Source organism: Benincasa hispida, chromosome 4 (genome assembly GCF_027475165.1).
Source record: "Benincasa hispida cultivar pf3 chromosome 4, pf3_genome.v1.1, whole genome shotgun sequence".
NCBI classification, from domain to species: Eukaryota; Viridiplantae; Streptophyta; class Magnoliopsida; order Cucurbitales; family Cucurbitaceae; genus Benincasa; species Benincasa hispida.
Window position 1 is genome coordinate 34,021,824 of NC_143481.1, and position 72,089 is coordinate 34,093,912.

The 72,089-nt window shown below is 31.4% G+C and overlaps 3 protein-coding genes across 5 annotated transcripts; 2 read left to right on the forward strand and 1 right to left on the reverse strand.

Annotated features, from left to right (window-relative positions):
- The first annotated feature begins 26,244 nt into the window (after positions 1 to 26,244).
- LOC120075069 (synaptotagmin-3-like) lies at positions 26,245 to 30,153 on the forward strand. 2 transcript variants are annotated; one of them, XM_039028227.2, is made up of 12 exons: positions 26,245 to 26,731; positions 27,007 to 27,105; positions 27,202 to 27,252; positions 27,337 to 27,460; positions 27,867 to 27,985; positions 28,078 to 28,179; positions 28,303 to 28,377; positions 28,489 to 28,565; positions 28,728 to 28,977; positions 29,091 to 29,462; positions 29,596 to 29,727; positions 29,811 to 30,153. In XM_039028227.2, the coding sequence occupies exons 1-12, from the start codon at positions 26,621 to 26,623 to the stop codon at positions 29,937 to 29,939; spliced, it is 1,641 nt and encodes a 546-aa protein (XP_038884155.1). In that variant the 5' UTR covers positions 26,245 to 26,620; the 3' UTR covers positions 29,940 to 30,153. The 2 variants fall into 2 exon arrangements, with proteins under 2 accessions (XP_038884155.1, XP_038884156.1); XM_039028228.2 differs by having other exon boundaries at positions 26,680 to 26,731; positions 27,007 to 27,077.
- Positions 30,154 to 51,680: 21,527 nt separating this feature from the next.
- On the forward strand, positions 51,681 to 56,393 carry LOC120075463 (E3 ubiquitin-protein ligase WAV3-like). Of its 2 annotated transcripts, none has more exons than XM_039028877.2 (2): positions 51,681 to 52,665; positions 54,069 to 56,393. In XM_039028877.2, exons 1-2 carry the CDS (start codon positions 52,438 to 52,440, stop codon positions 56,007 to 56,009), a joined length of 2,169 nt encoding a protein of 722 aa, XP_038884805.1. In that variant the 5' UTR covers positions 51,681 to 52,437; the 3' UTR covers positions 56,010 to 56,393. The 2 variants fall into 2 exon arrangements, with proteins under 2 accessions (XP_038884805.1, XP_038884806.1); XM_039028878.2 differs by having other exon boundaries at positions 51,968 to 52,665; positions 54,072 to 56,393.
- A 1,533-nt stretch (positions 56,394 to 57,926) lies between these two features.
- On the reverse strand, positions 57,927 to 58,511 carry LOC150036654 (uncharacterized). Its single transcript, XM_090313199.1, has 3 exons — positions 58,337 to 58,511; positions 58,059 to 58,216; positions 57,927 to 58,007 (listed from the first exon to the last, which is right to left on the reverse strand). The coding sequence occupies exons 1-3, from the start codon at positions 58,509 to 58,511 to the stop codon at positions 57,927 to 57,929; spliced, it is 414 nt and encodes a 137-aa protein (XP_090169325.1).
- Positions 58,512 to 72,089: the final 13,578 nt, after the last annotated feature.

The following is a 72,089-nucleotide window of genomic DNA, read 5'->3' on the forward strand; positions in this document are numbered from 1 at the left end:
CTATAAGTTCTGTAAATTTAAGTTAAAAGCATACTTTTTTAAAAAAAAATCATACTTCTCTTTCTTTTTTTTTAAAAAAAAAATTGATTTCTATTTCATGCCTACTAATTGATGGTGAACGTGATCGGTTTAGAATAATTGAGTTAAATAATTTTCAAATATCATGTATGTTTTATTTTTTCCATTTAATAGCAATGAAATCTAGATAGGATTTTAATTTCATCTAGTAACTTGAATTACTAGTAAGATTTGATAGAGTTATTTTGGTCAATTGATAATTTGAAATTAATAGTTTAGAAAATATTTTTGCCATTTATCTAATTTCAAAACTTTTTTGTCATTTATTAAAATGAAACTTCATGATTTGTTATTTCTCTTGTTAGCCCTTCATAAATACCCAATATTGAATTACTTTAATAATTTAGTTGTATGATTGGCCCATTGACAACTATCTTTAGTACTTTCCATTATTATTAGTTAAGTCTCACATTTCCTATGATTATTTTTTGGAAGAGAACTTGGTTGAAAATCAAGTGCCAAAACGAAAAAAGTTCTGATTATCTATTAGGTAAGAGATATATTCTTTTAAAAAAGTTCTCATCACCAGCTGCAACACAGGTTATGTTGTGAGCTCTGTGATTTCCATCCCTATGCCAAAACGAAAAAGACGAAATGGAAGGTCCCAAAGAGAGTATTAGCTCTTCGATTTCATCAATGGAGTTCCTCACTCTAGTGAGATGAACTGCATATTGGTTAATTTGGTTCACAACCCTTTTTGTGTTGGATTCAACTAATATGAAAGGAGAAAGACCACAATTGGGGGCAGGAGACTTCCGAGGTCTTCAACGATTGCTTGAGCTTTCAACACCCGAATAGGTCGTTCGCATTAGACTAGCATAAAATCGGCACAACTCAGAGATCTAAGAAAGTCACCACCAACAATCCCAGAGTCATATTCCCTATGATATCGAGAATATATGATTTTTTTTTTCGTTATTCAATTTCAACCTGTCCCAACCACACATGTTCTCAAGACAATGACATTTTTTCTTCTAAACAAAATCTTAAAGAAAAAAGAAATATATATACACAAGCATACAAACATATACATATTTGATATATCTTCCATAAAGGGAAAAGTTTTTGTCACTTCATAAGACAAAATAAAGATCAAATTCTTTCATATCTCCATCCAGTTTTTTTTATAGAGAAGAAAAAACCAGTAAATTATAAAATGAAATTTTGACTATTCATCACAATTTTCAATTCCCAAATGTATCATGGTTGTATCATTCATAAAATTTTAATTATAATTCTTTTGACCTATTGGATTTATGTATTGAATAGTTGACCCTGTTTGGTAATTATTTTGATTTTCATTTTTGAAAAATAACTCTATTTCATCCACATTTTTTATAATGATGTATATCTTTCTTAAGTGCAATTGTTAAAGTCTTAGCCAAATTCCAAAAACAAAAACAACTTTTTAAAGCTATTTTTTTAAAATTTTAAAATTTGGCTTGGTTTTTTGAACCATTTGTGAAAAGTAAATAACAAAAGAAGAAATTTGGAGGTAAAAGTAGTGTCCATAAACTTATTTTTTAAAAATAAAATGATTACTAAACGGGGCCTAAATTATAAAATTCCAATAAATAATGTATTACATTTTTCTTTTCTCTTTAGATGTTATGCATATTATACCTAAAAGAAAAATTACTATAGTTAAAAAAGTTGTTCATATACTATCGAAAAACAAGAAACAAAAATACCAATGACCTAAATACATGACAAAACAAGATAAAGAAAAACAAAATTAAGGAAACTTGAAGCTTATAAACCTAGCAAAGCAAACAAAGCAAAAGAGGCACGATGCTTGAAATATGTATTAGGCAAAAAGCTTAAAAAAAATAATATTCTACAAATATTTATTACGAAAAACTCTATGTTATTTTGAGGCGTTTGTGATAAATTAATCAAGATATTTTGTCTGAAAAATTATTTAGATTCATAATGTAAAGAATTAATTAACAAGTCACGAAATTGATGTATATTAGTTATGGTGCGTACGAATTCATTCGACCAAACATGCCTTAATTTTTTTTTTTAAATGTACCATTTATTTTTAGTAGCTTAAAGTATCCATATCATGAATTTAATTATTTTTGCCCTATTAATATTGTTAATAAAGAAAATAAAAGTTTGTATTTTAATATATATTGTAAGATTAGAATTAATACAAGCATCCACATGACTCACTCATGTTTTTCTAAAGCTATTTATTACAACAAATCTTCTTTTATAAAAAAATCGTAACGAAAAATATTCTCGCTTTTGCATTTTTATTTGATCATAATTTTTTTTTTTCATTCCTGTATTACAAAAATCCATAGAAATAAACTTTTGTAATAAAATAATTAAAAGCATAAACTTTTTCTAATTGTTCTTACAGAGGAATATATGAATGCTTTTTTCTTCATAAAAGCTTAGTTTAAGCCTTCACTTTCAAAATACTTTGTCACAAAGTTTGAATATGGAATTATTCGACAATGATTTGACTTTTATTGTTATTTTTAAAAAAAATTTATTCTTTTATTTTTTAATAAAGATGATTTACTTTATTTTGGTATCTCCCTTTTTTTTCTTCCCCTCCTTAACATCATATTGGGTAGTTTTTCAGATCTTAAAGTACACATGAAGTACTAAAAAAAAGTAATTTTTTTTAAAAAATAAGATAATTATTTTAAATGATAAAACTGTCCAAAAATATTTTTAAATATAGCAGAATGTCACTGTCTATCCATGACAGTTATAGATAATGAAATTTTGCTATATTTGAAAATAAGTTAGTTCATATTCCTATATTCATAAAAATAAATAAATAAATAAGGCAATAAACTTATTTGATTTGGAATAGGTTAAATTATAAGTTATTTTCCCGTCTCTTTGACCTATGAACTTTCACAAGTGTTTAATAGGTCTCTATTTTTTTTTTTAAATGTCTAATTTGTCATTAAATTTTCAATTTTACATCCAATAAATTTTCAAATTTTTAAGTTTGTGTTTGATAGGGGCCATTGACCCATCTCTCTAATATATATATTAAAATTCATAAATCTACCCATCACAAAATAGAAATTTTGAAGTTTATTAAACGTAAAGTTCAATTTATATTTAATAGATCATTTACTTTTTTAAAATTTAGAAACATAATCAGGTACTAATATACACAAAATTAAAAATTTAGAAATTTATGATTTATTTTTAAATTTAAATTTTGAGAGTAAATTTGTAATTTAACTTATAGAATATTAAAATTCTAAAAAGTAAATGGAATAAATCCTAAAGATCTAGGGACAAGCTTTATTCCATGGTAAATGATTGTACAAAAAAATACTTCTTCATGAATCAAATGAAAGCCAAATTCAATTATTATCAAAGTTCTAATGAATTGATAATTTTGGTATATAGTATTGTGAGTACAAATTACAATAGTTTGTACATATTGATTATTGGATCACTTATTTAAAATGGACCACACCCATTCATTCAATAGTTACTGGACCATTGCTTTACTAGGGCTGTCTCTCATTATTAAACTACACATTCTATTATTTTGATTAATATAGTGATCTTTGAAAAAAAAAAAATAAATAAAGACCATGAAAATAAAGCTGATTTTTTTTTTTCCCAATTATCATTGTGCCAATAGATATATATGATGAACATGTCAATTCAAACTTTTTAAAAGAAATTTTATGCTAAACCTCATTTGGTCACTCAACTTGTTCAAATTGCATTTTAGTCTCCAAAATTTGTTTTTCAATTTGGTCCCTAATCTTTCCAATTTTGAACTTTCATCTTAAGCTTATGGCTTTGTGCATAGAGAAGGGAAAAATATGTAATGGGGGACAACTAATTGCCTGCATCTTTTATATTTGTGTGAGATATAATAATATGATCATTTCTTAATTATTATTATACTATTAGAAGTATGTTCAACATTATAAAATTGATAAACCAAAACTTATTTAAAACTTGATCGTGCAAGATAGAAAAATTGGACAAAAAAGTTTACGAATCAATATATGATGTCCGTGAATTGAGTTGAATTGAGGTATACTTTGACATTACTATCTAAATAATATTACTTAACGTACTTGAAGTTTTTATGAAAAAATGTCAAGTAATATGTAAAAATGTAAAAAATGAGGAGAATGGCGAAATTTTTTGGATTTTTTCATGCTGACTAAATACTTGATAATTTAAAAACGTCAAGCTTAAGTTTGTTTTCTTGTCATTTTGAAAATATCAAGTATAAGTAATTTTCTTAAAAACTAAAAATATCATCGTGCACGATTTTGGCTTCCCTCGTTTACGAAAAGAAAATCGATCAACAGAGAGTACACACACCTGCACGCTCGGTACTTCATCTTCCCATCGTCTTCGAAGTTCTTCCCAAAAGTTAGGGTTTGCTATACAATCGGTCCATTCATGCTGCCGTCGGTGGTTCCACGCTGCTGCATCGACAATAGTACTGACGCAAACCCCCTGTAAGTTCAATTCACACATTTCGATTCCACTTGCTTTCTTCTTCCTAAAATGGATGATGTTTTCTCTTTAATTTAGGTTTTTCAACTCTTTGTAATGGATGATGCAATCTCTAACTGATGGTTGTCTTTGTTTTCTTTGTGGTTTTCTCTATTTCTCTTCTACTGTTGGTCCTTGTTTTCTTGGTTGGTCTAGTATTATTTTGAGATTTTTGGCATTGTCCTTGCTCATTTTGGTCCTAAAATGTTTGTTTGGTCCTATTTGATATTTTATTTAGAGATTTTTTGCGTTGTTCTGCTCTAATCTTTACCAGAATATTTGTTTGGTCCTAAAATGTATTCAGTTCTTAAAAGATAAAATTAATTGATTTTATGAACTTTACATTGCAGCTCATAGATTCACCCTTAACTAGAGTTATACATATTCTATGTTGATGACACATTGAAAGCTAAAAATTTGATAGAATGTTTGACTCAGAGATACTTATGTAAATGCTTGCATTGAAAATTAATTAGTAAGTGACCAATCTCTTTAAACATCTCTAAATTCTATGTGATTTGGTAAACAAATCTTACCATCTCAAGTAGTAATCACCTAGAAAATGACTTTGGTCAAAGTTTCACCTAATTTGTTACTCACACTTTATTTCTAGAAAATTAATTAGTAAGTGCCATTTTTTTAATGTAAAGGATATAATTTTATTGAAAGTTAACCATTAGTCGTCATCTTTTCTTACTAGATTTACAATTATGGATAAATCATGGATGCACAAGAGTAGATTATCCAATTATGAATTGGGTGTAGAAAACTTCATCAATTTTGAACTTTCTAATACAAATAATGCCTTTATTTGTTGTCCTTGTTTGAAATGTAGGAATTGTGAAAATTAAAGTTGCAATGGTATTAGAGATATAAGATTTGATGAAAGTTATAAGATTTGGTTTTGGCATGGTGAACAACTACCTACTTCATCTTTACGTGAGGAATCTTATAAGTTTGACACCTACAAATATGAAGAGAACGATGTTGGAAGTATAAAAAAAATGATTGAAGTTGCTCATGAGAAATATTCAAAAGGCCCAAATAAATTTGAGAAATTGCTTAATGATGCTGATATAACGCTGAATAAGCCACAACTCTATTCCCGACTCGAAAAAAAATCATTATACGAAGGATGCAAAAAATACATCAAGTTGTCTCATTGGTCAAGTTGTGTAATTTAAAAGTTAGATATGGATGGAGTGATATTAATTTTCCAGAACTACTCAAAACTTTAAAGGAAATTTTGCCTACTCCCAATGAGCTCCCAACGTCAATGTATGATGCAAAGAAAACATTAGGTGCACTAGGAATGAATTATGAAAAGATTCATGCATGTCATAATCATTATTGCTTGTATAGAAAAAAATATGCTAATGCAATTGAATGTGCTGAATGTGGTGATCAAGGTGGAAGTATGTTGAGAATGCAAATGAAGGGAAAAAATAAATTCCTGCAAAAGTTGTATGGTATTTTCCACCAATTCCAAGATTTAAAATGTTGTTTAGAAGTATTGACTGTGTTAAAAATTTGATTTGGCATGCTAATGAGCGAGAAGTAAATGGTAACTTACGACATCCTGCTGACTCTCCGACCTGAAAGTTAATAGATTTTATGTGGCCAGACTTTGATTCTAAACCTAGGAATATTTGTAGCATTGTCAGCTGATAGAATAAACCCACATGATGAAATGAGTTCTAAATATAGTTGTTGGCCCATAGTGATAGTTATTTATAATCTTCCCCCATGGTTGTGCATAAAAAGGAAGTTCATGATGCTATCAATGTTGATATCGAGAACGATGACTTCGACACATACTTGGCACCACTAATTGAAGATTTAAAACTGTTATGGGAAAGTGTTGTTGAATGTTATAATGCTTATCATAAAGAACTATTCAATTTAAGGGCAGTTTTGATATGGACAATCAATGATCTTCCTATATATGAAAATCTTAGTGTATGTAGTGTGAAAGGGTATAAGACATGTTTAATTTGTGGAGATAATACGTCTTCTATAAGATTGAAATATGGGAAGAAAATGGCATACCTTGGACATCGAAAATTTCTAGCATGCAATCATCCATACCAACATCAAAAGAAGTCATATATGATGGAATCGGTGAAGGTCCTGTGAGAAAGCAAGGATTGGTCCCAAAAATTATTTTCACAAAATACAAGTTTTACATAATGAGACATTATGCATAAAAACAAATTATAGCATGCAACAAAAAATGAGAAAAGTATTAGAGAAAATAGTAGGGAAGAAGATTTACCCTTGAAGAATATTTTTTGTATTTCTTTTTCTCCAAAAAGGCCACATACTGCAACGAACTCGAAATCCTAATGGCCACCACCAATTAGAGCCTGTATTCTCTAGGATCATAGCAGTTTGTGGGCTTTGTGAATTTTGAAGAGGGAAAGAGATGGAGAGAAAATTGAGAGCGAAAAAGAATCTAGGAGAAAAACAACTTTGTAGAGAGATTTCAACTACCACCCTCACACACGTAGTGAGTTGAGAGAGATTAGAAGAGGGAAGTTATTTCACTCCCTTTAATTCAAAATTAAAATCAAAATTTAAAAAAATACATTAATTTTAATTTAAATAAAACTATATATATATATATGTATATATGTATATATATAACTATAGGTTACATGACATAAAACATAAAACATATTGTTTAATATTATATCACAAACAATATAACCTATAGTTTTACTTCTCTCATCAATAGTATTTAATATAAATCTCATTTATATTGAATTTAATTATATGAATCAAATTCATGTAGTTAATATTTGAATTATATTCAAATATTTATTTCCTCTCAAATAAATTTTATATTATAATGTATCATATACATTATAGTAATTATATCATATATAATTAAATTAAATTAATTATATCACATATAATTAATTCCCTCAAAGAATTTGAACAATTCAAATTAATCCAAAATTGATTATCATTTAATCCCTGTTGAGTTATACAGGGGACCTCATGGACTTGTAGCTTGAAGTTCTAATAGTACGAGTTTAATTAATTATTCAACATCCATTAATTTTCGAGCACTCCACTAAAGACCGATAGCTACACTCTTCATATTACAGATATATTTCTATGTCCATTGGATATAACCAGTCAACAGTGCGATAATCCTTCACAAATTACTCGTAAGTATAGCTAGGTCAAAATTACTGTTGTGCCCCTATAGTTACATCTAACTCCTTAAGTACCACTGATCCCTCTAATGAACAATAAGTTATAGTCCAAGTATGACCAAACCCCTCTCGGGCCAGAAAAGGGTGTGACACTACATTGTTTAAGTCTCGAAATCAGCTCTTAAGGAAGCAATTTATCTACTTTCTCCGACGTCGAAGAATGAGTGAATTCCATCTTGTGTAGCTGTGTCTCCAGCTCCTCAATCAGACAAACCCCCAAAATGGTAGACTTATTGAGTTGAAAATCTGACCACTCTCACCCATACAAACCAAATGATCGCCTTTATAGGTAGAAGTTCAACACTCACTCAGGATTCAGGTCAATTATGGTTATCCTGGTGAAATGTAAGTCTCAATTATGAATGACATTATATAATGAGATTAGTTATTTCGTGGTCCAGTCTTATACAAACTCCTTTGTATAGAATACCCCCGCTCACATGTCTCCATATGAATGATCAGGATCAAATCATTTGTAACACTTTATTGAAGGATATCAGACATGAGGATTTCCATGATCAAAGAAATCATCGTTCCAAATTTCATTCGTATATGAATATTAACAATTACAATCAAGAAATGGAAACATACTGGTCATGCACAATACGAAATTACAATATGCTTTTAATAAGATCAAGAGATAGAACATCATACCTTTGAAGATTCATCTTCAAACACCCTTGATCATGAACGCTTAAATAAACTCCAAGACTGCAATACATGAATGCTCGAACTCAATGATCTCCAAGATCATGAAAAATTAGCAACGACCACACGAACACCGTGAACTCAACGAACGGCCTCCAAATAACCTCGAACAATGTCGAGTTGAGTACGACACCATCACAATGGCTACCTTGGTATTCTCGGCGTGAGAATCCATAAGTGTGGGCTCTATGTGGACTTGGTTAGAGGATGAGACCAGAGGAATAACAATCGTATAAACGATTGAGCAAGCGGGAGATGACAAGGTCTATCGCATAGAATGCCCAATCGTTTAGAATAAGTGTCGCGATCGTTTAGCAAAATATTCACGATCGTTTAGCTATCAGCCAACTGAGTGACATCGTGTAGTGTCACTCCACGATCATATAGTCTCTCTTCAGCTATTGTTTAATGAATCTCTGTAACAATCCAAATTTGTATTCATACACTACAAGAAATTAAATGTCAAATGTTAAGCAGGATGAAATTTTATTTAAAGGGGTGGTAAATGTAATACCCTAACCTTAATTTAGAAAGCAGAAAAACAAATAAAATATATAATTAAGAATAAAAAAACATATAAACTTAATAGGAAAATCGGGTGGAAATTTAGAATTGAAAAAAAAAAAGAAATTTATTAATTATCCAAAAATAATGAATAAGGAGGCAGAATCAGGGATGATTAATTAGAAGTTGGACGCTAGCTAATTCAGGAGACAAAGGGCAGTAGATAACTTTTTGTTTGGGCACTGCTCATTGGAAGAATTGGAGGTGAATTAATTGCCCATATACTCTTAAAATTTGAAAGAGTTAAAAAGGGGAAGTGGAATCCACAAGCAATGAAGTCAACCCACGTGTGAAAACTAGCGAGATTGGAGAGTAAATTGGAGAGACCGAGAGTAGAAAGAGCGAGATTCTCAGCGAGACAGTAGGAGAGAGCGGGAGCGAGAGCAGCGAGAGCGAGAGCGAGAGCAAACCAGTGAGAAAGCTGGAGAGAGCGAGATTCTGAGAACAGAAAGAGCGAGATTTGGACAGAAGCGTGGATTATGCGTTGAATTTGGCCACGATCTTATAGATTATACATGGAGAACCCTAAAATTGAATACAAACAAAGGTTGAAGATGTAAGGGCAAACGTTAGCCAAAATTAGGTGTCTTATTAAGAGAAATTCTTAAACCTAAGTAATTTTAAAGAAGCCATTTGTAGGATGAGTTGTCACACTGAGAAGAGCTGAAAACCACTATAAATAGGATCCTTTGTCGGAAGATTTAACCCATTCTCAAACAAATCTCAATAACAAAGAATCGTGTGAAAGAGTAAGTGTGAGTGAGGAAGTTCTGTGAGGTTAGAAGAGATAAAGCTCAAGTGAGGTGCTGCCCAAATTTCCTTCTAGTTTAAGAGGGAAAGCTCTACTGGTCAAACCATAAGGAATAATAAGAAATAACTAGGATCGCAGTCAAGGTAAGTAGTTATCTCACCAGTGTTTCATGGTAATGTACCTTTAATATGTTGCATAATTATGTTATTGTTATATTGCAACATGTTTAAAATACGTTTATGAACAAGGGACCACATGCATTATGTTTGTTCATAAGATTAAATTTTAATTAGATAAAGGTTATGCTTCTAGGACTAGCAGGGCATGTATGATTGCACCCTTCTAGACCTAATTCTATGTCAAGATTATTCTAGGGCTAGCAGGGCATGTATGGTTGCATCCCTTTAGACCCAATTCTATGTCAAGATTATGCTAGGGACTAATAGGGTATGTATGGTTGCACCCCTCTAGTCCAATCTTACATTTATGTTAATGGTTGATGTTGGATGCGACTCTGGCCCTACTAACTGCATGACCCGATAATCATCAAATGGGTTAGTTTCCGCCTAAGTCCTCATCTTCCTATCAGGGCGGAGAAATTTACGTTAGAAGCATAACTGACCACTACATGTTATTATATGTTTTCGGCCCTAATCATATGTTTTCAGAACATGTTGCATGTGATTGTGCATTTGGTCACTACCCTATGTGAGAACTACTTACTGGGTATATTATATACTCATCCTATTTTTACAAACTTTGTAGGTAAGGACACAGCGTAGGTGGTAGAACTGGACGTCGCTCAAATGGCCAACCATCAAACTTACTATTATAGGCATATGCATTTTTGTATCACTACGCTAGTGTTTTATGGATCCTGGCATTTTGTAAAATAAACTTTTTATATAGTTTTCTACCTAATTAATAAAATCTTAGATATGTTCTTTTGAGATTTTTACCAAAACTCATCTCATAATAGAAAAGTCTAAGCATGCACGTAGTAGCGGTCGAACCATAATATGTAAGGATCCAGTCGATACAATCTCATTCACTTGATAGCATATGCATAAGATCTTTCCGAGAATGGTAATTCTCACAATAACTACTAAATTTAGGAAAACAATTTTCCTTTTATCTCACGGTTACCATGAATCACCAATAACCTCCCACTCAATTGGTTATTAAAGAAAAAGAATTAATTATCTAATAATTAATATTATTATAAATATAAATGATAACCAACTTATCATACTATATTTATAACCTATAGTTTTAATATTTCATCTCATGAAACATATAAACCATAGTTCTTTTTCTATTCCATGGTACTTAATGTAAATCTCATTTACATCAATCCTCCACTAGATGTATCTCATACATCATATCAATTATATCATATATAATCAAAATACCTCTTGTCAATTTGAACATTTCAAATCAACACCAAGAACTGATTTTCAACTGAATCCATTGAGCTACCAAAGGGACCTTATGGTCCTGTAGCTCGAAGCTCCAACGGTACGTGAATAACTTATTAAACTCTTTAGTCACGGGATCCACCATCCGTTAACTGCCAGGCATTGTACTAAAGACTGATAACTGAACTCTCCTTATTACAGATATATTATGTGTCCATATCAACCAATCAACAAAGCAATAACCCTTCACAGATCGCTCGTAAGTACAATTGGGCCAATAACCGTTATGCCCCCGTAGTTACATCTAACTTCTTAAGTACTACTGATCCCTCTAATGAACATAAGTCATAGTTCTACTATGACTGAGTCCTTTCTTCCAAAGAGAAACTGTGGCCACTATGTTCAAGCCCCGGAATCAACCCTTAAGGGAGCAATCTATCTACTTACCCCTGCTTCGGGGAAGGAGTGAATTCCATCTTATGTAACTGAGTTCCCAGCTCCCAAATAAGACAAGTCCTAAAAAAGGTAGGCATGTTGAGTTGACAATCTGACCACTCTCACCCATACTAATCAAAGAACCGCACTCAAAGGCAGGAGTTCCCAAAACACTCAAGATTGAGGTCATGTCACCTATGGTCGTTTAGGTGAAATGTAAGTCTCCAGTATCAACGACGTTATATGTAGAGACGAATCATCTCGTGATCCGGTCTTATACAAACTTTTTGTATAGGACACCTCACTCGCATGTCTCCACATGAGTGGTCAGGATCTACCATCTATAGTAGTTTACAACACTTGCAAACCTCTACAAAGCGGGTCGTATCCGTAGTGTCACTATAATCAGGTATCTCACCTTAATTCTTATACTACAGACCTATTGAGGTTATCACTTAAGGCATGATCCACTTGTATATCACATATAAATTATTAAGTTCACATAAGATAACCAAGGAACTTTGTTTATTGGATATGAGTAAATGCTAAAATTAAATAACATTTATTTTATTCATCAAACAATGTGTATCTTAACAAAACAATGAAACTCTGGGAGAATTAGGACACCAATCTCAACACTAACTCGCTTAGAAGTCCACTCTTAACCAATCTCTCAATTCTATTGAGATTAATATGACCTAACCTTAGGTGCCAAAGACGAACATTTTTTTAGGAGAAATTTTAAGCCTTTTATTTTTAATTATCGCAGTTTTAAACATTTTACTGTTTAGGAGGACTTTAGTTGCTAACGGTTTTAGCACATATAAATTATTTTTCAGCTTAGCAAAACAAAGATCTATACCATTCTTGGAAATAAACGCTTTATTTACGGAGGAATGTACATAATAGTTTTGTTCAATCAAACACTTTACAGAAATTAAGTTTCTCTTTAATTCAGGAAAAACAAATACATTTTCTAATAAAATATATTCTATAAAAATAAGCCGGAGTCCTCCCACTGCCACAGCTGAGACGACATGTCCAGTTTCAACTCGCATCATCATCTCCTCAACTTTCAGTTGCTGCCAGGAACTAATTTATTGAAATGAAGAACAAATATGGTTAGTGGTGCCTGAATCAATTATCCAGTTAATCATCATTCACCACTAAACAAGTCTCCAATACAAGTAAATCATATTTACCTTACTTGACCTTCTTCTTTTCTGCCAAGTATTTAGGACAATTCATTTTCCAGTGTCCTTTGTGGTTGTAATGGAAATAGATTCCCTTTGCAACCTTGGCCTTCTTGCCCTTCTGAGCAGCAACTGGTGGGTTAGTTTTCCCCTTTTCATCTTTCTTCTTCTTCCACTTTTTGGTGTTGGAAGAAAGAGACACAGAGTTCCAGAGGACGATCCTCTGTGGAACTTCTTAGAGGACGAGGCAACATTTGTCTCTCCCTTTTGTTCCTTAATTTTCATCAAGAACTGAAAAGTCTGTAGCTCGTTGAGCAAAGTGGTCAGATTGTAGTCAATCATGTTCATAACAACATTACTATGGAACTATAGGAAACATTCAGACAAAGATTCCGAGATGAAATTAACCTAAATGGACTCATCGATGACAGACTCATTCATCTTTGTCACGTTGAAGTGGACCATTATGTTGAGAACGTGTTCTCTAATAGATGCCTCTTCTTGCATATGTGCATTGGAAATTTATTTTAGAACATCATGTCTAAGTTGTGCGAACGATTGTCCAAATATCCCCCACAAGGACTCCATGATTTCACAGGCAGCGATCAGGGATCATGCTTCTTGGCCAATACTTCAGAAAGACTAGCCAAGGTATACATTCAGGCCTTCTCATTTGCCCGTACCCAACACTCATATTCCTCTCGAATGTTTCGAGTGGAATTTTGAGCTGGTACAGAAGAACAATCCTCCATAAGGACAAATCTAAGGTCATCGATGATTAAAATTGTGTTGATTGTATTTTTTCACGTAGTATAATTTTCTTCGGTAAGTTTGTCGGCAGCGAGTAAGTCTAGTGTCGTGAAAGTCATAATGTAATTTTTTTAAACCATACAATTTATTGATATTAGTACTTTATGCATTAACCCATTTGCAAAAACCAATCAAATTTAGCAAAATAATCTAATACACCCTAAGTGACATCTATTCTATAATGATGTTTCAGTGAGTCAGGACAAAAACCACCATAGGGTGATCAGCTGCCCCTTCACTGAAATGAGACCATCTCAACCAATAGACAAAACAACTCCTTGTTATTGTAACTATCAGTCACCATTGTTCAGTCCAAAATTATTAAACTCGCTTAACATTTTCTTGTAAGTATAACTCATTTTAAATTCTAGAGTTCTGCCCCAATAAGCCAACCATAGGGAAAAACCAACTGGGTCAAAAACTAAAGCAATCCTATCCATTTATGGAGCTTGAAGTAAAGAATCATGCAAATGTCATCTGTAGGGGGACACAAGCGAAGGTGCCTCAAGGCCGAGCATGAAACTTTACTACAAACTAATGAGAGAGACTATGGGATGTGTTGACACACATCCCGCTCCCACTTACTATAAACACTCTCTCCATTCACCTTGATATTGACCTATATAAATACCATCCATAGGGGGACATGAGTAAGAATGGCTCGAGGCCGAGTATAGATCTCACGATATGAACTTTTAGTAAGAAACGTGAAAAGGTAAAATGAAGTATTATATACACCATTTTCCTCCCACTGAGTGTTTTACCTAGGGTTATTTAAATTAGAAAAATCTGATTACTGATTTTAACTAAGTGATTGTTTAATTTGCCCAAAAATAATACTTACTTTGGATGGTTAAACAACTTTGATTAATGTTTATTAAACACTTTAATAAACCTTAATCAACCATTGCATGCTTATAATAAATCTATTTAATTCACCTTTCCAGGTAAGTTTCCAGGTAAAGGTGTTACATTTCTGTCAACTTAAATACTTCAGCCTAGACAAAACTAGCCTTAGACAAAAGGTCCTTATGAAGGAAGCGGTGAAGATCTTGAACAGAAATGAAGATCGGTCCTAAATTCCAATTTTTACAGAACGCACAATTTTACAAAATCATTATATATTATGCATCAAATTTAAATTAAAACATGCTAATTATGAAATTGAATAAAAGAGAAAAGGGAAAGAATACCCTTACCTTTGAAGAACCCTTCTTCAAATGATTCCTCTTCGATCTAGAACAATCACGATAAAAAAGATTTTCAAATAGTCACAAACTCAAAACCCTAATTTAGACACCACCAATTAGAGCTTCTGTATTCTCTAGGATGAGAATCACAGGAGTTTGTGGGTTTTGTGATTTTTTGGAAAGGGAAAGGAGAATTGAGAGAGGAGAAGAGAGATTGAGAAAAAAAATTTCAAAACATATCTGTATCACCTCTCCTCTGTCAAATGAAGAAGAAGATAAAAAACCTCCTAATCACTCACTCACATAACGTGAGTTGAAAAAAAATAAGGGGAAGTTATTTTCCTTCCTAAACAAAATTCAAAAATGAAAATAAATTAATTTTAATTTTAGTTAATATATATATAATAACGAACTTATTATATATATATATATGTTATATCATATATAACATATAACCTATGGTTTAATATTGTATCACATACAATATAACCTATAGTTTTACTTCTCTCATCAATGGTATTTAATATAAATTTCATTTATATTAAATTTAATTATATGAATCCAGTTCACATAATTGATACTTGAATCATATTTAAATATTATTTCCTCTAAAACAAACTTTATAATGTATCAAATACATTATAGTAATTATATCATATATAATTAAACTAAATTAATCATATCACATATAATTAATTCCCTCAATTAATTTGAACTATTCAAATTAATCCAAATTTGATTCTCATTTAACCTATTGAGCTATAGAGGGGACCTCATGGACCTGTAGCTTGAAGCTCTAATACTTGAATAATTAATTAAACTTCTTTAATTATATTATTCAACATCCATTAATTGTCAGGCACTCCAATAAAGACCGACAACTACACTCTTCGCACTACAGATATATTTCAGTGTCCATTGGATATAACCAGTCAACAATGCGATGACCCTTCATAAATTGTTTGTAAGTACAACCAACCAAAATTATCGTTTTGCCCCTGTAATTACATCTAACTCTTTAAGTACCATTGATTCCTCTAATGAACAATAAGTCATAGTCCAACTATGACAAAACCCTCTTGGGCCAAGAAAGGGTGCGCATTACATTGTTTAAGCCCCAGAATCAGCTCTTAAAGGAGCAGTTTATCTACTGCCCTCGACCATGGGAAGGAGCGAATTTCGTCTTATGTAGCTATGTTCCCAGCTCCTCAATTAAACGAATCCCCAAAATGGTAAGCTTATTGAGTCGGCGATCTGACCATTCTCATCCATACAAATCACAGGGCTGCCCTCATAAGTAGAAGTTCACAACTCACTCAGGATTCAGGTCATATCACCTATGGTTATCCTAGTGAAATGTAAGTCTCAATTATGAACGGTGTTATACAATGAGAATAGTCATTTCGTGGTTCGGTCTTATACAAACTCCTTTGTGTAGAATACCTCACTCACATGTCTCCACATGAATGTTCAAAATCATATCATTTGTAGTATTTTACAACAATTGTAACATCTACAAAGCGGGTTGTACTCGTAGTGTCACCAGGATAAGGTATCCAACCCTATGCATCTACTACAGACCATTTAGGTTATCACTTAAATATGATCTACTTATATGTCTCTACATACATGTTTAAGTTATAGATGATAACCTTGGAAGTTAGTTTATTGGTTTGTGGGTTTAATACTACTACATGTCAAATAAAACATCTCATATTTTATTAAATAAATAAAATGTTTGTATAATACAATTATAAGCTACAGGATTCTACGAGATTTAGGATACCAACTCCAACACCTTATAGATACATTTGCTATAAATTTAATCTTTTAATCAAAAACCAATTTAATCCTATTAAACTAATAAAAAGATTAAAAGATTAAACTTAATTTTTAATCTTATTAAAAATGTGAGATTAGGTCTATGTGAATCATATTCTAAAACTATTTTAAAAAATGATTTTAACCTAAGGTTTGCATGTAATTCTGAATAATTGATTTTAATTTCTAATTCCATTTAATTATACCTTTTATAATTAAATGAAATGAATTAAAACCATACAATTGCATTCATTGATACACTTAGTAAAAATATAACAATTATAAAATTACCTAAAGTAGCGTTATACTTCATGCAATTCCATTTCATTACTAACCATATATAAAAATTATATAATAAAGTAATGAAATAATTAATAACATACATCAATACATATATTCAACTATATATTATAACACTTATAATATAAATGATGTATGACTATGTTATTAATGCATGCAAACATATATGGTAACACTTATATTATATGATGCATGAGCATGCTATAAAATTAAATTGTGCAACTATTTATTATAATATTTATAATATAAATGATGCATGAATATGCATAACCTATGGTGGAATTTTTACTATATGGTATACATTATGACATATGTAAAATTTAAAATAAATCATACATCAAATGTATAATTTAAAACAATTATTGGACCGGAATTGGACTCCTACACTATTAGTTAAATTAATATAACAATTATATTAATTTAATTAATTAAAACAACTAACTATTACATAATTAATGATCAACTGGTTCAAAACAAATGAATCGAGTCTTAAACCGCATGAACCGGACCGCCCAACACCTGAACCAGCCATGAACTACTCGAACCAAATGAACTGAACACGAACCAGCCGAGCCACGAGCCAAACTGCGTGCAAATCGATTTGTTCTTTCTGTCTTTGAGCGTTACAACACTGTGACCTAGCATTGCAACGCTACGGAAAGATTATCCGGATCCGCCTTTTGCAGCGTTGCAACGCTACTGTACAGTTGGAACTACTTCGATTCTCCTCTAATTTGGCCTTGTTTCCAGAAATCCACCGGAATGACCACGAAGACTCAATACATTCAAAATACAGACTCTACCACATTAATTTTGCCCAAAACACCAGACCCTTACAAACCAATTTTGTAAAAACAAAATGATAAAACTAAGATGCAATCCCGAAATTATCCAAAAATGTAAACAATTCAAACATTCCATACATTCATCACATTCATCACAGAATTCAAAACCCACGATGAATCTATAAAATTAATTTTGGAACAATAAAAATTTGGGATCAAAACCACCTCTCTGATGCCAATTGAAAGAACTGGCAAAGGTTCTATGCGAAAGCGAGGATCGATCTCAAAAATTATTTTCACAGAATACAAGTTTTACATAATACAACTTTGAAAAGATGTTAGGAAGAGGGACTTACACTTGAAGAACTTTTTCTTCACGTATTTTCTTTTCTCCAAAAAAAAAGCCACATATTACAACGAACTCGAAATCCTAATGACCACCACCAATTGACACCTTATGTATTCTCTGGGATGAGAATCATAGTGGGCTATGTGATTTTTGTAGAGGAAAAAAGATGGAGAGAAAATTGAGAGGGAAAAAGAGTCTAGGAGAAAAAAAAAACTTTGCTGAGAGATTTCTGTATTCTCTTTTTTCTCAAAGCTTTCCCTTTCTTCTAAAAATGGTGAAGAAAAATTAATCCTATAACCACCACCCTCACACACATAGTGAATTGAGATAGATTAGGGGAGCGAAGTTATTTCCCTCCCTTTATTCAAAATTGGAATTAAAATTAAAAAATAAATTAATTTTAATTTAAATAAAACTATTATATATATATATATATAATAACTGCCTTATTATATACATATAGCTATAGGTTACATGACGTAAAACATATAACCTATGGTTTAATATTATATCACATACAATATAACCTATAGTTTTACTTCTCTCATCAATGGTATTTAATATAAATTTCATTATATTAAATTTAATTATATGAATAAAATTCATATAGTTAACATTTGTATAAAACCTGACCACAAAGTATTAAAGGTCTCGTTATATAATACTGTTCACTAGAGGAATCAGTGGTACTTAAGGATTGAGGTGTAACTATAGGGGCAAAACGGTAAATTAGCCCAGCTATACTTACGAGCATCTGTGAAAGGTCATCGTACTCATGATTGGTTATATCCGATAGACACATAAATATATTTATGGTAAGAAGAGTTCAGTTATTGGTCTTTAGTGGAATGTTTGGTAGTTAATGGATGGTAGATCTCATGGCTAAAGAGTTTAGTCAGCTATTCACAGACCGTTGGAGCTTCGAGCCACAGGTCCATTAGGTCCTCTAGGTAGCTTGGTGTTTGGGTTAATTTGAAATGTTCAAATTGAAAAGAGGGAGTTCAATTATATATGATATAATTGACTAAATGTATGAGATACATTGTTTTAGAGGAATTTAGATATAAATATGATTTATATCATGTAGAGGAGAAATTATATAGTAGATATATGATATCAAACTATAGAGTAAGAATATAATATGATTATATTCATTAATTATTAAATTGGTTAATTATATGATAATTGGCCTAAAATTTCTCTCGAACGTGCGTTAGTGGGAACAACCGCATTCGATTATGGTAACCGATGAATAAAATGAAAATTTGTTTTATTTTGCAAAAGGTTTGGAAAAATTGGCATCGGTGTGGAAACGTAAACGATCGCATAGTCGAGAGCCTATACGATTTTCGCTCAGTTCCTAAACGATTGCACACCTCGCGCCTAAACGATCGCTTAGCTTACCTAAACAATCGCATCGCGTGCCGAGTTTTCTAAACGATCATCTACCTTTTACTAAACGATCGCTTAGTAAAACCTACAGGATCGTGTAGCTTCTTCTAAATGATAAGCACTTAGCTATACAATAGCTCCTGTTCTCTCCCACTTGCTTATCGTCTACACGATTAGTTCTTTCTCCAACCTCTACCAAACTCACCAAAGACCACACTTTGGATTCTCACTCTGAGTATACCAAGGGCTCTTTTTTTGTGGTGTCATCCCCGTTGCGTTCACTTGTTCGTGACTGTTCGTGTTGCCTTCATTCGTGTAGACGATCGTGCTGCTACAGACGACTTTTTTGCTGGGCGATAGATATCACGTAGAGGTCTTCCGCTACGTCTGAGTTCCAAAGGTTTAAAAGGGTCTTCAACTGGTATGAGAACTATTTCTTTTGTATTTTATTGTTCAAAGCATGCCTTTAATTAGTGTGAATTTGCATAACTGTATGTTAGAATGTATATGTTGTATTTCGGCCACGGTGAAATCGGAAAGATCTGAATGCGCTCATGGATGCTCTCTGTTAAGAGATCCTTCAGATATTTCCATAAAAAGTAAGGATGGATTGAATGCTAACGTGATTTAGTCAATTTGAAAATACGACCAGAGCTTGCACCTATTAGCAGGGACAACAAAATCTTCATTCCTTCTGCTTGTTACATTCTTACAAGGGAAGAAAAACGTTGTGTTTTGAAGACATTGTCAGAAATGAAGGTTCCTGAAGGTTATTCTTCCAATGTTAAGAACCTAGTGACAATGACAAATCTAAAACTTAATGGTTTAAAATCTTATGATTGGCATGTGCCCTTACAACAATTATTTCCTATTGCGATAAGATTCGTGCTTCCAAAACATGTTTGGTATGCAATAACTCGGTTGTGTATATTTTTCAATCTTATATGTAATAAAGTCATAGATGTGCAACAATTGGAAAAGTTGTAAGAAGATATTGTTGTGACCATGTGTTTACTTGAGAAATATTTTCCTCCTTCATTTTTCACCATCATGATGCATCTCACAGTACATATTATTAGAGAAGTCAAGCTTTGTAGGCCTATATATCTACGGTGGATGAATCTCTTTGAAAGATTCATGAAAGTTCTCAAAAACTACGTGAGAAATAGACATCGTTTAGAGGGTTGTATTACTGAAAGTTATATAGTAGAAGAAGTTGTTGAATTTTGTTTAGACTTTTTATCTGGAGTGGATCCTATTGGACTTCGCACTGACCAATTAGATAACTATATAGACAATTCAAGCACTGATAAACCATTTTTTATCGGAGTTTCTTTCAAACCTGAACAAGATATTCTATACCAAGCTCATCGATATGTTTTGGAAAATACAATTGATGTGCAACCACATATAGAGTAAGTTTCAACGATCTAACTATATTATATATGTAAGTTTCAACCTATATATTTTTCATTGAATTTTATGATATAAACCTAACTATATTATAATGTTTCAAATTTCAAGTAAAAAAGATATGAGTTAGGCATATTATTTTCGATATTGGATATAGGGGTAGAATGTTCATATGGTAATTTTGGAAACATGTGTGTTTTGATCATATGGGGTACCTAGATCTATATAGTTGGTATAATTTTTGGAATTGTAGATATTTGGGTTTGTTCTTTTAGGATTTTAGTTTATATTGGAATTGAACATTCTTTTTGAAATTGTTCATATGTATGGTCGGGTTGATAGTCTTCTACATAACTTACAAATTAGCTAGATTGTTCATGTATGGACTTTGTTATGAATTTTGTAAACATTTTATGTTGTAAGTATATATAGACGACATAAAATGATCAATATATGTATTGTTAATATGTGTTGATATATATGCACTTTTGTTAGTTAGGTTGGTGGAAATGATCGATATATGTATTGTTAATATGTGTTGTTTGTTTACTTGGTTAATTAAATGATCATCTTCTATATTATTATTGGACTTCAAAAGAGAAAATTATATAGGTCATTTCTTTTGCTTGTCAAGTATTCCATAAGCTTGCCAGTTTTTTGGTATCAAGAATAAATTACCATTTTACAAGTAAAAACCGTCAAGTTATGAAAAACTTGATCCATAATAAATGTCAAGAATTTAGATATTTGACACTTAAAATAAGTCAAGAGTCCTCATATACTTGACGGTTATAACGTATCAAGTAAATTACAGTTTGACACTTTTAGCCAATCAAAAAATTTCTCTTATTCTTGATACTAGATTAGTTGACGTTTTTAAAAACGTCAAGTAACATTAATACTTGACTGCGAAAAAACGTCAAGTAATACAATTTTTGTACTAATGAAGTTGTATTGGTTCACATTAGACAAGATACACAATCAAAATTTTAGTTAACACAAAAGTAAATGACTATTGTCTAAAATATTTATTTACATGTTTTTAAAAGTTAAATCAAGATTACTAACTCAATTTCAATTTACTCATAAGCGCTTCTAGAACTTCTTAAAAAGATTAGAGATGTTTAGCTATCGAGTTATATTGTATTCAAGATCTCTGAAGAATGATTGATTTAAGTAAAATTAAAATAAATATTTGTATATGTAATATTATAATGATAGTAAAATTAATATTTGTGTTATTATGATGATGAGGTCATTTGAACCCTCTACAAGATGGGACTTTCTAATGTTAATAGTGCTTATTTTTTGGGTAAGTTAAATAACTAAAACAAATCTTGCTAAGAAAGGTGTCCTGATTGATCTAAGGTGTGTGTTTTGCAGGTGTTGGAGTTTTGGAGTTGGGCTATAATTATTTAAGGTTATCTGTTTCTGGTCTATAAGTTGTTGTGCTGGTTGTCTCTGGAAATGTCCTATAGGATGTCTCTTGAAAGGCTGATCCTACAAATTGTTTTTTTCTTTATATGGAAAATCTTGCATATTAATTTCTTGTGCTTTTTTCCTTTTATATGCTTTACTAATTGTGGTTGGAATCTGCTTTCCCTTTTTCCACTGTACATATTTAAAAGCAAGTTGTATTCTTGCTAGGGTTGCCGATATTAAAAATCTTGAAATTGTAGTTTCATTTGAGGGTAAGGTCGAACGACATGTTTGTCTGTCAATCATAAATATTGTGAAGTAGGGAGTTTTGTTGATCTTGAGACGTTGCTCTAGATCATTTTGAAGTTTGAATTAATGCGTGAGAATGGTTTCTTAATCTTAGGGGGAGCCTAAGGTATCATCACTTGAAAAATGATCCTCAAACTTAGAGGGAGTCTAAGTTCATCAAATGGGGTTATCTTCATTTGAAAGAGGAAAGATAACAGTTGAAGGGGAGTCTCACACCTACCAGAAGCCCTGATTGTTTACTAATACTCTCTTCTTGATGGGAGCCTACATCCCATTAAGAGGGAGTCTCACACTTAGGGGAAGCCTAAGTAATTATTTATCAAGTTGATGTCACTGTATTTGTTGGTTATTTATAGAAAAGTGCAATGTTGTAATTGATTAACTTTATATTAGTAAAAGCATCTTTTCACGAGCACGTTACCCCAAGATGTAGGTGGTATATCGCTGAGCTGGATTACCAAACTTTATATTTTTCATTTAAAGTTTTCCTCTATGTTTTACTGATTTTCCTTGCAATAACTAGAACATTACTAGTAACACATTTACACTGTGTGTTAGATAACCTTAATTTCAGCAGGAATCATGTGGAAACTGTAGCTCACTTGATTTCTAAGGCGGGAGGCCAAGGGTTGGTGCATTGGAACTACTTGGGTCTTGTCCGTCTTGCTGGATCAAAGTTCATTCCTAAATGCGTGGAGGTTAAGACACTTAAAGCGATGACGATTTGTCTTGAGATTGAGAAGATTTCCTAAATTCTTCATTCAAACCACTTGGTTGAATTTGATTGTTTAGGTCAACTTGCTAAATAATACTGTAGATGATATCACATAATTCTTTCACTTTATCAAGGTCAGAGGCAAATACTTAGAGATATATTTTGGGTGTTATCTCTTTCTCTCTTGTTCGTCGATGCCAAAATATTCAAGTGCACTCCCTTGCATCAAAAGTTTTAGAGGAGCACAAATCTTCCCTTCTTGCTACTCCTTACTCGAGTGGTTTTCTACACTTGTTTCATATGATGTAATCTTTTAGTTTGTCCATTCCGTTTGACTTGTATTGTTCTAAAAAATGGTAGTAAATTTAATGATAAGTGTTGTTTCAACCTATTAACTCCACCAATACCGTTTGAATTTATATGAATCAACTCAATTTTATTTGAACCCAACCAAAGAGTATGAATTAACTTGTATCTAAAATTTAAAATTATTTAATTATTTTATGTTTAATGTTAATATGTTGGAGTTAGTAAGTTATTTGTTTTTGAGTGTAGAGTGGTAAGATAAAGTTTTTTGATAACGGTAAAAAGTAGATTAAGATAGAAAAAATGATGTGACTCGATAAATATGAAAAGTAGAAATAAAAGAAAGGTGGAATTTATCGATAAATGTAAAAAATAAAAAAAATGAAAAATTGGAATTATTCGATTGATAATTGTGCATAGCATTTCCTATTGAAGTTGAGTTTTTAATATTGTAATCCCATCCTAATTGTCAATCTCCAATGGACATAAAGAAAAGAACCAAATAAATAAAAGTGTGATAGAGAGATCTTTGGATTGATATAGTCACAAGACAAAATACCTTAAATGAGCATTACGATAGCTGTTAACATATGAATGCAAAGTAATAAATAAATAAAATAATAAACAAATAAATGGGACAATTGTTTAACAATCACGTTAAATACAATTTAAGACATATTTAGGAAGATTCTATGGTTAAAAATCAGTTTTGATATTTTAAAAATATCTTAAAATATAACTTTAAAATCAAATTTTTAAAAAATCAATTTTGGTAATATAAAAATTACATTAAAATTATATAATTGAATATTAAATTAATTTTGATAATAAAGACAAATTTCAAAATATTTTTTAACATGACAAAAATTATTTTAATTATTTTAAAATCACTAATAAACATACACTTAATAATTGCTAAAATGAACTAGTTCAACAGTTATTGTTCGATCCCTATTCAAATTGTGCAATTATACAATTTTGGTACTAAAAAAAAGTAAAATTTAATAGTCAAATTGTGCAAAACTTAACTAATATAAAGTAGATATATCGACCTACAAGTCAAAGGTTCGAGTCCTCCATTTCTATCCTTTTTAATAATATTAATAATAATAATAATAATAGTAATAATAATAACAACATATTTATATCATGCATTTTTTTTAAGTTAATCGAACTCAATTTCAACATAGAAAATTTTATTTTGTTTTATGTTGTTGTTGTTGTAAAAATTAATTTTAAATTGAATTTCATATAAATTTGGACAACCCATCTTGACATTTGCCACCATATCCAAAATAGTACGTGAAAGACACGTCATGTTTTTTTTTTTTTTTTCGGTTTCACACGAGAAAAATTAAAGTAAAAATTTGAATAACTTTTCATGGCAATATAATTTATTAGTTTAAACATATGTTTAATATGTATATTAAAAAATAGTTGATAATGATGTTTTTTTTACAATTAGTTGATAATAAATCATATATGATAATCTTAATAGTCTCTTGACCACATAAATGTCAGTATTTAAGGACTTCTTTTTTTTTTTTTTTTTTATAATTACATGAAGGACAAAAGTATACATTTTAATATTCTATTTATATAATATTACAACTCTGAAAAATTAATCGTAACAAATTAAACAGAAAATTTTAAAATATTGAATAAATTAGTTGTTTATTTTATTATTAATTTATTAGCTATAAGATTAAAATTTTAGAAATCTATTAAAGTTTAGAAATACGTTAAACACAAAATTCAAAAATTAAAGACCATCATTTTTAAACTTTAAGATTCTATTACACAAATTTGTAATTTAATAGTAATAATATAAAAAATAAAATAGGTTATGTACGTACATGTTTATTTTTTAGGACTATAAACATGGAATTAAATTTTTATTGAGAAAGAATAACAAAATGTGACTAATATAAATATAATTTTTAACTTACTTAAAAAGTATATAATGTTTGTTTATTAATTTAAATAATTTATCTTTATAATATTTTTATGAAACATTCATCAATATATGATTTATCCTTATTTTTATTGACATTGTTGTCTAGATATACATTTTTAACATTAGTTATAAAGGATTTTTGTTTTTGGTTTTTTTTTTTAAAAAAAAACCCTCTTACATTTCTTTTTAAAAGTAGAAAAATGAGATAAAATAAAGACAAAAAATTTTAAATAAGAAAAATACTAAAAATATTTATAAATAATAGCAAAATATCACCGTTTATTTAAGATAGACTACATAACTATCAGATAAACTTAGATAAGAATCTATTATGTCTACCACAAATAGAAAGTGAGATTTTACCCTAAATATAAATATTTTAATTTATTTTTCTATATTTTAAAAAAAAGAGATAAAATAAAATAACCGCCATTTTCTCCCAGCTGTTGGGGTGATTTGTCATGTTTATCTGGACTATTAAGCCCTTAACCCAAATGAGAAAAAAGACCGGCCAATTGTCATAGATAAGAACGAAGGGTGGGGGGGCTTTATCGTCATATCACTTCTCAGGAACGTTAGGACAAGGTGAGAAGAATTGGTATAGATTTTTGAAGCAAAATTCATTTTCAAGCTAACGTGTCTCTCTGTCTCTGCGTTGTGTTGGCGGTTTCGTGAGGGACATTTCCGCGTTACAATCTCAAATTTAGTTTTCTATTAATTCTTCAATTCAAACTTCTTCTTCTGCTGTTGCTTTGTTCGATTCGTTATTTTCCTTTTTTCACTACTTTGAATTTCTCGCCCAATCTCTGTTTTGTCTTCTTCGAAATTCGCCTTTTTTTTCGTCTTTTTTCTCTCATTTTCCTGCCATTTGGCCAAAAACAACCGAAGGGTCTTCACACTTTTCTCCTTCTCAACTCTTTTTGTTCTCTGTTTCAAGTTTCATGTATGGTGGTTGATTCAGAGTGGTGTGGGAGATGGGTTTTTTCAGCACTTTATTGGGAATTATTGGGTTTGGAATTGGAATTCCTCTTGGATTGGTTGTGGGGTTCTTCTTGTTCATCTATTCAAAGCCTGATGAAGTCAAGGTATAACCCAGATGGATTCTTTGCTTATTACCCACTTCTGATTTGCATACTCATTGTTTAATTCTCCCCTTTTTTTTACTTGCAATTTGGTGGTGCACTCAATGTGTTTGTTAATATGTTTCTTTGGCAACGTTTTTGAGGTTTTCAGTTTCAAGTTTTTTTTACTCGATTCCAATCGAGAATATTCTGACGTTTTGGGGTTGAGAATGTGAGAATGCTCTGTTTTTGATGTGTCATCAATGAATATTTTATACCCTTTTGTTTCTCCAATGCAGGATCCGATGATAAGGCCAATCTACGAATTAGATTCAGATGCTTTGGAAGAACTCATTCCTGAAATTCCACTGTGGGTTAAGCACCCTGATTTTGATCGGGTTGGAAAATTGTGGTGGTGTTTGTTTGTTTGTTGTTTCTGTCTTTCCTGTTTCTTGATTTCTAACACTGTCTGATAGTTTGCATAAATTACACAGGTAGACTGGTTGAACAAGTTTCTTGCAGCCATGTGGCCTTATCTTGATAAGGTGATTTCACATTTTACAATCACGTCCCCTTTTATGTTTTGCTCGTGTTTGTTAAACTTTGACATCAATTTCTTGAATGTACAGGCTATTTGTTGTCGAATAAGAGGAATGGCTAAACCAATGTTCGCTGTGTATATTGGCAAGTTTCAAATTCAATCTATTGAGTTTGAGAATTTAAGTCTCGGAACTCTTCCTCCCAAGCTTTATGGTTAGCCTAATCCGAATAAGCATCTTTATATCATGTTATATACGAACATTTCTATCTTTGGTGGAGTTTGTAGAATATATATATTATAGATAGCGTATGGTTCGATAGCGTTAAATCACTGAGTTTATTCTCTATGAATGGTTTTACTTCTTACACTAATTCATTCACATAATTAATATGATGAGAAATGGATGTCTTCATGGCTGAGATTCTAGCCATCATTTTACAGTATGCTTGGTGGAATGATGTTAACTAAGGTTAGGATATAAGAATTTTGAAAGAAAATTAATTCTCAAGGAGAGATAGCTGAGACTTGCATGTACTTCTGGCTGCTTAATTAAGGCACTCAAGTTCAACGAGTCGAAATATGTTTTGAATGATGAGTTGAAACTGTCTAATGTTGTAGGTATCAAAGTGCATGAGACCAATGAGAATGAAATAGTCATGGAAACTGCAATCAGATGGGCAGGGAACCCCAATATAGTATTGATGTTGAGACTCTTTTCATTACAAATAAGAATTCAGGTCAGAAGATCCAACAGAAAAAAATTGTATAAGAGGAATATTTATCCTTTTCCCCCTCTCCAAAAGGATTTGACAATCAATCTTCTTCTCAGTTAGTAGACCTGCAAATTTTCGTGGCACCACGGGTAGCCTTGAAGCCTCTAGTGCCTGCTTTTCCTTGTTTTTCCAAGATTGTTGTGTCTTTATTGGAGAAGGTATAATTATAAGGGCATATTATAAAACAGTATCTGTTAATTGATTGAGCTAGATTTAAGCTAAGTTCATACGTATATAATAGTTTTGTTTTGCTTTTTGTTTTTTGGGTTACATATCTCCAGCCACATGTAGATTTTGGCATGAAAATACAAGGAGGCGATATCATGTCCATACCCGGCCTCTCTCAATTTGTTCAGGTGCTGCACTGGACTACTGGTATATAATCATTTGTGAACTACTTTGCTTGGTCAATGAATGTTTACTTTGCATGGATGCATTTTTGAATCAGCTAACTCTTGCAACTGTAGGAGATTATCAGAAAACAAGTTTCAAATCTCTATCTTTGGCCCCATGTTTTTGAGATACCGATTCTTGATGCATCAGTGTAAGTTTCGATGAGATCGTATAGCCGATATTAGTCTTTGTTTATTGATTTCATTCAGTGTGTTGTATTCCAAAATATCAACAAACGGAGGCATCCTTGTAAGGTCATACAAGTTGGTCCTTATATGATTTACTTACCTAATAACCTCAATTTTTTGTGTAGAGCGGCAACGAAAAAGCCAGTGGGAATACTACACGTGAACGTCGTCAAGGCTTTAAAGCTTTCGAAGATGGACATATTGGGGACGTCAGATCCATATGTTAAACTCAGCATAAGTGGAGAGCGGCTACCGTCTAAGAAAACCACCATTAAGATGAATAACTTAAATCCAATTTGGAACGAGAAGTTTAAGCTTATTGTGAAGGATCCAGAATCTCAAGTTCTTCAGTTGCAAGTCTATGATTGGGACAAGGTTCTTCCCTTCCTCTACAATGCCATTGAGTTCCTGAAAGATGAATTAAATGTCCATAGGATACGCAAGAAACGTGTTAAGTTTCTCTTCTGAGAAATTTTTTTCCATTACAGGTTGGCGGACATGACAGGTTAGGAATGCAGTTAGTCCCCTTGAAAGTACTTACGCCCTATGAGAAGAAGGAACTAACGCTCGACTTACTGAAGAACACAAACATAAACGATCATCAAAACAAGAAACCGAGAGGACAACTTGTGGTCGAGTTGAAGTTTACGCCTTTCAGGGAAGAAAGCAGCAAGTTTAGTAGTCGATTAGATGGATGTCGGAGTATGGTAAGTCAAGACGAAAGAGATTTACATGATGATGTTGTAGGTGGAGCGGGGTTGTTATCGGTTAAAATCCAAGGAGCTACAAGTGTGGAGGGGAAACGGCATAGTAATCCTTATGCAGTAATGCACTTTAGAGGAGAAAAGAAGAAAACAAAGGTAAATCTCTTTTAACTCACAAGACTCCTTACTCTAGCTTTTCATATGCCAGACATAGTAATTGACAGCTAGTTAAAGATGTACTCGTTGTCGTCATCGTCTTCCTCTTATATTGGAACTATACTTTTCCTAGATGGTGAAGAAATGTCGTGACCCGGTTTGGAATGAAGATTTCCAGTTCATGCTTGAAGAGCCTCCATTAGAAGAGAAGATCCATATTGAGGTTAGGAGTAGGAGGAGCAGCATTTTCAGTTTCCTCTCAAAGGTAACATCACATCATATCACAAATTTGTTCCCTTCTTGCTTATGAATCGAATCGAAATTGTTCCAAAATGATCTTTTTCACAGGAATCATTGGGACATGTAGAGATTAATCTCGTCGATGTCGTGCACAATGGACGCATCAACACGAAGTATCATCTAATCAATTCGAGATATGGAATGATACATGTCGAGATACAGTGGACAGTGGCTTGATGGAAACAAAATGAATATTCATTCAATAGCTCCCCTGAGTTCCTCACTTGACTTGTTTTATATGTCTCTCCCAGTGGGGTTATGTGTGGACAAAACCAGAAAATGATGTCTGTTTCAATTCAAGCCACTATTCTCATTGTTCACATATAGAGGCTGTATTTAAAGCCATCACTGTCACAAATATGAAAATCCATGTAAGTTGGTTATTCTTGTTGATCATTATTGTCAAAGGTTCAAACCATCCTTTCAACTAATTTACTTTTGAAACATTCCAAATCTTGAAACCTTAACACGTGACTTTTTCCTTCTTTTAACTGTAAGAAGTTAATGATAAAAATTTGAAAAAATGAGAACTAACATCAACTTCGAAGTCAGAGGTTCGATCTTTCAAATTACACATTGTCAAAAAAAGAGAACAAAATTAATTTATAGTCTAGTTTCTATTTGGTGATTTCAAAATTTTACATATTTATTCTTTTAAGTTTTGAGTTTGATTTCAATTTAGTTTCTATGTTTCAAAATGTTATAATTTTACTCTTGAGATTTGAATTTTGTTTCAATTTGGTCTATAGGTTTCAAAATTTACACTTTCAACTTCGATTTTTCATTAAATACTCAATTTTCGTCTATGTTAACGTTTATTAATTAATTTAAAAGAATTAAAATTAATTATGTTTCACTTTTTTTCATCACTATCAAAATTAAATTTAAAATTTTACTTCATAATTATTTTAAATTAATTAACAAACATCAACCCTAGTGATTAAAAGTGAGTATTAAATGAAAAATCATGGTTAAAAGTGTGAATCTAAATATCTAGGACCAAACTGAGACAAAACTCAAATCTTGATGGTAAAAGTATAATATTCTCTTAATATATATATATATATAACATTTTGAAATCTAGGGATTGAATTGAAACTAAACTCAAAACTTAATACTAAATGTGTAATATTTTGAAATCTAACGACTAAATGGAGACTAAACTCAAAACTTGAGGATAAAAAAAAAAAAAAAAAAAAAAAAATCTTATCTAAAAATAAATAAGAAGAAATTTGGGGAAAGAAGAGATTAATCACATTGGAAGTATGGGCCAACCCAACCCAATGAAAAAGCCCACTGGCCTCTACACTGAAATAGAATTCACTTGGTAGTGTATGGGCCAGCCCAAACATAATATTCCAATAAAAGATAGCCCAATTGCCTCCATTCTTAAATCACAAATTTGGTTATAGTTAGAATTTAGGGTTCTTTGGACAAATGACCAAAACATAATAGACTTTTTAAAAATGACCAACAGACTTTTTCTTTGAATAAATGGCCAAATCATTGTTTTAAAAATTTCAATAGGATTTATCAAATATAAAAAATACACTTGACAAAATATCTAACTAAAATACTAAAAAATTTAAAATTCAAATAAAAATAAATTAATCCCTCAAATCAAGGAAGACTAGTGATTTGTTTTAGTGAACAATATTTGAAAACAAATCCTAGAAACGACTTCTAAAATCAAGCAAAAAAAAATAGTTAGTAACAATAGATTAAAAAAAGTATCACCTAACATAAATTTGTAGATAAAAATTCCAAAAATTGTGAAAAGTATATATATCTAATTTTGGATGAAGTATATATATATATATATCAAATAAGATCTAATTTGGGATTTTCCATTATTAACCATATAAATACATTTTCTCTACAAACATATTTTGTGTTTTCTATTATATCCATAGCATCACCATGTATATCTCCAATTTGCAAAAAAAAAAAAAAACTGAAATTTTGCTACACAAATACCTTGTACTAAAACTAACTAAAACTTTTATTAGACTTTTAACAAAGAAAAATACCTAAGACAATTTAAAATTTTATACCTAAGACAATTTAAAATTTTTATTAGACTTTTAACCACAAAAAATACCTAAGACCTAAGACAATTGAAAATCTTGAAGGGTTAAACATTGTAACAACTAAAAAAATACCTTCTAATAGCTAAAAAATAGCTAACCAAATGATCTAAATATGTACCTTACTAGATTGTATTATGCAAATACCTTGTATTAAAAACAATAAAATCCAACTTGAACTAGTACAAGGCATAGTTGAGGTCATTGAAGCACTAAACCTAATGACAACAAACTTGAAGAATTTGATGGTCTCGAATGTGAAAATACATGGATCCGATCATGATGGAGAAAGTGAAGGAAATACATTTGAATTATTCAAGGTAGATTTATTAAATACACTGTATTTGTGGTAATGCTTATCCATTATGTTTGTTCCTGAACTTGTGTGTGGTTTGAATCAAATAGGAGATCCCAACTTCACTGGGGAGTTGGATAAATTGGAGAGAGATCAGGAAGAAGGTCAAAAAGAAAAAGAAATTGATGATGGGGACACAAATGACAAACAATTACAATTTGGAAAGATGATAAGGATGATGATTAACCCCATATGTAACTTCATAGCAATAACTTTCATAAAGTTATATCGTTTGTTGTCATAACTACAATTACAATGTTGTTGAGATGAGCGACAGTGTCTTTGTTGCTGCATATATACCACGAAATAAGGGAATAATCTTGTTTAAAAAAAACAAATACCGAATATTTAATACACATTTAAATCATAACTAACCATTCTCAACTAAATCCCCCAAAATCCCATACAACAACTTAAATTCCACTATTGTGTTCCTAAAAATGTAGGAGACATGAAGGGGAGAGAAAGGATGGGCCTTATACCTCATAATTTTGGCCAAAGAAATGGTCAAAATTTGGTCATTCTATATCATTATTCTAGAATTTAATTCCTAAGAACTATTTACGAGAGTTTTATCAAACAATAGAAACTAGTTATGAAGGATTAAATTTCAATTTTTATAATTCTAAGGACAAAAATAGAGGGATCAAATTTATAATTAAATCTTAAATATATTAATCTTACAAATGTGAACAATGTTTCAAAAGTAATTTGGTTGTATACATTTCTATAGAGATAGAGATTAGGACTTGAGGTGAAACATTTGGGGCCCACATCATTGATGAATAGCTATGTGTTTGACTTTAAGGAAAGCAATGGCTTATAGCTGGTTTCTTTAATTCCTTTTCATGCAAGATTAGAAAGTAACATTGTATTTTCAGAGAGAATATATGGGATTTTTGTTTTTTTATTTTCTAAAAAAAAATCTAAAAAAGGAAAAAAGTTAAATAAATAATTGTAATAATGCCCTTTCACTTTTGTGTACTCCAATATCCTTTAAGTTTAGCTTCTTTATTATCACACCTCCAACAACTTAATTAATCATATTTATAATTGAAATTTATGCCTTCATCACCATCATTATTATCTCTTCTAACTAATTATGACCCCCAATTTAATTTTCATTTTTCTAAATTTGTTAAAAACTATCCCCTCTCTTAATTCTTATACAAGCAAATTTGACTTTTGTTTTTATACAATTAATTAGTTTGATTATTTCTTTTAATAAAAATTTAATTTCTGCAAGTTTGTTGATTTAGCATTATGAAATGAGTAGGTGATTACTTATAGAAAATTTATTATTTTTATCTTTTGCGTTATTTATATTTTAGTATTTATTATGAGATGTTTTCAAATATAAAAAAAATAAATTAAAATATTTATAAATATAAAAAAAAATTCACTGTAATATTTGGTTATTATTTATAAATATTTTCAACAATTATATCCTTTAAAATAAAGGTGATTTTTGAACTTCGTCAAACTTAATTCTTTTTTCTCTCGCTTTAGAAGAGTAGTAGGAACCATTCATTTTGGATATTTGAATTATGATATGTTTATAAGAGATGGTTATGGTGTTGACATGGAAGAAAAACATATAATATGAACAATAATCAAAGGACTTTAAATTATTATTTACGTTACTATATATTTATTATTTAATAATTCTATATGGAAACTTTAATGTTTTTTATTTATATTTTTTAGATCATATAATGTAGCAAAATTTAAAATTCGAAATATCAAGATTCTGATTTTATGAAAATATTGATAAAAATATCAATATCGATAAAAAATTTGAAAAAATTTATGAAACTCGATGGAAATTGTTACAATTAGTAAATGAAACTTTGATTGTGACTGAATTATACTATAATTGACAATTTTTTATTATCATTTCTATTAAGTAAGAGAACATTTATATGTATATCGTAAACTATTTGTGCAAATTTTGATGCGAGAACAGAAATTTAAAAAAGAAATGGAAAAATAATTACAAAATGATATCAAATATTGAAAATTAATTGTAAAAATTAAAGGGCATGAAATATTTGCATATAAAATCATTGTAAATTGTTTATTATAAAAGGAAGTAGATAAAAAAAATGAAAAATCATAATATTAAATTAACAAAATTAACATAATAAAGATAGAAAAAATCATAATATTAAACATAAAGGAATGTAAAAAACATAACACAACATAATGGAAAAGAAAGAACAAAAAAAAAAAAAATTCTAGAAATAGATAAAACTTGAGAGAAAATGAGAAGAATGTTAGAGAACTCACATCAATTCAAGTTTAAGGTGAAATGATGTGAAAATTCAATGAAAAAAGATTTGAATGAAAGTATGTGGTTTCTTGAAAATAAATAAATAAATAAAATTATAGTAAAAAAGAAGAAAAAAACTTCTATAGTGAAAAAAACTTCTATAGTGCTAATATAACAAATTGCTAAAAAACCGAAATTTCGATGAAATATCGAAATATCAATGGAAATTTCGAGTCTATCGAAATCTGAAAATTTTGATCGAAATTTTGAACTTTCAACCAAAATTTTAAATTATGACGGTATCTTTGTCTTGATTATTATGATTAATTATATGTTATGAGGTTCTCTAAAGCCTTGAAATTAGTTAGAACCATGTTATGAGGTTACTATAAACCGATTAGTAAATTTTAGACTTTATCTTTCATATCAAGTTCAACTACAAGTTTCTTAAACTTTTGCTAATCACATCTTGAGTTATATGTCAAGAATTTGTAAGTATGATTGATCATCACATCTTATATTAGGCCAACAAATTCATTTCTCTTGTCTCTTGAAAGCTTCGATCTTAAAGCACTATGTGTCATCTAATAACCTAAGCCTTAGAGTAGAGATCAAGTCGAGTTGGGTTTTTTTTTTTCTTGTAATATATGAGATAGGAGAATCAAACATCTGACCTTAAATTGATAGTGCAAATGTTGTGCCATTTGATCTTTGCTCATTTGGCAAGTTGAAAGTTCTAGTGTTCCAAATATTAGAAGTTCATATATCATTAAAAGGGTTCCTAATTTCAATTCTCTAAGATTTTCATATTAACAAATATTGGCACTTGAATCTTGCACTCGTTTGTCGACATTGCAGACCCTTCATGAGCTTGATTTCTGGCTCACTTCTCTTGAATTGATCTCGCTTTTTGAACTGACCTAAATAATAGATTCTTGTATCAGTATGGTGCCAAGCCTACCAACTACCATAATACTCCAATGTCTAAGTTACCATGGAGAATGTATAGTTCAATTAAGCAGGGTCAGGGTACTCCTTTGGAGATTACGTACTCTTTTCCTTTGGGGTTGTTGAATGAAGTAAACTATAATATCAGACTTCTAACAGTCACTCATGGTTAAGTGTAACTCTAGCAATGTTTAGGATTTTTTAATTTTCAGCACTTGAGGTTTAAGGGTATCTGATCGGGTGCAACTTGATTGTTTTTCGATTGGTATATATTTATCAACTCGACTGCTTGGCCCAAAATTTGAGGCTTTAGTTTTTTCCTTTTGAGACGTGCACTTCTCTATGCCACTTTTCTATTCTATTTAGACTTTGGCCTGTCTGTAAACTTTGAACCTTACCTTGAGCAACCCTCAAAAGTAGCATATACCCTCTTTTCCATTCTAAATAGTTATTTCCTACTTTTCGTTTTCTTTTTGCACAAATTCACTGGACAATTAATTAATAAACACACAATAATAATAATAATAAACACCATAAAAAGAAATACTAATTAAGGCAAAATACTTTTGAATTTTTTGTTTATACACCAATGAGTATCCTTTTGAATAGGGTATTGACTTTTATGCATCACACTGATCACTGATGTTGCTAAATATGTATTAATTAATATATAGAGTTTAAATTGATGCAAAAAATTATATTATTTTGATGTGAAAATCCAGAGTGCAAACCATCAACTCATCAAAATATATATGGAAGTGACGTTGAGTTTCAAACTTTAAAGTTTTGTAAGTGTATATCAATTTACATCATTTATCATGTTCTATTTGGATAATCAGCGTGTAGAACTTATAATTGATAACCCTAACTTTCATCAGTAAATCAATTTTGAACTTTCAATTAAGATTTCTTTTGAAAATTATCCACATATCAATATTCTAATAGTCAATTTTATTAATTTGCATTTGAATAAATCTTCACACGTGTTGAATGCATTGACGATTTCAAATGTAATCTCAATAAATGGTCTAAACCGATTCACTTATAACAGTTTAAAAGTTTAATTGAAACAATAATATGTTTTGTATGATAATTTTCTAATTAAGTCTAAAGAAGTGTATTAATTGATATACTTACAAAAATTTATGGTTTAAATGTTTAAGAGTATAAATTGAAATTTTCCTAAAACTAAAGTCGAACCATAGACATTTAAACATGCAATTTAGTCATAATATTATAATATGAAAAGGCATACATAATATATTGAATTTAATAAAAAGAGATTACTTTAAACCCTACCATCATGAAATTTTCAATCTCATGATGATTAAAGAAGAGATTATATACACTTAATACACAAAGTCATGAATCATAATGTCATACTTAATTAAAGTGAATAATAAATCCAGCCTATTAATCTGACAATATTATTACTCATCAAAAAATAATTAAGTTTTATATCTAAGACCCAAATTAAATCAAAGTCTCTCTATACTTTAGTAACAACATCATCAAATTAAATATACATCTAACTCAACATGCATGAAGTGACCCATTTTTTTATTTCAAACAAATTTCTAACTTTTTTTCACAAATAAATACCACAAAAGCAAAGACATTTGAAAGTGGGAAAATCAAAATATACACAATTCCCCTCAATAAATAAATAAATAAATAATACATCTCCTTCCTTCTTCAAGAGGGCAAATATATGAGTTTCATGTGAATAAGCTTTTAAATTGGATTCACTAAAAAAAAAAAAAAAAAAAAAAATCAGACATGTCTCCAAGGGAAAGATGACAAATATTTATTCTCTCCTTTCAAATTTTTTTATTATTATTTTATTTAAAATATCAATTTGGCATCTATGTTTAAAGTTTGTTGAGTCCTTGTACTTTCAAATATTCAATTTTAGTTCTAATACTTTTAACAACTTTTAAATTTTGTCCCTACTGCTTGTTATTGTTGATTTTTATTTTTATTTTTTTTAGAAAAAATACATTTTTGGTCCCTAGGTTTTGGATCTAAATTCTATTTAGTCCACAGATTTCAAAATATTATACATTTAGTACTTAAGAGTTTGATTTTAATTTAGTCTCAAGATTTCAAACTGCTACAATTTTACCTATGAATTTTGCTTCAATTTAGTCCATATATCTCGAGGTTTATACTTTTAACCTCAAATTATCACTAAATACTCACTTTCCGTCTTTTTGAGTTATTTATGTTAAAAATTAAAAATCGTTAAAAGAATTCTAATTAATTAAGTTTCACTATTTTTTATAACTTTTAAAATTAAATTTTAAATTTCACTTCTAATTATTTTTAGTTAATTAATAGAAATTGACGTCAATGATTGAAAGTAAGTATTTAATGAAAAATTGAGGTTAAAAATGTAAAATCTTGAAATCCATGGACCAAAATGAAACAAAATTCAAATCTCAAGAGTAAAAATGTAACTCTTTGAAACTTAGAAACTAAATTGAAACAAAACTCAAAATTTAAGGACCAAACGTGTAACATTTTAAAACCTAATGACCAAAATAGAAATTAGAGCCAAACCTAGGGACCAAAAAGGTACTATTCCTTTTTTTATTATTATTATCAACATCTTCACTATAAATTTGAATACATATCCACTTAAAATATTCGAAATTCAATACAAATTTACTTTGAGGGACTGCCAGAAAATGAACATAATTCAACTGGCATAATGTTTGTACTATCAACCTCGAAGTCAAAGATTTGATCATCTACCCCACATACCATAAGAAAAAATTGAAGGACTAAATTAAGATTTACTAAAAATATATAGACTAAAATTAAATATTTAAAATACAGAAACTAAAATTGAATAAAATTCGGTCTCAACATTATAAATAATTAGTACATACCAATAGTTATTGGGATATAGTGGTGTTAACCAAATATATTGGCATTATGAAACACCCAAGTGGGGAGCACCATAAGGAGGAGAGGTATCATCATACATAAATGAATATTTAAAGAGAGAGTTTTGAGCTTTCCCGTTGACTTTTTGCCCTACAAAGTCTCTCTCCCATTTGTATAGGTTAGTTGTAAAGGGAATCCAATTCCCCTCTAACTCTCTCTCACTTAACCTTTCACTTTCATCTTAGAATCTTTTCCTTTTCCTTGTAGTTTTCCACTCATATTTCCATCTTTTGTTACCACATTTCGAGTCGGATCGAGAATTCTTTATATAAAGAAACAAAACGTTTCAGTTCTAATAGGAAGATTTAAACGAATAAATTATTCTAAAAAATTGTAAAAGTTCAATTTTTTTTTATACGAGATAATATCGTATCCAGAAAAGGATACAGTATATGTCTCGTTTTTTCTTTCTACGTTCGATCCTGTTCTCTTTATAGCGACTTAGATTATAGGGGTAGTATGGTAAAAAGATGCATGTGGCACTCAAAAGGGAGAGATTAGGGCAGGGGAAATGCAGAGGTGTGTTTGGTTCCTTATTGATGTTGTTTTGTGGGGGAGAGGGAATAACTTTTGGGCATGCTAAAAAGATAGGGCATTTTCTACCCCCCTTTTTATTTTGTTTTCTCTTTTTAAATTTTTTTATTTTTTTTGCCCTCTCCTTTTTCTTTTGTAAAAAGGTTGTCTTTTTGAAGAGAGTAAAGTTTAGTGGAAATATATAGAATTTTTTTCCACCCCATTTCTCATTGCTTTCCCTTAACTATTTGTGCCTTCATTCATATCCATTATTTCTCTCTCTACTTGTACCTTTCTTTCATTTGTGCCATTAATGTACTAAAAAAATAATTATGATTATAGTATATAAAATTTTTTATTTAGTTACTACATACTTTCAAATGGAAATTTAATTTGATTTATGTATATGGAATAAATCTTAAATTTAGTGTAAAGTTGATTTTGGTTGGATGTATGATAAAATAATAATAGTAACAATAATTTTATTTAAGAAAAGACGGTGTCAATATGTTTCAAAATTTATATAGAAAAAGTTAACAAAGAGACTTGAAAAGTTTAACAATAAACTAATTTTAAAATTTATCGAAAGTACATAATAAAATTTAGACATTTAAGAACATAGACTAAATCAAAATGAGAATAATTCAACTAACATAAAATTTGTACTATCAACTTCGAAGTCAGATGTTTGTTTCTCCTTATTTACCTAATAATAATATATAGACTAAATGATATTTATTAAAGTGAGTATGACTTAATGGTTATTAGTACACATTTTTTTATAAAAAAAATCGAGATTCATATCTCCATATCTCATTTGTTGTATTAAAGAGAAAAAAAAAAGTAAAATATTATTTTAACATGATAGGTATGATTCTCTAGTAGACCAATGCAGAGCCAAAGATTTTGAAAAATTGCAAAGAAATTCCACTATCCAATAATATATATTCAAAACTTCTATTTGGTTGACATTATAGAGAGAGAGAGACTTCAATACAATTCAAATAAAGATGATTTGGAAGTGCATGCAGCTGTTTTTAAATTATTCCAAAAGAGAATAATTAAGTTTTTGATTTATGTTATGCCTTTGGACCCCAACCAATAACAAATATGTCTTTGGGGTACTCAACTATTTTTCCTATGAAGATAATATTTAGGTGTAATTCAGACTTCACTCATTTTTATATATGCTTTTAATCATCAATGAAAAGAATATTAAAAAAAAATTTAAAAAAAATTTGTCACATGATGACTTGTGATTGAACACTCGAATAAACAGCAAAAAATAAGTACTATGCGCTTTTTTTTTAATGGTCCATTTTCATTTTTGGACACTCTCAATATATATATTCTCAACTTACACTTTTGCATTTGTTCTCAAAAACATATCATACCCTTTTATTCTCAAAAACTTATATTCTATGAATAAATGTTTCTAAAATGACCAAATCCATGTATAGATTACTATATGCACATAACTATTACTAATCTAACCCTATCCTTTTAAGTTTGTGTTTTATAGATACTTAAACTTTAAAAATTGTAATAAATTTTAAAAATTTTAATTATGTATGTTAAATAGGTTATTCAACTTTAATTTTCCATCTAATAGATTTTGAACATTTGTAAGAAAGTACTTTCCATATTTGACCTACTTTAAAAGTCAAGAATTTATTAGACATAAAATTGAAAAGTTAATTGAAATCATATAAAACACCATATTCAATTTTGTATCGAATTTTAATAGATCTATGCTTTCTTTCTTTTTTTTTTTTTTTTTTTTTTGAAAGGTTGAATATCACAAATAACTTACTAGAATACTCGTATGCAAAAATGAAAGCTTAGGTCCTTTTTCAACCATTTGGTTTGTAGTTTGTTTTTTCTTTAAAAAAAAAAATAAGTCTATGGGCACTATTAGGGGTGTTTGTGAGTTGAGTTGAGTTAAAACACTTTTTAGACCCAATCCCACTCATTCGGGTTGTAAATTTCTTCAATCCAAACAACTCGTATTAAACAATGAACCTAACTCAACCCAATCATGAAATATTTGAGTTGGATTGGTTCGGATTACTCGGGTTATTATTTAAATTTTTGTCTTAAAAATAAGTAACACGTTAATATGTAAAAGAACTTATTTAATTATTTTCACAAATTGAAATAAGATTAGCAAATCAATTTTAATTATTATGAAAACTTATTTCCATAGTGTTTTTTTTTTTAATTTTAAATAAGTGGTAGACAATAAATATTATATGAAAAACCCTGAAATTAAGTAAAATTGAATATATATATATATATATAATTGTATTGGAAAGTTTTTTTTTAAAAAAAAACATACTTTTTAATATTAATAATAAGTTCGGGTTGGCTTAAGTTATTTTTGTGAACCTATGAACCAATCTAATCCATAAAGTTTTGATTATTTGAAACCCAACCCAACCCAAATGTATTAATAACTCAACTCGAATGGTACGAGTTGGATTGCATTGATCGAGTTTTTCAGGTTATCAGGTTTTTTGAACATTCCTTAGATACTACTTCTACCTCCAAATTTATTCATTTGTAGTTTCTTTCCAATGGTTTAGTTCAAGTCAAAATTTGAAAAATAAAAAAGTAGCTTTTAAAAACTCGTTTTTGTTTTCGAAATTTGGTTAAGAATTCAACCATTATACTTAAAAAAATATGTAAACCATTATAAAAAAAAAATAGACTTAATTTTCAAAAACAAAAAACAAAAAACGAAATAGTTACTAATAATGTCTTAAAAATCTATTTATATTTTCCAAAGCTCATATACATATTATAGACTTTAAAAAGTTTTTTTTAAAAATATATGTAAATGGCATATTTGCGATCATACACTATTGGTTTTATTTTTATTGTTATTTTCACCATATGAGAGTCCGACATTAAAAGTAATACATAGTTAAGCGATTATGACACTTATCAAATTACTATATTTAATTGACCATATTCCCTTCCCTGTCTCTCATAGCTTTTATTTTTATTATTTTAATTATTTCCTTCACTTCATCAAATTGATTCATGCCCTTATAAAACTTTTATTTGATTCTCCATATTTTAATTAAATTTTAGTAATAATCCACCTATTACTGAGAATATTATTTATTTTAATAAATTTTTAAATACCATTATGCTAATCTATCCACATCATTTTCAAAAATCAATTGCATAATTACCTAGTTTTAGGGTAGCGTTTTCTTTTTTCCTAACAAAAGTAACAAAACAACATTATTAATAGTAGAAATAATTGGTCAAATTTAATAAAATATAATATATAATTGACACTAATGGGGAAGAAAAGAAAAGCTAAGAAAAGAAAAGCTAAGCATACTAATTTAACTATAATAAAAATGATAATAATTAAAGTAGATTAGTCACTGTCAAAAAAAAAAAAATCATGAAAATGAATATAGTTAAAATTTTCTCATAACAAAGTTAGGGAAATGAACACAGTCAATTAGATTTTAAAATACATTTGCAAACAAAATCATCAGTAGCAATATAATGAATTAGGGGAGCTTTTTAAATAAAAAAACCAAACTCTTTGTTATGTTTTAATTTATATATGAGTTGTTGAATAAATAAAGGCTATATACTTTCAAATTTGTTCAAATTTCACCATTTTTAATCTCTATTTTTAATAAATATTAAATTGAATTTCCAAAATTTTTATTATATATTTTAACATTTTAACATTAGAAACATATTTACATGTGAGAATTATTATTGTTAATATTATTGAATCGATGATAAAAATTAACATCAAAGGACTAAATTTAGAAATCATTAAAAATATGAGAATAAAATTTATGATATAGAGATAAAAATGGTATTTTGACCATAAATTAATAATTAATGGTCAAAGTTTTCAACTGCATGCATATATAGAAAAAATGATTTTTTAAATAATAATAATTAATCAAAACCCTACTATGTTCTTGAAAGTTCAAAACCCATCATCCCAAGGCTATCATCCAAATCTAAAGACTTTTAAAAGCTTATTATTAAAGAGGAGACACATTCAATGAGAGTTTTTTTATTTGGTGGATATCCAAATAAATAAATTCTACTGTTTTCTTTATTTATTGCTCCACTATTTTTGTATTATTAATGTTGGAGATTTTATATTGTAATTGATTGGGTTTTTTTTTTCCTTTTTTATGATAACTGTTCTCTATAGATTGTTGTTTTCAGAAGTAAAAAACAATAGGAGACTGCCATTGATTTTTTTTTTTTTGGAAAAAAAGTTAATTCTCTTTTAACTTCCTACTTTCAAGAAAGCAAGAATATAACATGATAAATAGAGAAATGTTGTAAAATTGAAAAGCACAACGGATATAAAGAAAATATAATATAATAATATATAAATATAATAAAATAACTAGAATTATGAAAATTGAATGAAAATTTGAAGTGTATTTCTCACCAACATGTGTGATTTTAAGATCCACCGAACACCACTATTTATAGGCGAAATGGCAAGTAGGATGTGGTCTTACATAGACACCAAACATGAATAGACAAGGCACATGGACAACATAAAGATTGACACATGGCTTTTAAGACCCTAAGAAATTGGCATCTATATATGATATTTATAATACTCCCCCTTAGATGTCCATATATATATATATATGTGAAATATGTCTCGTTAAAATTTACTAAAAAAATCCAATGGAAAAAAACCTTAGTGAAGGAAAAAGATTATATATATTCCTAAAAAAATACAATATATTTACTCCCCTCTAGAAAACATCACTTAAGATTTTTGAGTCGCCACATTCTAATGTTTTGCACCAATTTTTCAAAAGTTACGGTTGATAATGTCTTTGTAAATAAGTCTATTAGGTTATCCTTCGACAAATTCGTTGTAAAGTGATTTTGTCATTTTCTTCAATATCATGCCTTTTTCAACTCGAATTTTTCAACAAAAACTCAACTAATGTATGCTCAATTTCCACTTCAATCTTCTCTATTTATTGCAAGACAATCATGCAATGGAGAAGCATGCATGAAGTGTAGTTCATACTTGGAGCATTAAAGCTAAATTCAAGTGGGTTTCATGTGAGCTACTTGTTTATGAAAGTGGAGTTTTCCAACTTTTCATTTTCCAATCTTTTTCAAATTTGTGTTTTATAAATTGATTTCTAAAATCAATATAGTTTTCAAAAATAAAACTTTATTATTTTTACAAAATTAATTAATTTTCTAATAAAATTAATAATAAATAAATAATTTAATAATTTAATAAATTTTAATTAATTTAATATCAAATATTAAATTAATTTTACACAAATTCCATCTTCATGAATTTAATATTTAAATAATATTTAAATATTAATTAATTATCCAATTCCATTTAATTCCAAAATTAAACGCGTAATTATATCTTATATAATTACTAATTCCCTTAGTTCTAATTTGAACGTTTCAAATTAACTTATCACGTTACTCTAAGGCTAATCCATTTACGAGCTAGTAGGGGACCTTGTAGACCTACAGATCATGGGCTCCAACGATCCGAGATTAATTGACTAAACTCTTTACACCCAATTAACCCCCATTCGCTAACTAATGAGTCACTCCACTAAAACCTCAGGTTGTTCATAATAACGGCTGGGTCAAATGTTTGTTTTACCCTCGAGATTACATCTTGCTCTTTAAGTCCCACTGATTCTCTAATGAACAATTTGTTTGTGATCCAATCACCAAACTGAGTCCCTCTCGGGCCAATGAGAGGGTGGGGCCCTTGTTCAAGACTCGAAGTTAGTACTTAAGAGAACAACCTCTCTACTATCTTGAAAGCGGGTAGGAGTGAATTTCATCTTGTACCCTACGTCTCAGTCTATCTACCTGGTCTTACCCCTGAAATGGGGGACTTATTGAACCAGCGTTGTTGAGTCAACCCTCACCCATGCAAATTTAAGGATGATTCTGAATAAATAGAAGTTCATAGTTAGCTAAAGATTAAGGTCAAGTTACCTAGGTCGTCGCTTTGAAATAGTTAGTCTTAAACAGTAAACAATATTATAAATAAGAGTGACTGATTTCGTGGTTTGATCTTGTACAAAACTTATTGCACAGGACGCCTCCACTTCTCATGTCATAACATGTATGAATTAGGATTACATCATCTGTAACACTTTACAACTATTTGTAACAACTACAGAATGAGCCGCATCCAATAATGTTACCAGAATAAGGCACCCAACCTCATTCATATACTATAGATCATAGTTTATAGGATTTATTTCTAAAACGAAATAAGCAATACATATTTTCAATAACATCTTATTGAATTTTCAGAATAAGTTTTATTGTTTACAAACCACTAGTTTTAGGACATAAAACCCAATACTTTAAAACTTAGAAGATCTCTTTGATTGACTAGAGAACAATGTATTTTCAATTGTAAATTTTGTCCCTCTAGGCAAAATAATATTTGCTTTTCCAAAACCTTCGATCAAGTTTGCAGAACTTGATATTGTATTTACCTTTTCTTTTAGTATTGTCAATTTTGAAAAGTATTTTTTATTTGTAAGTATTGTATATGTAGTTGCAGTGTCTGCTAGACATAGATCTTCTTTGCTCATTTTTGAATCACCCAACATATGAAAATGATCTATATTTCTTCATTAAAATAAAATAATTACAATAAGAAAAACAACATTTAAATTATACAAAAGTTACTAAAAAAACATGAAGATAGATAAAAGAAAACAATAAAATTAAGTCAATACATTCTCAAAGTCAAAAGAAACACTTGAAGTTTCATCAAATGTGTCAATCTTCTCTTCGGGAGATTAAAAAAAATCCGTCACATCCAAATTTTTCATATGGGATGGGTCAAATATGTCATTATCCCAAATTTTGCTTCCACGTTTTTCTCTTTTTCCTTTAGAGAGGCTTGATGGAGGTCAACTAAGTGTTTTGACGAACGACAGGTACATGACCAATGCTCAAACATTCGACATCGGAAGTATTTATTTTCAACACTCTTTGAATTGTGGAGTTTTTCCTTTGTGATAATCATTTTATGTGGTTATTTTGAAATTTGAATAATTAGAACAACCACCACGAAAATAATAATTATTTCTTCTTCTGCCACGGTCATGACCTCGACTACGATTGTTAACATTCACAACATTCACTTAAGGAAATAATGTTGTTCCACACGGGGACGGGGCTCTGCAGAGCCCCGTCTCAAAAGGGGCAGGGATTTCCCAATTAGGCGGGGAATGGGGAAGGGAGTGAGGGAAAAAAAAATTCCCGTGAGCTAAACGGGGACGTCCCCGACCTCGACCCTAGCCTTGCCCCGTTCCCCGTCCCCGCTCGCCTCGATTAGCTTTTACATATTTATTTAGTATAGTTATCTAATGTTATGTTATTATTATTATATAAATATTACATTTAAATTTCAAATTTGATTATTTATTGGGAAAGATAATGAATATGTTTAAATTTAGATTATATATGTGAATAATTTGATTTATATTTATTTCTTTCTACTAAAAAATTAATTAGTTTTTTAGGCCAAAATTTGAATAATTTATCTTTAAATTCAATTTGTTATATAAAACTAACCATAATAAACAATTTAGTGATAAAGTTAATTAAAATTTGCTTACATTAGTGATTTAAATTAATTACCATTTTACAAAAAAAAAAAAAAAAGGTAATGGGAAAAAATTTCCCGCGGGAAACTCGATCCCCGCGAATATCCCATGGGGAATCCCCACCCCGATCCTCGTGAGAAATTTCAAGGGGATGGAAAATGAAATGGGGAGCATCCCCGACCCTACCCTGCCCCGTGGACATCTCTAGTTCCAGTTGATCGAGATTCGTGATTCTTCATCAATAACTCGTTATTTTGTTCGGCCACGAGAAGACATGAAATTAGTTCAGAATATTGTTTAAAACCTTTCTCTCAATATTGTTGCTGCAGGAGCGTATTTGAGACATGAATAGTAGAAAATATATTCTCTAACATATTAACATAAGTAATTTTCTCTTCGCATAACAAAAATTTTGAACTGATTTTAAATAATGCGGAATTGTAATCACTTACTGATTTAAAATATTGTAGCCTTAAATGCATCCACTCATAACGAGTTTTAGGAAGAGTAACTGTTTTTTGATGATCATACTTTTGTTTCAAATTTTTTCACAAGATACGAAGATCTTTTATTGTAAAATGCTCCATTTATAATCCCTCGTGGAGATGATGATGAAAGAAAATCACAACTTTTGTTTGGACTTGATTGGATGTCGTATTTTCTTATTTAATTTTTTCTCCCAAGTTCATAGCATCCAGGTGAATCTTGGCATCGAACACCCATGACAAATAATTATTGCCACTAATGTCAAAGACTGAGAATTCTAATTTTGTAATGTTTGTTCATGGCAACACTATCATAAAATATTGTATTTATAATATAAATTTAATATGTACTAAATATGCAAAATAACATTTAATTTATTAATTATAATAAAGAAGAAAAAACCGACCTACCTTTAGGATCTACCTTCAACGATGGAAGCAATAAGAGCTCGTGCTGATAACGTGTTGTAAAATTGAGGAGCACAACAAATATGGAGAAAATATAATATAATATAATAATAATAATAATAAATAAATAAATAAATAAATAAAATAAAATAACTAAAATTATAAAAAAAAAATTAATAAATGAAAATTTAGTGAAAATTTAAAGTAGATTTTTCATCAATGTGTGTGATTTTAAGATTCACCAAATGTAACTATTTATAGGCAAAGTAAGTGACAAGTAGGATGTGGTTTTATATGGATACCAAACATGCTACAAGACACGTGAACAATATCAAGATTGACACATGGCTTTGAGAACCTTAAACAATTTATTTTTATAATATTTATAATAGAAAAGATATAAAACCTATAAGTTATGCATATATTTTTGTTCCTTTTGTAATTCAATTAGTTTGACTTGACTAAAGTGTGTTGAGACTTATTATTTGAGAATTGTTTTCAAAGATTTGAAAATGACATCTTTCATTTAGACAAAATAATAATGACCAGTGTGCACATGTTTGGATACGTATTTTCTTTGAAATTTATTTTTCAAACCAAAAACTAAACTAAACATATTTTAATTTTAAAAAAATAAATAACACTAACACATATAGTATCTCACATTTAAATCAATATATAATATTAGAAAAATATTGTATATGTATTAATATATTATAAACAATAATAATGAACAAGCTTGTATTTGGAGTGGGGTCGAGAATGGGCGGGAATCCCCTCTCTATCTTCGACTGGTGATCCAAACTAAAATCCTGGTTTAACTTTTGTATTTGGTCTCAATCTAAGGATTCTCTATAAAATTTGTTTGCCCTCCCTTATTGATATTAAATGAGTATCATAATTCATCTATCTCTTAATCTTTTAGTCGATTTTTATTTTTAAATGATGGGGTTTTATAGCAAATGAATTAAAATCTTCTTAATTCTTATTCTCTTAATTTAGAACAATACTTCAATTAAGATATTTATCTAACGATTTCTTTAAGATAAGTTTTTTTTATTCATTATTAACTTAATTTAGGATTTTGTGTTATTTGTATCTACATCGTATTGGTGAAAAAATTAATTAGGAAGGTCAAAAGAGACTAGTAACTACCATGAATGGACCTATTAGCAAAGTTACATGTGAGGAAAAAATGCATAATGATTTTCGGGAAAAAAACAAAAGAGTCAAACCATTATAATACTTAAGATATTAAAAGTTTACAAGTTATATTAAAAATAAATAGATACATTTGAAAGAAAAATACTTACAAATACACACTTAACTTGTTGAGAAAAAAAATCTCTTCTATTACATTTAGATCTCTTATTGCAGGGGCGAGCGTGCACGTGTATATATATATATATTTGAATACTATTTTAGTCCCTATATTTTTTGTTTTGTTCATTTTGGTCCCTATACTTTAAAAATGTTCATTTGGTCATTATACTTTCAATTTTGGTTTATTTTGGTACTTAAACTTTCGGTAAAGTGACAATTTTTATCCTTTAAAAGTAAAAATGAAGGGACCAAAAGGACAACTTTTTAAAAGTATAAGAATTAAAATGAACCAAAATTAAAAATACGAAGACTAAAATGAACAATTTTAAAGTATAGAGATAAAAATGAACCAACGTTGGATGTATATGGACCAAAATGAACCATTTGAAAGTATAAGGATCAAAATAAACAAAAACCTAAAGTATAAGGACTAAAGCAATATTTAAACCATATATCTTTAATTTGAAGAGTTATTTACTTATGGAGTCTATATCGTAAATAGTTAGTAAGTCAAGAAATCAGTGAATTAAAAACTCTTTGAACTAAATAAGAAATGGAATTAACAACTTTACTTTTGTTTGATGTCAAAATATTACAAGATAATTTAATTGTTAGTGTATGAGATTAATCGAAATGTATATAAACATTTTACGGGCGACAAATAAAAGTAGGTTAAATAAATAAAAGAAGAAGAAAAAAAAAAAAGCAATAATGAAAAAAGAGGGAGAAATCCAGCTCAATGTGATAAGATAGGGGGGTGAAATTGTCACAAAATGTCAAACTAAGGGTTGACATGGGAATCACAATCCTGCTGACTGCTGCATGTCACGTGATGATGTGCACGTGTGCCATCCTCAGTCTCATCATCATTATTATCTGCAAAAAGCTATTTTTTCTTAAAACAAAAAAACAATAATCCACATTTAATAAATTAAACACACACACATCATTATACTAACAAACATTAATCTTTTTTGTATTTGTCGTTTCACATTCTTATTCTTAATTCATTTTCAAATCTAATCAACCAAATCCAGTTGTATTTGACTTTTGCAATTTTATTTGAAGTTGAATGTTGAAATTTCTAATCAAAAGAATAAAAATATCTTAGATGTTTTCAATATAATTTCAGTGAGTTAAATAGTAATCATCATTTCAAATCCTTAAATTTTCAAAGAAACAAAAAGTTTCTAACAAATTTAGTGATTTGGGAGAAGTTTCATAGTATATATATATATATTTAATTATTTAACTTTAGAGTTAATAATTAAATATATGACAACATTGGTAAGGAATTATGAATATAAAAAAATCTATCATTGATTGACTCTTATTAGCGACATAGTTTATCATTGATAGACTTCAAGAGTTAGATCTAAATTTTGTTATATGGATAAATTTGTTTGCATTGTGTTATATTTACTAATATTTTCAATCTGATTGATATATTTGTAATTGCTTTTAAAAAATAGTATAGGTCCATTAACAATAAAAAAATATATTATATACACAAATGTCTAATGTAAACAAAGAATAAAGGTAGTATAGTATTTGTATAGTACAAGAAAATTTTGTAGTGATTTGGCCTAAAATCAAATTGGGAGTATAATGAAAATGATGCATTTTGACTCCATTTGTTGAACAATGATTTATAATGATGATGGATTATGAGGGCCACATGCCATTGATTAACCCTTTGTCATGCAATGGGTGGATTTGTAGTGATTGATGTGGGAGGTGAGTGAAGAGTTTTTTTCCCCTCTATTTTTCCATTTTCAAAATGCATTATTATGAACTTTGGTAGAAAGAGATTTTGGCACAATCCACTAGAACCCCATTTGAGAACCCATTCATATCTTATAGTCAAAGAGCTATAGATATGCTTTTAGGAAGAGAAAGAGAGAGTGTGTATGAGAGATTGGACAGCCAACCACTAACCCCAACAAAAAAAAAAAAAGTTTTTTTTTAAGCATAGTTAAGCCCATTTGCAAAAGGTGAAAAAAGAGCTAAAAAGGGTATCTTGCTATAAACAAAGAGCATGGTATCACATAAAGCTAGAGACTAGAGAGAGGATTAAGATTAACATGAATATGAATATGATATTACATAGGGATAATTACAAATATAACAATCGGTAAAGTATTAAGTATATAGCATAACGTAAAAGAATTTAAAGACATAACAAAATTTATAATAGTGATAGACTCCATCCTTACGTTTTTAGGAGTCTTAGAGTCTATTAGTGATAGTTTATCACTAATAGCTTTTGCTATCTTTATATTTATTTAAAGATGTTGCTATACACCTAATTATTAGTACTAAAAGTATCATTCATTGTAATTGATCTTATAATATATTTCTATATTTTTTTTTTTTTTTGTCAATTAGTGCATGATTTGCTAAGCTCTTTTTGAATGAAGCGATAAGATTTGAAATCTCTAGTCTATGTGTTCATCTCCATATATTCAAGGCCAAACAACCAATTAGGAGTGGTTGTTCTGTTTGGAATTACAGAATTTGTGCAGCATATTTTTATCCAATTTGACACTAAAAAAATTGTAAAATTTGAAAATGTTTGTTCTTTAATATTGGAGCAAGAATTTTGGATTGAGACAAAAGAGAATATAATCTTCTGTTTTTTTTAACACAATAATTTAGGGTTCAGAACATTTGGTTGATGGGTCATTTCATTTCAATGGCTGTTCAGAAAATTAAAAGGGATCTTCTGGGAGAATAGTTCTAAAACTTTTAACTCAACCCACTATCTATGGTTTTGCCAATAGATTTGTCAACTCTTATAGTGTTTTTCTTAAAAATTATTATTCATTTCTTCTTTTGGAAAATTTAAATTATATCCAATTTACATTTGAAGTAAATAAATAAAGATTAAAGGTTGGACTTTTTTAATTTGGATGTATTCCTCTTGTTTTTTATTGGTACAATTGTAATGTGGGTTGGATTTTCAATTTTGAATTAAAGAATTGAAATTGGGTTTGGGGAAAAGGATTGAAATTTGGAGCATATTCACTAGAATCCCAAGTAAAAAGAATGAAAAAAAAAAAAGGTTTTTTTTCATGGTGTGAGATTGAAAATAAAGTAGCAAAGGAAAAAAATTGAAAAAAAAATGTAAGTCATAAAGATTTGTGATAAAGCACATAGCTTTCTGAATTCAACCCAAAACTTGCTTTTGTATTTTATGGCCTTTTATTTAACCTCAACGACAGAGAAAACAGAAAACACAGGTCAAATCCTCAAGGCTCAAGGGAGCTGTTCTTTCTCTCTCTCTCTCTCTCTATAATTTTCCTCTTGCCATTTCCCCTTTTAGCGGCCATTGAAATGAACAAAGCTAACCAGAAAACTTCTTGCAGTGTTCTTAGTTTTTTCTCTTAACCATGCTTTTTGCTGATATATTCATTCCCTTCTCTTCTTTTTCCTTCTGTTAAAACCCCATTAGACTTGTTTTTCTCTTGGTATTCGTGTTCTTCTCTCAACTTTTACTAAAGCCCGTTTCATCTCTCTCAAAAGGAGGGGATTGGTTTACAGCCATACAAGGGCTTGTTTGAGATCTGGGGTTTGTATTTTCCCTTCTATTTGGGTTTTTTGGCTTGATTTCTATCATTTTGTTTTTGTTCTTCTGGTTGTTTGTTCTCTTTTGTGGGTTTGTGGGGGGTTTTGGGATCTGAAATTGTCAAATGGGTAGTAAATGGAGGAAGATGAAGCTGGCTCTTGGTTTGAATCTTTGTGTTTTTGTTCCAAGAACACTTGAAGACTCTTCCCCTTTGCCTGACTGTGATTCCACTGAAAGGTTTTCAGATGCTGCTTTGCTTTCTCCGGCACATTGGGGTTCCTCTCGCCCTTCTACACCAACCCCATCTTCTCATGGCTTAACTTTCTCTAAAAGTGGCAGCAAATTTTCAAAGGTTTGTTTATTTTCTTTTCTCTGACCTTAAATCTTGCTTCTACACTTAGTTTGATTGGGTTTGTTTCTTTCTGAGCAAAAAGTAAAGTTATAGATCTTGAAGACTTGAACCCTTTTTTCTCACCAATTATTTGTTCTTTACTGATTGGATACTGTGTTTTCTTAGAAATTCCATATGAACTTGAGTAGAGATTTTTCTCTATTTTTTCATCCATCTGTGTTTTTTTGTTGATATGTTTACTGTGGTTGAAGAAACTAAAAAAGGAAAGACAGAGCGGAAGAAGAGATTTTAATTTCCTTCTTTTAGACTAAAAAAGTTTTAGTCTATGGAAGTCAGCTTGTGACTAACTATAGATCAAATATTTACCATTTTCTGATTGTTTGTTTGAGACCCAAATTGGTTCCTTCTTTAAATCCATATAATAAAACTTCATCAAACTCTATCTGGGGATTGAGGACATAGATGTGAAGACAAAAGTGGTGATTTTTGTCCAAAAGGTCAATGGAAATTAATGGAATGTAAACCAAAAGAAGGTTGAATGGAAAATAGCAGTGAAGTGAATTGAAGAGAGACTTTTAAAAGTTTCCATTAGCATTCAATATTTGTACTCCTGGATATTTTTACAGTTGAATGAGGAAAAAGTTCTGCAATTTAGATGAATAAGATATTTTGAAGTAGCGATTTTCACTTAAGTATATTAGAACATAAAGATTGCGGAGATCTATGCTTTAAGAAAACACAAAACAATTACTAGCTATAGTTCTATGATTTTTCTACCAATAGGCTTATGATGTTGACTCATATTAGTTAACTTCTCAGATTCCTATCATTACCGGAATTCATTTTTCATTGCTGCAATTTAGACGGATGTCTTCTTACGAAATCATATCCAGTGTACCTCAGCCTCAGTTATCTAGTTCCTGTATTTTTGCTCTCTTCTATAGGGTGATTGGGACTGACTAGTTAATTCACAAACTTATTTTAAGTTTGTGCTAATTTCATATTTAAGGAGTTATTTAGGAGTGGCTAGAATCCAATATTGCGCATTGATCACAAGCATGGCATAGCTTAACTTTTTGTATAGAAGAGCACAGAATTTGGCTTTCCTTCTCCTGCCAATGGAAAAGGAGAAGTGGTTGGATGCCCTTGTCAACATTTGGTTTTGGTTGCAATTTTCTTCATCTTGTGGTGTTACTTCAATACATCTTTGACCTTCGTTTTGATCTTAATTTTGACTTGTGCAATTCTCTATATCCAATGCAGAAGTTTGGTTTGTTCTCCATTTAGAGAAATTTCCTTTCCGTGGATGATCATCAAATTTAATGTTGAAAACGTTTATGTATTTGATACGTTGCTGCTGCCGAATTCATATTACTGATATCTGTGGTCTTGATATTATTCAGCAGACTTGCTCGATTTGCTTAACGAAGTTGAAACAAGGAGGTGGACTTGCTATATTTACTGCTGAATGCTCACATTCCTTCCATTTTCACTGCGTTGTGTCAAATGTAAAACATGGCAATCAAATATGCCCAGTCTGCAGAGCACAGTGGAAAGAAATTCCCGTGCAAGGTCCCAGTTTGGATCCTCCTCCTGGAAGAGCATCAGTTGGTCCTGCTGGCTGGAATCAAAATAATGCTTTAATGACTGTTGTCCGACGATTACCTCCTCCTCGAAGGGATTTGAGTCGGCGACTCATTGTTCCACTCTGTCAAGCTCCCGAGCCAGGTGTGTTTGATGATGATGAATCCTTAGGTAACCAGACCATTTGTGCTGAAAGTTCTTGCAACAAAAATAGTGCAGACGGTGACTCCACTAAAATAATACAGATGAAAACATATCCAGAGATTTCCGCTGCTCCGAAGTCGAAATCCTATGATGATTTCACCGTACTTGTCCATCTTAAAGCTGCTGCTTCAGTTAGGAGACAAAACTGTACTGGAAATCAAGCTACTTTGCCACAGTTTTCTCGAACTCCTCGTGCACCAGTTGACTTAGTAACGGTTCTCGACATCAGCGGTAGCATGGCAGGTACTAAACTTGCATTGCTAAAACGAGCAATGGGATTTGTGATACAGAATCTTAGCTCCTGTGACAGACTGTCAGTAATTGCCTTCTCCTCAACAGCTCGCCGCCTCTTTCCTCTTCGTCGGATGACTGACACGGGTCGCCAACAGGCCCTGCAGGCTGTCAATTCTTTAGTCGCAAATGGTGGAACCAACATTGCTGAAGGTCTAAGAAAGGGTGCCAAGATCATGGAAGATCGAAGGGAAAAGAATGCAGTTTCGAGCATAATACTGTTGTCAGATGGCCAGGACACATACACGGTCAGTGGTTCGGGAGTTAACCAACCACAACCCAATTATCAGTTACTTCTTCCTCTGTCAATGCATGCTAAGGATGAGTCAGGATTCCAGATTCCGGTTCACTCTTTCGGATTTGGCGCAGATCATGATGCTTCTTCTATGCACTCGATTTCCGAGATATCTGGGGGAACCTTTTCTTTCATCGAGACCGAGGCTGTGATCCAAGATGCATTTGCACAGTGCATCGGGGGTCTCTTAAGCGTGGTGGTGCAGGAGCTGCAAGTTGCAATTGAATGTGTACACGCAAATATCCATCTTGGATCACTAAAAGCTGGAAGTTATCCAAGCCGTCTGATGGTTGGCGGACGCACAGGATTTATCGATGTCGGGGACTTGTATGCTGATGAAGAGAGGGACTTTTTGGTCTCAGTCAATGTCCCTGTAGAGCCTTCCGGCAATTCAACACCACTCCTAAGAGTTAGATGTGTTTACAGGGATCCAATCACCAAACAAACAACGACTTTGGAAAGTGATGAAGTAAGGATAGAAAGGCCCGATATGGGAGGAGAACCAGGGGTCATTTCAGTGGAAGTGGATCGACAATGCAACCGACTCCAAGCAGCGGAGGCAATGGCACAGGCAAGAATTGCAGCAGAACAGGGAGACTTGGCTGGTGCAGTTGCCATACTAGAAAAGTGTAGGATGGTGTTGTCGCAAACCGTCTCTGCTAAATCTCATGACCGATTATGTGTTGCCTTAGATGCCGAGCTCAAGGAAATGCAAGAGAGGATGGCTAGCAGGCATGTATATGAGGCATCGGGAAGAGCATACATTCTTTCAGGACTGAGTTCACATTCTTGGCAAAGAGCAACTGCAAGAGGCGACTCGACGGATAGCTCAAGTCTTGTTCAATCCTATCAAACCCCATCGATGCTAGAGATGCTTACACGATCACAGGCTACGTTTCTGAGTAGCCCAGCAGCTCAGAGGCTTGTGCAGCCATTGTTGTCTTGTGGATCACAACCAAAACCAAGGTAATCAAGAAGTTGAATCCATTTGGGGGTTTTGTCAGTTCTTTTGAACAAGAAGGGCTGAAATGAAGAAGAAAATTTTTGCTGTTGTTTTGATTCCTGAACTGTATTGTACTTGTAAATGAATAAATGGGGAGAAGGGTGAAAGAAGATTTTTGGAAGGAAAAAGAAACAAGGAGAGAAGTAGGTATTAGAGAGTTTAGAGAGCATTCTCTGTTTTTTTTTCATCTCTGTTCTTTTTTTGGGTTTTGGTTTTTCTTTCTTTGGTTAAGCTGGGGTTGGTGTACATAAAGAGAAATGGTTTTTCTCTGTAAGAGAATTGGGTATAAGTGTGTGATTGTGAAAAATCTTGGACAACTCTTCACCTAATATATGGCTTGCCTACTCTCAACTCTTTACATTCCTAATCCACAACCATTAGGGATACCATTGGCTAATTTGGCTTATAACATGTACATAAATGAGTTGGGTTGGATCGGTTAATTATCCTTAGACTCTAAACGAATGTTGAATCGATTGCTTGATTTAAATTAACCCAACTTACCTAAAGCTATCAAAATCAAATCGATTTGACCTATGGTAACTATTAATAATTCATATATTGAAATGCCTTGAATGTGTTATTTGATGCTCCTAAGAAACTTAACATTATAGTTATTTATAACTTTGGATATATGGTTTAGAGGAGAAATTGTCCAAAATAACTTCTTGAAGTCTTGACATTATCAAAATAATACCCTTTTTGAAAAGTCGTTTGAAGGGTTTTTCTCAGGCCAACTCGGGCGAGATTGGGATTGAGATTTAATCAAAATGTTACAACTTCAAATTTGATCAGTCGCGTGAAAGGACAAAAACACCCTTGACCTTTAAGACTAAAGCGTCGTTCTCGGGCCAATTCAGAGGATCATTATTCTTCTTCAAGAGATTTTGGGTTGAAGTTTTGTATGTTAGGATTTATGTCCTAAATCTTGTAATATGTGTATTTTGTAAACAAATTATTAATAAATAATAAGTGTTTATTTAATGAATAAAATATTATGCATTGTTTGCATAATTCAAAATCCAATAAACTAAGATTTGATGTTATTTAATGTAGCTTGAACGGTATATTGTTGACACACAAATGGATCACATTCAAAGAATAACCTGAAAGAACTATAGTATATGGATAAAGTTGGATACCTTATCATAGTAATACTATGGATACACCCACTTTGTAAATGTTACTATAGTTTTAAGTATTACAAACGATTTGATCCAAATCGTTCATGTGATGACATGCAAGGGAGGTATCCTATATAGTGAATCTGTATAAGATTGGACCATGAAATAAAGTTGGATACCTTATCATAGTAATACTATGGATACACCCACTTTGTAAATGTTACTATAGTTTTAAGTACTACAAACGATTTGATCCAAATCGTTCATGTGATGACATGCAAGGGAGGTATCCTATATAGTGAATCTGTATAAGATTGGACCATGAAATAAAGTTGGATACCTTATCATAGTAATACTATGGATACACCCACTTTGTAAATGTTACTATAGTTTTAAGTATTACAAACGATTTGATCCAAATCGTTCATGTGATGACATGCAAGGGAGGTATCCTATATAGTGAATCTGTATAAGATTGGACCATGAAATATAATTTCTCTTTATAATACCGTTTATTGAAGAGTTTTACATTTCAAACGATAACCATGTAACTCGATCTTAATCCTGAATGAGTTATGAACTTTTGTTTATGAGGGTTGTTCTTTGATTCAAGTTATTGAAGACGATTGATTCAGGTTCTCGTATTGCCTTTGAGATCCCATTTGAATTTTGGATGATCTCGCCACCCTTGGTTATAAGTTTGCCTGTGGGGGTTGTACTTCCTTTGGAAATCTTTTATTGCATTCATTTGATGTTGACCTTATGGGCAAGCTTCGGAAGCATGCCCAACCATACCACATGCTCCACACTTTTTACTTTGGGGGAATCCTCCTTGAGCAACCTGAGTAAAAAGGGAAACTAGATTAGATACTTGACTTCTCAACTCACTAACCTCTTTAGCCTGAACATCATATTCAAGAGTCTTTGATCCAAAATTCTGTGAATTCTCTGCCATGGTTGACATTAGCTCACTAGCTTCAGTAGGTATTTTGTCAGCTAGAGCTCCACTGACAACTGCATCAATGTTGCTCTTCTCAGATGGAAGCAATCCTGAATAGAAATATTGGATAAAGTATTAGTTAGAAATTTGATGATGGGGAAAGGAAGTACAAAGTTGCTTATAGCTTTCCCAATACTCATATAAGGACTCTCCTACCAATTACTTTATACCATATATTTCTTTTCTAATATTATTAGCCTTAGATGTAGGGAAAAACTTTTCTAAAAACTTTTTCTTAAGACTATTCCACATGGTAATCAATCCAACCAGCAAGTAGTACAACCAATCCTTGGCCACATCCTTCAAGGAGAAGGGAAAGACCCTAAGATTAAGTTGTTCTTGCATTACCCCGTGTGGGCACATACCATCATATACAAAATGGAATTATTTCATGTCTTTGTGTGGGTCCTCACCTGGATTACCTTAGAAAGTAGGTAAAAGATGAACTAAACCGAGTTTCAATTTAAAAGGTACTGTAATCTCCGGATATACTATACATAATGGTTGTTAAGTGTAATCTAGTTCGACAAGCTCTCTTAATGTTTGCTCCCTTACTTCACCCATAGTGTTTGTTTGTATTGGTTCCTCTTCTTGACTCGATTCTTCAAATTCTCCTTCTTCTCTTCTTGTTCTTTCCTTTTGTAGTCTCCTTTCCTCACGGTCGATATCTACAACAAAATCACAGAGCACAATCCGAGAGGAGGGGGGTCATGCACAAAAGGATAGTTCAATCAAACTAACTATTTTTGTTTTTATAAAAAAAGAATTCAAAGATTCTTAAAGGCTAATTGCACGGTTTCCCGGCAGCGGCGCCAATTTGATCGGTACAAAATAGACGTCGTTAATTCTATCCTACCCAAGTAAATGAAATTTATAATGCTCAACAACTACTAAAACTAACATGTTATTAAAGTGGAAGTAGGAGGTCGATCCCAAGGGAACCTCTATTAATTGGCCAAAAATAACTTTTGAATTCAAAAAGATAGTAATTGGAGGGTTGTTTGTAAAGAAACTAAAAGCTAACTAAAATTAAGATAAAGGAAAATTGTAAAACAAACTTACTATTTTTATTAGAAGAGAACTGATTGAAAAAGATTCTTGGGAATTCTTGTTACTAGGTTTAATCCTATCATTGTTCTTGAATAATTACTTGAAAACTCAACATCCCATAATCCAATAAAGAAAAACCCTTAAAGACCCATATAGCTAAATAACATGAATCACATTAGTTAGCCTTAATCTAAGTAAAAAGCCACTTCCATATAGCATTTATCATGTTCTTTTCTTAGATTGTTTTAAAGACATAGGTTATCATGATTATGACATTCAAGAAACACATTACAGTAAGTTTCAAGAAAGATTGAATGAATGTTCTAATTAAGAATTTCGAGAGTTAAATTCGGAAAAAGTCCTAATTAACACAAGAAAACTTAATTTTGTAACCTATCTCACCATTATGCAGTAGTGCCAAGCAAAAATTACATACAAGAATTCAATGGAATCAAAGCGTCAATTATCCTCCATGAATTTTTATTCAAATTCAGCCCAAGAACATTCAAAAATGAAAACAATTCAAGAAAATCTACAAAAAGAACTCAAGAATTAAACCTAGAATTAAGAATTCCCAAGAAATAGAATTACCTAACCATAAAAATGAGAAATCTTGAAGGAATCCTTGAAAGTATAATGAATTCCATGAAGCAATTCAATAAGGAATTGTAAAATTTGCAAGAAATCTCTCAATACACACACAAATTTGGGTAATTTTCTCTCTAATTTCGATCTAACCTCTCTCTAAAGAAAAAAAATATTTTTTCTCTCGTTCTCCTCTACTGAAAATCAAACAACTGAATTTATATCTGCAGGTGAAGTGTCGCGATGCCAAGGCTAGCGTGGCAATGCTAAATCGTAAAAAGGCCAAAAAGCGTTCGACTAAGGTCTTGACACTGCGCTGATGCTTAGTTATGCAAGGTGTGCGCACGGACGATTCTGTCAATCTCCAGAGCGTTGTGACTTTGGGTGAAGCGTTGCGATGCTGCCCTATTTTGCAGTAAATGGGTACATTCTATCTTCAAGCGTCGAACTAGCGTCAATCTTAGTGTTGTGAAGAGCGTTGTGACGCTCCAACTAGTATTTAATGATAGAAAATAAAAAGCATATAAAATAATCCCAAGATTTTCTATTAATTTGATTCAATCCTCTTTTCTGTGCTAACTTTTATTTATTCTTCTCTGTTTGGTTTTTAATTTATTTTGTAACCAAAATCAAGAATCATCAAAACCCCTTTTTACTTGGAATTCATTAATTGTTCTAAGTTAATTCGACGGTCTCCCTTTGGATTTGACCTCAATCTTACCACTTTGTTACGTTTGTAGTATAAGTCTTGGATCGGTGAAAATAAATTATCTTTGCTCGGGCCAGGAGCGGTCACGACACGCTAGTCTTAGAGTTCGAACAAAATTGGCGCCGTTGCCGAGGAGACTTGTCAATTAGCCTAGATTTTTTTTTGAATTCCTTATAATATATATAAAAAAAAAGTGTTTAAGTTCCCTTTGGTTTAATGACCCGCTCCTCTAGGAGTGCATATTTTGTTTTCTTTGCAGATATTGACCAGGAAGATAAGAGAATCCGAAGGAGACGTAGAGGAGAGATCCCAGAAGAAGAACATCCAGGAATTGTTGACAACACAACCATAGGAGAGGCGGTTTGTGAGAAAACCTTGAGGGAGCTGGCAGAACTCGACATGGACCAGCAACCCCTGTGCATCATATTTCCACCTACCACGGTGCCATTCGAACTCAAACCAGGGCTAATTAATTTATTGCCAACCTTCAGAGGGCATGTAGGGGAGAACCCTCACAAAAACATCAAGGACTTCTATATGGTTTGTGTAAGTATGAGACCCCATGGAGTCACAGGAGAGCAACTAAACCTTAGGGCATTTCATTTTTCACTACAGGATGACACCAAAGATTGGTTATACTACTTGGCTCTAGGGTCAATTACAACTTGGAATGAATGGAAAAAGAAATTTCTTGAGAATTTTTTCCCAGCTTGTAGAGCCAATTCCATAAGAAAGGACATTTATGGCATTAAACAGTTTGTGGGTGAATCTTTATCTGAGTATTGGGAGCGTTATAAACGTTTATGTGTTAGTTTCCCTCATCACCAGATTTCTGACCAATCATTGATTCAATACTTCTATAGTGGCTTGCTTACCAATGACAGGAACTCAATCGACTTGGTAGTTGGAGGTGCTCTTGTTGACAAAACACCTAGGGAGGCCCAGGAATTAATATCATGCGTGGTGGAGAATAGCCAAAATTTTGGCACCAAGGCCACCGAATCTGTTTTGATTGGTAATTTTGAAGTTAAAGAATTAAAAGCTCAACTTTCTAACTTAACTTCTCTTGTGACGCAGTTGGCCCAAGGAGGAGTTGCTCAAGTCAAGGCTTGTGGAGCCTGCGGAGTACTAGGGCACGCTTGTAAAGCATGTCCTTAAGCACAAGTCAATGCAGTTGGGGTTACCAAAGGAAGTACGACCCATATGGCCCGGTATACAAACTAGGATGGCGTGACCACCCTAATCTAAAATGGGGAGGTCGAGGCCAAAGACAAGGGCATGGAAATTCTAAGCAACTGTTGTCGTCTTCCTCAGGTATGTCTTTGGAAGACATTATGACAATTTTGGCTGATAATTCCCATAAATTTCAACAGGGAATTCAGCAGCTGCAAAAAGACTCCCTCTAGCTATCAAAGGACATAAAGGCCTATCAGCAAGAAACCAGGGGGAACATAGCCAATCTAGGGACTCAAGTCAGACCAGTTGCCTGTTGTAGTAAGTCGAATAGAAACCAAGGGTTCAGGGAAGTTGCTTGCACAATTGAACCATGCCAACGTTAGTGCCATCACACTGAGGAGTGGCAAGGAACTTCCATCAGAGATCCTATCACCACCTGGTAAGACCAATAAAGAAACTGAGAACAGTGAGGGTAAATTTGGAACACCATCATCCACTCCCAAGGTAAGTAATCCTCCTTCACGTGCCGTTGAACCTTAGGAATAAGGCTCCATTTCCTAGCAGAAAAACAAGACCAAAACAGGAACTGAGGGACGAGGAGTTGATTGAAATGTTAAAAAAGGTTCAGATAAACATTCCTTTCTTGAATGCAATCCAGCAGATCCTCAGGTATGCTAAATTCCTAAAGGAGCTGTACACCAAAAAGAGGATAGGTAAGGATAAAGAAAAGGTATTAGTAAGTAAGAATGTATCGACTTTCCTGAAACATAATATTCTTGGAAAATGTCAAGACCTAGGTATGTTCACCTTGCCCTACATAATTGGTAATAGAGTCATCCGACATGCCATGTTAGATTTAGGAGCCTCTATTAATGTCATGCCTTATCATGTTTATGAGGATTTGAAAATGAATGATTTGCAAAAAACTGCTGTATGCATCCAACTAGCTAATACTCGATGCTTGATGGAATACTTGATGATATTTCATGAAATACTCGATGCATGATGCAATACTTGATGGTACTCGATAATATTTCATGAAATACTCGATGCACGATGCCATACACGATGGTACTCGATGCATTCACTCGATGATATTTCATGAAATACTTGCTGCTCGATGCATGATGCCCTACTCGATGGTCGATGGCGTCTATTCGATGGTATTTTGTGAAATATTTGATGTTCGATGATGCTTGTTGTCATACTCGATGCAAACTGGCATACTCGATGCTAGTTGCTTGCTGATAATCGATGGGTTTTCTCTTGGTTCAAGGTGGTTTGAGCGGTCTAGAACCTTTTTGAAGTCAGTTTTCTTGATTTTTGTAATAGCTAGGCCTTTGTTTGCTTGGAAATGCCAAAACTAAAAACCATATCAGTCTTATGTTTAATTATTTATACATTTGATGTATGTTATACTTAAATAAATTTTGTATATGCATAAAGTATGCCATGTAGAATTAAAAATTCTACCATATGAAGCATGTTACATACATTAAAGTATGTTATAAAATTGTTATAATGTATAGTATGCATGTATAAGGTTTCAATTGTTTTAATATAAAGGTTATATTAAAAGTTGACTGCCTTTGATGTATGTTATGGATGTTTAGCATGTCTATTTTTGTAAGTTGTTATAAAATTGAATTAGACATTAAAATCTATAACAAAGATAAAAAGCATGCTTACTTAGGTTAACAACTTGTTTTAATAGTTAAAATAGGTGTTTATCTTAGATTACAAACTCAATCAGTTCACAATCATGTCTAAGGCTGGGGGTACTTAAGTTGACAGTTTATGTAACACCTCCTACCTGGAGATTATGACTGAAATAACGAGAATTGATAACTAGTTTTATGAGCAACGTGAGCGGTGTGAGGTTTAAAATTAGTTTTAACCTAGAAATCGTAAGTTAAATCCAAATATAAACGTTATACTTGGATAATAAACACATAGACTTAATTTTAAAATTAGTCGTAACAAACCTACGTTAAAGAATACCAAAACTTTAGAATACTTCAGTGGGAGATTAACAGTATATATGATATATCGTTTTTAACTCTCACATCCTCAAGAGTTCACACCGTGAGATCCATGCTCAGCTCCGTGTTGATTTTACCTTGACTACTCCATTCGAAAAGTGTCTGCTGAAGGAACTTTAAAACTAGAGGACCTGTGAGCGAAAGCAGATCGTTTTAAACTCTATTGTGAATAAACTCAAACATTTACAATCATACAGAAACAATTATGCATTAAAGACTAAATTATAGCATGCTCCGAAGTAAATACAAAGGATGAGAGAAACAATACCTTGGAAGAACCCTTTCTTCAAGTATTTCCCTCGATTAGTCACGAACACAACGATCAACTCGAACTTGATCTTCCTCGAACACCAGCAGCGAGTATAACTCAATCCTCGAATAGAACAAGACACCACCAAAAAATTACCTTGATATTCTTGGTATGAGAATCCAGGAGTTGTGGGCTCTGTATGATTTTGGATAGAGGAAAGTAGGAATGGAGGAGGAAGAGACGATCGAGTATTGGACAGAAGGATCGTATAGCTAATGGAAGTCTATCACATAGACTCGATGCTCGATTGTGTAGTAAATGAGTACTATCGTATAGTGAACTTGATGCTATCGTTTAGTCTCTCGATTAGTTATCTGATAACTTGTGTGTCGTGGTCTTGAGAATTTTGAAATCATATTTCTTTTTATCTCACAGTTAGCCATAAAACCATCTAAAACCACCCACTAAGGTAGTTATTTGGAAAAAGAAATATAAATTATATTATAATTAATAAATTATAAATAAATACAATAACTAACTTATCATATTATATTTATAACCTTTAGTTTTAATATTGCATCATATGCAACATACAAAACACAACTCTTTTTCTATTTTATGACATTTAATATAAATCATATTTATATTAATTCATCCAATCAAATAATGTATCAAATACATTATATCAACTATATCACATATAATTAAATTAATTGAATTATATCATATATAATCAAATTCTCTCTTATTAATTTGAACATTTCAAACTAACCCAAAAACCGATTCTCAACTTGAATCCATTGAGCTACCAAGGGGACCTTATAAACCTGTAACTTGAAGCTCCAACGGTAAGTGAATAACTACTAAACTCTTTAATCACGATATCCCCCATCCGTTAACTGCTGGGCATTCCACTAAAGATCGATAGCTGTGCTCTTCGCACTACAGATATATTTCTGATTCCTTTGGATATAACCAATCAACAGTACGATGACCCTTCACAAATCGCTCGTAAGTACAGTTGGGCTAGTTTACCATTTTGCCCCAATAGTTACATGTAACTTCTTAAGTACCATTAATTCCTCTGATGAACAATAGATCATAGTCTCACTATGACTAAACCCTTTTCGGGCCAAGAGAAGGTGTGACGTCACATTGTTCAAGCCCCAAAATCATCTCTTAAGGGAGTAATTTATCTACTTACCCTTGTTTCGGGGAAAGAGTGAATTCCATCTTGTGTAGCTGAGTTCCGAACTCCCCAATCAAACAAATCCCCAAAATGGTAGGCTTGTTGAATCGGCGATCTGGCCACTCTCACCTATGCCAATCAAAGGACCGCTCTTATAGGCAGGAGTTCATAACTCACTCAGGATTAAGGTCATGTTACCTGTGGTCATCCTAGTGAATGAAAGCAATTATAAACGACGTTATATAACAAGACTAAACATTTCGTGGTCCGGTCTTATACAAACTTCTTTGTACAGAATATCCTCGCTCGTACATCTAATACATGAATGACTAGGATCAGATCATTTGTAGCACTTTACGACTTTTGTAACACCTATAAAGCGGGCCACACTCGTAGCGTCACTAGGATAAGGTATCCCTCATCCATATACTACAAACCATTTAGGTTATCAGTTAAAGCACAATCCACTTGTATGTCTCCACATACATACTTAAGTTACAACGATAATCATGGATCTTAGTTTATTGGTTTGTGGTAAATGTAACTAAAATATCTCATATTTCATAGACTGAAGTGAATAAAATATAATATATTATAAATCACAAAGTGTTTGTTCATACATGTGTTTGCAAATTACAGGACCCTATGAGATTTAAGGCATCAACCCCAACATCTGCATGGGTCAATAACAAGGTGAATGAGAGAAGTAGTTCATAGTAAGTTGGTGAAGGAAATGTGTCAACGTATCCTATGGTCTCCACCATTAGTTTGAACCGTGAGATTCCTATGTTGCACATGTTGTCATTTTTAGGTAGCACTAGCTAGTCATTAACAGCGGTGATCCCTTCGGAAGGTTGTAACAAAGGATTCGGAACAACCCAAAGAAATGAATAGAGTCTTATAGTTCCGTCTTGCATATTGTCTTTCAATTCGGGGGCATGTTCATACCGTTCTATAAGATCTAAAATGGCGGGTCACACTTACAGAATTACTAAGTCTTAGTAAGCTCTTGACCGAAAAACGGTAACTAAATGACTATCGGAATATGAGTTATTTAGAGATAGTATTTAGTCAAGAATGTCTTGCTTTAGTGAAGGGATATTTGACTGCCTCAGGTAGCACTTATTCTAAATCACTATAGTATCACTGCAAATAAATAATGATCTATAGGTACTTTATTAGCTTTTGCTAAAAATTGGATTTAGATGCACTTTATTAATAGAATTTGTTTAATTTTTTCAGCTTGTCAAACTCAATAATATAACTTCTAGCTTCTGAAAAATTTAACGGAGAGGGTTATTCCAACTGGAAGTCAAATTTAAACACAATATTAGTAGTTGATGATTTGAGGTTTGTGTAATGGAGGAATGTTCTCCTATTCTCAGTTCGATGACAAACTGAAGTGTTCGAGATGCTTATGATAGGTGGGTAAGAGCGAATGAAAAGGCTAGGGCCTATATCTTAGTGAGCATATCTGATGTGCTCAACAAGAAACATGAACCCATGCTCATATCCCGTGAAATTATGGCATCATTATAGGATATGTTCGGGCAACCGTCATCTTTTGTTCGCCACGAGGCTATAGAGTATGTTTATAACTCGCAAATGAAAGATGGAACCAATGTCAGGGAACATGTTCTAGACATGATGGTCATTTTAATGTTGTTGAAGCTCATTGGGCTACCATAAGCGAAATTAATCAAGTTAGTATGATATTAGAGTCTCTTTCGAAGAGCTGTCTAACCTTTCGTAATAATGCCATAATGAATAAAATAAGTTACAATTTGACTACTTTATTAAACAAACTACAGACTTATCAGTCAATGATAAAATTGAAAGAGAGTGAAGAAAATGTTGTTTCACGACAAAATAAATTTTTGAAGGGTTCTTCGTGAGGAACAAAACCTGCTGACAAAAAGAAGTCTATCCCTTCTTGCTGACAAAATGAAGTCTATCCCTTCTTCATTTAAAGATAAAAGTGTATAAATGAAGAAAAAGGGAAAAGGGAATAAACAACCCACTACAAAGAAAAACAAGGCTCCCAAAGAAAAATGTTTCCATTGTGGAGAAGACGGGCACTGGAAACGAAATTGCTCGAAGTATTTGGCTGAGAAGAAAGCGGACAAGGCTAATCAAGGTAAGTCAAATTTATTAGTAATCAAAACATGTTTAGTGGAAAATTCTCACTTGACCTGGATATTAGATTCAGGAACCGCTAACCATGTTTGCACTTTTTTACAGGAAACTAGTTCTTGGAAACTACTCTCATAGTACAAAATGACTTTCAAAGTAGGAACAAGGGAAGTCATTTTAGCAGAAGCAGTGGGAGATGTCAAGTTGCTTTTTTGGAGATTCTTCTGTCTTATTAAGTAATGTATATGATGTACCGAAGATGAAAAGAAACTTAATCTCCATTTCATGTCTACTTGAAAATATTTACAAAGTATCTCTTGATGTTAATAAAGTGTTCGTTTTTTCAAGAGGTGTTCATATTTGTTCTGCTAGACTTGAAAATAACTTGTATGTGTTAAATAAAACTGAAGCAAAAGCCATTTTAAATATTGAGATGTTTCCACGACAGAAACTCAAAATAAAAGACGAAAAATTTCTCCTAACACCTATCTTTGGCATCTCAGACTTGGTCACATAAATCTCAACAGAATTGGGAGATTAGTTAAAAACGGTCATCTAAATCAGTTAGAAGACAATTCTTTACCTCCTTGTGAGTCATGTCTTGAGGAAAAAATGACTAAAAGATCTTTTACTGGAAAAGGTCTTCGTGCCAAAGAACCCTTCAAACTTATACATTCAGACCTTTGTGGTCCAATGAATGTAAGAGCACGAGGTGGATATGAATATTTTGTAAGTTTTATTGATGACTATTTAAGATATGGCTATATCTACTTAATAAGTCACAAGTCTGAAACTCTCGAAAAGTTCAGGGAATTCAAGACCGAAACAGAAAACTTATTAGGTAAAAGAGTTAAAAAACTTCGATCAGATCAAGATGGTGAATATATGGATTTGCAATTCCAGAACTATTTGGTAGATCATGGAATTCAATCCCAACTCACAGCATCTGGAACACCACAAAAAAAACAAAAAAAAAAAAAGAAGAGAAAAAGGTGTTGCAAAAGGGAAAAATCAAACCTTGTTAGACATAGTTCATCAATGATGAGTTTTGCTCAGTTACTTCAATCCTTTTGGGGCTATGCAATACAAATTGCGGTATATATTCTGAACATGGTTCTCTCAAAAAGTGTTTCCAAAACACCGTATGAGTTATGAAAATGACGTAAAGATAGTTTATATTACTTTCGGGTTTAAGGATGTCTGGAACACTTGTTGGTACAAAACCCTAAAAAATTGGAACGACGTTAAAAATTATGTCTCTTTGTTGGATCCCAAAAGAAACAAAAGGAGGATTGTTCTATGGTCCCCAAGAAAATAAAGTATTTTTTTCGACAAATGCTACATTCTTGGAAGAAGATCATATTAGAAGTCATCAACCTCGTAGTAAACTAATATTAAAATAAATGACCAAAGATACCACAGATAAATCAACAAAAGTTGTTGATGATGTTAGTCCATCAACAACGGTTGTTGCTCCATCACATTCTTGTCAAGAGTTGAGAAGGTCTCGACGTAGTGGGAGAATTGTTCATCAACTTGAACGCTACATGTGTTTAACAGAAACTTAAGACATCATACTTGATGATGGTCTAGAGGATCCATTGACCTTTAAATATGCAATGGAAGATGTTGATAGGGAATAATGGATAAAAGCCATGGATGTAGAAATATAGTCCATGTACTTCAAATTTGTCTGAGATTTTCTAGATAAACCACATAAGGTTAAACCTATTAGTTTAACCTCATGTGGTTGATCTAGAAAATCCCAGAATGGATCTACAAGAGAAAAAGAGAACAAACTGGCAAGGTGCAAACCTATAATGCCAGACTCGTGGCAAAAGGTTTTACCCAAAGGGAGGGGGTTGACTATAAAGAAATCTGCTCTCCTGTTGCCATGATAAAATCAATAAGAATACGTTTATCCATTTCCACATATTATGACTATGAGATATGACAAATAAATGTCAAGACAACTTTTTTGAATGGCCATCTTGATAAAAATATTTTTAAGTCTCAATCAGAAGGGTTCATTAAACAGGGTAAAGAACAAAAGATTTGTAAGCTTAAGAGATCTATTTATGGATTGAAGCAATCTTCTAGATCCTAGAATATAAGATTTGATACTGCGATCAAATCTTATGGCTTTGAACAGAATGTTGACGAATCTTGTGTATACAAGAAGATAGTCAACAAAATTGTAGCATTATTGGTCCTTTATGTTGATGATATCTTGCTCATTGAGAATGAGACAAGTTACCTTGCTGACGTAAAGAGATGGTTAGCATGACAGTTCCAAATGAAAGATTTGGGAAATGCTCAATATGTTCTTGGGATTTAGATTTTTCGAAATCGCGAATAGAACCTTAACACTATCTCAGGCATCTTATATTGACAAAATGTTGTCAAGATATAACATGCAAAATTTCAAAAAAGATATGTTGCCTTTTAGACATGGAATTCATTTGTCAAAGAAATAGTGTTCTAAGACACCTCAAGAAGCTGAGGAAATGAAAAGAATTCCATATGCATCGGCAGTTGGGAGTCTGATGTACGCTATGTTGTGTACACGTCCTAATATATGCTTTGTAGTTGGAATCGCCAACTATTTCTAATCTAACCCAGGACACAGTTGTTGGGATTGGTGTCCTAAATCTCCTTGTAATCTCGTAGTTTGTAAACTCTGTATAAACATATTGTTATTAATAAAATAAGTGTTATTTTATACTCAATCCAATAAACTAAGATCCAAGGTTATTTTATGTAAATTTAAACAAGTATGTAGAGACATACGGGTGGATCTTGTTTAAATAATGACATAAATGGTCTGTAGTAGATGGATAAGGTTGGGTACCTTATCCTGGTGACACTACGGATACGGCCTGCTTTGTAGGTATTACAAATTTTGTAAAGTGCTACAAATGATCTGATCATGATCATTCATGTGGAGACATGCGAGTAGAGGTATCCTATACAAAGAGTTTGTATAAGACCGGACCACAAATGATTAGTCTCTTTATATAACACCGTTGATGATAAAGATTTACATTTCACTAGGATGACCATAGGTGACATGACTTGAATCTTGAGTGAGTTGTGAACTCCCGCTCATGAAGACGATCCTTTGATTTATATGGGTGAGAGTGGCCAGATTGCGAACTCAATAAGCCTACTATTTCGAGAATTCGTCTGATTTGGAAGTTGGGAACTCAGCTACACAAGAAGAAATTCACTCATTCCTTGATGTAGGGGCAAGTAGATAAATTGCTCTCTTAAGGGCTGATTCCGGGTCTTGAACATAGTGGTCGAACCCTCTCTTAGCCAGAGAGGACTCAATTATAGTGGGAATATGACTTATTGTTCATTAGAGAAATCAATGGTACTTAAGAAGCTAGATGTAACTATAGAGGAAAAACGGTAATTTGGCCCAGCTGTACTTATGAGCAATTTGTAAGGGTCATCGCACTGTTCATTGGTTATATCCAATGAACACAGAAATATATCTGTAGTGCGAAGAGTGAAACTGCTGGTCTTTAGTGGAGTGTCCAACAATTAACGGATGATGGATAATGTAATTAAAGAGTTCAATTAACTATTCACATACCGTTGGAGCTTCAAACTACAGGTTCTGAGGCACCCTTGGTAGCTTAAAAGAATTTAGTGGAGAATCAGTTTTTGGATTAATTTGAATTGTTCAAATCAATAGAGAGTTATATAATTAAATCATTGAAATTATATGAATTGATATTTGATACATTAATTAGAGGAATAAATATTTGAATGAGATTCAAATAGTTGTTAATTTAATAAAAAATTGATTTATATTAAATACCATAAAATAGAGAAAAATAACTATAGTTTATATTTTATGTGATGTAATATTAAAAATATAGGTTAGAAATATAATATGATAATTTTGTTATCATATTTATTTACATTATTTATTATTTTGAATAATAATCCTTTTTTTCCTAAAAAACTACCTTAGTAGGTGGTTATGAAAATTTTATAGCAATTGGAATAAAATGAAAAGGTGTTTTTCATTTTACTTTGAAGGTTAATACACAAAGAGAACAACAAGATCGCAAAGGAGAGGCTATAAGATGGTCTACACGACAAACCCAGAGCGTATACGATAGGCTCTCTTTGCCTATTGTAACGCAAAATTTGATGCTTCTATTTTAAGCACACGCACTACGATATATGATGCATGATAAACTTGTAAGCGCATAATGTGTATGATGTGTGTAATATGCGATACTACTTCTAGATGTATGCGTTATTAATGGAATGCTTGTAGTATGCTTTACATTGTTACAAGTTTCCTTGCATTGAAACCAAGTATAATTTCACCGCAAGTTTTTCAGAGTGATCCGAGGTCGAACACAGGGATTGCGTAGTTAATGTGTTACGTTCGTGATGTATGTGACCGGGGGTTTTTCAATTAATAAAAGATTGGTTTATACAAGTATTTAAAATTGCGGTAAAGTAAAATATGCGGTAAAGTAAAGTTGCGGTAATACAATAAAATGCGATAAAAGTAAACCTAAGCTATCATGATACAAGATACAGGATACTGATACATGATACTGAGATTGAGACTGACTGTGAAGATTATATAAAGGGTCGTGTTATGCGGTGGCAAGTCTTTATGTGTGAAGCAGAAATAGAAAGGATAATTAATATAAACATCGTAAGTTCATTAATTTCGTTAAAGATTTAACTACGGTTCCACTTTCCCTTGGCACCTTTCGGTGATCGGCTGTGTTCCCACATCTTTGTGGTGAAACAT

Bases quoted from the DNA above. Each gene is read 5' to 3' on its own strand.
- LOC120075069 (XM_039028227.2), top strand. From the start codon at position 26,621: ATGGGTTTTTTCAGCACTTTATTGGGAATTATTGGGTTTGGAATTGGA. The intron at 27,461-27,866 runs GTTAGCCTAATC...CTAATGTTGTAG, and splicing joins TCTTCCTCCCAAGCTTTATG to GTATCAAAGTGCATGAGACC. The intron at 28,566-28,727 runs GTAAGTTTCGAT...TTTTTTGTGTAG, and splicing joins CCGATTCTTGATGCATCAGT to AGCGGCAACGAAAAAGCCAG.
- LOC120075463 (XM_039028877.2), top strand. From the start codon at position 52,438: ATGGGTAGTAAATGGAGGAAGATGAAGCTGGCTCTTGGTTTGAATCTT. The intron at 52,666-54,068 runs GTTTGTTTATTT...GATATTATTCAG, and splicing joins GTGGCAGCAAATTTTCAAAG to CAGACTTGCTCGATTTGCTT.
- LOC150036654 (XM_090313199.1), bottom strand. From the start codon at position 58,511: ATGCAAGAACAACTTAATCTTAGGGTCTTTCCCTTCTCCTTGAAGGAT. The intron at 58,217-58,336 runs GTATAAAGTAAT...ATTTCTATTCAG, and splicing joins TATTAGAAAAGAAATATATG to GATTGCTTCCATCTGAGAAG. The intron at 58,008-58,058 runs GTTAGTGAGTTG...CTTTTTACTCAG, and splicing joins ATGATGTTCAGGCTAAAGAG to GTTGCTCAAGGAGGATTCCC.